Source organism: Ambystoma mexicanum, chromosome 1p, assembly GCF_040938575.1.
Source record: "Ambystoma mexicanum isolate Mex_15411 chromosome 1p, UKY_AmexF1_1, whole genome shotgun sequence".
Lineage (NCBI taxonomy): Eukaryota > Metazoa > Chordata > Amphibia > Caudata > Ambystomatidae > Ambystoma > Ambystoma mexicanum.
Genome location: NC_090921.1, coordinates 892,078,778 through 892,150,866, shown reverse-complemented (window position 1 = coordinate 892,150,866; position 72,089 = coordinate 892,078,778).

Genomic DNA, 72,089 nt, shown 5'->3' with positions numbered 1-72,089 from the left:
TAGCTCCATGGCCTCCTCTACAGCTCAAGCTTGTAAATTAATAAGAGCAGCTAAACCCTTCCTCTCAACCCAAAGTTGTATCACCCTAGCCAGAGCCCTAATTTTATCATAACTGGATCATTGTAACACCCTGTATGTAGAAGTCAACAAACTTGTTACAAACAAAATCCAGATTTTGCAAAACAATGCTTTCAGAGCAGCACTGAGTAGCTCCAAAAATGAACACATCTCTAACATCAGGAGAGTTCCATTTTAGTGAGAGCTTCGGTTCAAATTTGACAGTTTTTTGCGCTTTTAGTTGGTTACCCAGTGTCAGATATGTACACATATTTCTACAAATATGCGCAGGACACCTGGGCATAATCCTGTGAAGTTTCATAGTTCTAACATCATCACAATTGCTACAACATCAACATTTTGGTAGTCCTGTCTCTGAACATCACACAGAGTTCAGAGTAGTTTCAAACTGTGAGCAGAAGTTTCATGTTAACAACCCATAATTTACAGATTTTTACAAACTTTGCACAGTTCTCTGTGAGTCTTTTTCAAAAAGATAATTTCTTGAAATTTAAGATACACAAATCTGTCTGGTTCCGCCTCCAATGTTTGGCTGGGTCCAGAGCACTCCTGGCCTCTTCCTGCTGGCAGTTGGCTTCTCTTGACACCCGAATTTGCAGGAAGCCTATTGTCTCGCTCCCAGAGAAGCAGAGCAAACTCCCCTCCTTCTTTAATTAACATCTAAATGATAGTTCCTGGGCAGAGAGCAAAAGGAAGGCACCTTTGTTTGGGGCAAACTGTGGAATGTGCCTTTGAAGTACTGTGGCTGACATCAGTTCATTTTAAAACACTTGGTTTAAAATTGTCTTTTCTAAATAAACTTTACATTTTCAACAAATGTACACAAAGATCTCTTTTTCCAGCCTTTTTAACACGTATAGATTGAATAGTAGCAACCTATATTGTTTTTGATGGCAAGTATCTTCTTTTCCACAATTTGATTTTAAGACACAAGTTTTAACTAACAGTATAAGTAAATGACAGCTTTGACACAGGCGAGCGGCGGGACTGCGCCCATATTCTGACATACTTTCCCAGGCAAGCACCTTTTTGAATGTGGATATTTTTGTGATGAAATCTGCTTGTCCTGACATTGTGATTATGGGGATTCCTTAGATAATGTGAGGGTGAACCCCCAACAACAATGTTGGTCTTTTCTGGTGTTTGGTGACCATTATTTTGCAATTTCAACAGCCAATGAAAAATGGATTTTAGAGCACTTCTGGGTTTTCCTGGCAATGAAGCGCTGCCTTTTCAGGTGGTTCCATTTCACTCTTTGAACAGCCCAATGACAGGTTTTGGCAGTGTGGTGTCCTGTTCTAACACTGACACAGGCAAAGTAGATGTGGCAGCCTATTTTTCCAGTTTCCCTGCACACTTCTCAGAGATTTTTCAGCGTGCATAGGGCTTTTCGGCGGCCATTCTGTTTTTGATGAAAGCAGCACACAGTGATGTTGCAGGGCAGAGCCTAGTGAGTCAGCACATCCCACAGACAGTGGCACCACAGTTGCCCCTGTTGCAATTATGCAGGTATAGTGGACATTGGACCAGGCTGCAGGCCACGTGCAATGGATATTAAATGTGGTTTGGTGGATCGGGTCATGGTTGAGCCTCATTCCATAGATTTAGAAAATGTGCAAAAGGGGGAGCGATAATAGGAGGCAGAGTGCACATAGACAGCTGCTGTTGGGATGTGAAAGGCTTTTAAGTTGTTGAACATTTGAACATTTTCCTTTTCCCACGGTAATTGGAAAACACTGCATAACTATGGGAATGATCATTGGAAATGTGTACCAGAAGAATAGAAAACAGCATGGAGGAGTTTCCTGGTGGAAACTAATGCAGAATTTAAAGGAGAGGGATACATGGCCATGGTTGTTGTGATATAGTTAGTTTCTACGTGTGGGGAGTCAGCCTTAGTCATATATTTGTTTTAAATTATTGGAGCAATATGACTCAACATGGCCAGTGGGTCCTGGAGAAGAAAAAGAAACGTCAGCAAAACATCTTCCATTAAAACAGAGTGAAGATGATCTGATTTATTATAACAAAACCAATGAAAATCGCTGGCCATAGCAAGTGATGACCATCATAATTCGGAATCCCTGCCAGTTGCTCAATCCATGTGCATAGTGTTAAGAGTATCATCACTTCTTAGTTCTGGAAAAGGTAAAAAGCAGAGTACTTTAAAAAATACCTGACAGACCAATAAAAATCCCACGCTACCTTCACCAGCATTCTCACCTTTGTGAAAAGAAGATAAAATGGCATTGACAAGTCTGCACACATTTTTGTGGGTGTTAAATTGAGATAAACATTTCCACGGAAGAAGAGGCTCTCTTACTTTAGCAGAGGTTTTGCTTAACTCCTTGGTTTGAAGTCCGTTTTACGTCTTCTTGTTCATTATTTAAATGATTTATATCATCATACCTTCTACATGTCATTAATTGCAAAAGACACAACAAACATTTTGTGATTAATCTATTAAGTAAAACAACATCTCTGTGTGGGAACTATGAACCCACTATCCACTGAATCATACAGGCATTTTCTTAACTGATTTTTCAAAAACACTTACATGTCTTGAAAGGTTCCCCTGTTACTTTGCTGAACAATTAAAATGAATACAGTTCTTTTTAAATAAAAAACAGTCTTAATTAGCAATTACCAATGTTTGTCTTTCAATAAATTGCTGAAAATAAATCTTCTTTTCAGTTTTACAAACATGTTCTTAATGACTTCTCTTATTCTATTGTACACTCCAAATGTCCTTCAAGTCTGTTTCTTTATGACCATTCAAATGGATCTCATCTCTCTTGAAAAATAGGATTTAGGAATAGGAATATAGAACTTAAAGATGTTTTTTAGCTCCTTCAAATTGCGTATATTTCCAAATTCTGCTGACTTGGTTTTTCCAATTCTGCATTTTCAGATATCTGTTCATTGCAACATAGGACCTATGCAGACACCATATCATTATTTCAGTACATACAATAACATTCTCAAAACAATCAGTACTAGAACCTATACCTTCTTGTAGGGATTACTGATGAATTTCATTTAATGCTTTTGTCCTCTGCTTTGTTGCCATTTAAATGTAATCTTATGAACAAAATATACATACACATGCAAGTAAATATGCAGTGGCCTAAATATAAAACTACATTTCTATATCGTTTTAAGACCATTGTATCTGTAACCAATTTTCATTAAGTGCCCTTCAACATCAGAAAAGCATTTCTAGCAATGTGGGTGACATGAAAAAGCTGTGCACTACAAAGATACATTATATTTTGTGAAAACAAAGGAACACATATTTAACAGAAAAGTGTCATTCTGCAGTGGACTTTGCTGTGTGGAAAAGTGAACAAGACACACTTTACTAATTCAATATAATACGTTTTCTTCTTTCTGTGGTATTTGTTTTATTACACTACATAATTAGTATTGAACTTGTGAAAACACATTTTTTTTAATTACTATTTAGAAACAAACATAAAAAGGATTCCCAAGAATAGTGGTAGTGACTAAATATTTACAAACACACCAGTAGTTTAAAGTAGTAAATATACTTACCTTATAAAATGCAGAAACACCTTGAAAACAAACTTTGTAAAAATAATAAAGAGGGGGAGGATATATGTGGGATTACAAATGCTACCAATGTACACCCTCCTTTGATTGATTTTCTTGTAAATGTTCTTTAATGTATATTGCAATATCTTCTTTCATATTTCTAATGTAGGACATTAACTTTAGAATTTCAAAAATCTTTACTGGAATTAGATGTTGCATTACTTTATTTCCTGGCCTCTGTAACATCTTTGTCTATGTCCAGCAAGGAAGAAAACACTCTGTGTTATGGTATTCAAATAGTGTTTTGAGAAAGCAAAACCCACTTTTATACATAATTGAAGATTTGATAATTATTCTTCACAGATTCTTACCACTCTCTACCTAAATGAGTCTTTGAATCTGAAAGTGACATTTTAAATATAAACTAAGCATGATAATATCTATTGTCTGTATCTTTCACGGGTAGGCAATAATTTTAATGAAATCAGAGCTCAATATCAAACTAATACCTGTATGCAAAAACAAGCAAACCCTGTTAACATTCTTTACAAATTGTAAATATCATGTTATTTGACTAAAAAGACTCAAAGTACACAGTAAAAATGTAATTCAATGGGGTGGGTCCAAAACACATTGATAAGAGCCCTGTAAAAATATATTACATGATCAACCATTGTGTGTTTACGTTTTGGGTGAGCTATGAATTAAAAGAATAAGTGGTGCATGAGACAATAATACAATTATCCAATAAACTTCACTTTCTCATGTAATAACACATGATTACAACTGGTGGATCAAGTTAAAAATATAAACCTATGCTGCAGTATTGTCTGTGCTTTTGCAATATACCACATGATGGTAAACTGCCATTTTTTATATTAGTACCTTTGTTGACAACACTGAATGCTAAATTAATTACTTTCCATTCTATAATGAGCATCATGAAACTTACGGCTCAACATTTCAAAGGCATATACATTCTTCCTTGCTGCCATACAAATGTTGGGTGAGGTTCATTGCAAAGGCTCCCACTCTTTCATTATTATAATAGGTCGAGAACCAGTAAACGATTCCCAGTACCATGCACAACACTAATTTGTGTGGCTGGAGTAATTGCTAACTCACATTTAGATACATGCTCTTCCATTGCAGGTTTCTCCATGGCCACTGCATCCTCCAGTTTAATGGTTTCCTCTGGAGATTCACTTTCCTCTAGCCATTCCTTATAATTTTCCATCGAGAGACTAGGAATGTTGTTAAAAGTAATGTATGTTCATTCATTTTATGGGAGGAGTGACAGGAAAACATCATGGCATCATTACAAGTATAGCAGAACAGAAACAAGGGTAGCAACCAGGGTGGCAACGTACCAGCACCCTTTCCAGACTTCCATACTCTGAGTCTGCTGGTAGGGGCACAGGTCCCCCGCCAGGCCTGACCTGCCAAGAAATCAGGCCACTACCGGCATGTCTCTCACTGAAGCACCAGCACTGTTGCTTCAGTGTCCCCATTCCCATGGAGTCCCATGGGATTTCATGGGAATGGGGATTTACTGTAACGCCTCCACTTGTGATATCCCGGTGGTACCGGGATATCACGACGCAGAATCACTGTTACAAGGTTACGGACAACTTTGTAATGAGGGCCTATGAATTTTTAACTCCTCACATAATATCACATTAGTTACATATATAATTACTCCTTGTAAAAATATTGCAACTTTTCCCAATATTACTTAAAATATAGTTTGTATAATTATTGTCTTCTTTTAAACTATTGTATTGATTGTTTCATTTACACATGTCCTATTAATATAATAAACTTACTGCAAACTTTATCATATTTATATTTGTTGGGACATTTCCTAAACCACCTTAATGTTTTCAATACAGAAGTATGTCATAAGCATCTATTTCCCTTTCTTTCTATGGAGTATGCATGGAAAAATAAAAAGGGTAAGGGATTCTTGTGAAGAGGGAAACCTAAAAGATTATCAGGAAGTAATGCTTATTTATTCATGTGCTGTAGGCTTTCTTTGTGTTTGCTTTCATACTCCTCTTCCACCAATCACTTAGATACATTCACTTTTGTTGTAAAACATGCATCTACAAACAAGGACAGAAGAAGATCATAACCACCAATAACTCTAACTGAGGATCTATTATCTTAAAAGTGCATAAGCAATCACTCACCATATGGGTCACTTTGAGTAGAACCAAGCTCCTAAAATCCCAACTTCATAATTATCAATTAACCCATTTGGTGGACTTTCTAAAAATTAAATTGTCAACGAAACATTAAAACTCATTTCATGACCACACCATTATTAAAAGACTTCAATAACACGTGTTTTGTGAATAATATAGGCTCCTGTCAAAGAGCTCTCACCAGCCAGTGATGGGGTTAGTGAATTGGGGGCCCTTTGGTAGTTAGTATCAACTCGTAGCAAAAAAAGGAATCTATTGAAGGTGATTTATTATAACAAAACCAATGAAAATCATTGGCTGTAGCAAGTGATGACCATCATAATTCGTAATCCCTGCCTGTTGCTCAGTCCATGAGCATGTGCGTAGTGTCAAGAGTATGAAGGCTTTGTCGGGGGGAAATTCTGCCGGGGTCGGCCGGGCCGTCCGCAGACCTCCGGGCAGGGAGGCCCCAACTCCTCCCGTATATCCCAAAAGAGATAGAGTATGAGACACACACAAGAAGCAAGGTGACTCTGCTGTTTATTAAACACAAACGGCAGGGATGGGTCAAGGATCATACGCGTCTGACCTGACACACACACAATCGTTGGGCTCGCAGGCCCTTTTTCTGTAGTATGACGCGCTACTTGCGTCACTCTAGAAAATTAACAAAAAACCTATCGCCACTCTTAATTGGTTGCTCGAGTGGTAGGGTTAGTATAGCATACGTATAGAGAATAATATGAGTGGACGAGGGTTAGTCAGGTGATATATCTGGGTTGTCCCTACAATTAGATACATGAGAATTGTTACATGAAGACTCCTAATGATTGGTTAATGTTACTGTCGTCAGTGATAAGAGCCCCATGTTCTGATTGGTGCGCCCGTGAGCTTCCCAGCCTGGGAACATCGCTGTTCCCAGCTCTCGGTGTACCTGCAATTTGCAACAATGTTTCACTATGGGTACATGCAGACAATGTGAAGACTTATTCATGAGCTGGATGGCCGAATACTCCCACCGTCGCAGATGTCCATTGATCCTTTCAAGTGTATCTGCCGGTGTCTCGTAACGAGGGATCCAGACGCCTCTTTCCTCCTGGGCTTGGCATCTCGTCAGGTTCGGCTTGGTCACGTGAGGTGGGACCGTGTTTGAGGCAGAATTCTGCACAATTAATATTGTTTTTCCACTGTGTGCCTGATTTAATTGCAGGTGCAACTTTGATGTTGGTGCACGGCGTGCGAGATTGCAACATCGTGCCCTTGATGGTCTGCTTTTGGAATGTGGGTTTGCAACATTACGACCTTGGCTGTCTGCTCTCGCCAGGCTCACTCTGCAGGATCAGCAACCTGACTCTTGTTCTGTTAACGTCCACGGGAGCTCTTGCTTGCGGCCTACTTAGGCCTGGTGTATAGGTGGAACCGTTTGGTGCACAGGCGCTTTAGGTTATAGTCTCATACTGTCTTATGACCAGTATCGTGTCTTCGTTATAATTCTCATTATGGCACCTAGGTTTAGAGGAAGCGTAAGCAAGCTCTTTAGATGAGTTCATGATGCGTCTTGCGTTTCTGCATTTTGAGAGCCTATGTGGAAAATAATAAAGATGCACGTCCGTGAGTATGTCTGTCGCCTACGTCATAGCACTGAGTATATTCTTCATGTAGATTGGTGCGGGAGTGTCCAGTGTGTATGTTGGCACAGGTGTGCTATCCGTTGGCTAGGTCGTCATGGCATCTCTAACGACGTATAGTTTTAGTCCAGTTGATCCATGCCGCAGGCATCGGCATGGGCAGGGCGGGCTGCTGGGCTGGCAGATGGACACATCCTTATGTTCCTGTACCAGGGTATCTGGTCGTCTGGTAGATGGGCAAACTCTTCTCGTGGCGGGTGCTTGGGCCGTGAACCTTTAGGCCAGGCGCGAGAGGGGGAAGATGGGAGCCTGTTTTTCCATTTTCCCACTTCAGTCCCCCCTCTGGTCGACTTGTCGACCACAAACATATCCTTTTCGTTATCTCCTCTTACTCTCCACACTTTAGTTATTCCTCCTAAATGTCCATAATGGTTAACATGATCTTCAAATGACCAATACATATATTCACAGGTTCCTCCAGGAGTACAGTATACCCATTTCCCTATGTAACTCCTGGGGTTTCTCGGGTTCTCGACCTTCACCGATGGTGGGTCCAGGTGGTTGGTGATGATCTGGTTGCGCAATTTCTCTCTCTCTTGTATTATTATGCCTGTGTGTTGGCAGTCGTCTGCTGGCATCAGTGGGTGCATACCGACCATTTCGAGCAACTCATCAGTGGTGCGTGCCTTCCGGGCTTTCCAAAATCTTATTATGATCAGTGTTGCTCCAGCCAAAATAATACAACCAACTATAATTTTCAGTCCGTCTGACAGCCAAGATGGCATCCATGACCATAATAGCGAAAACCAGCTCTCATCCTTTTTCACACCTTTACTTTCATCCACCATTTTGGAGTGTAACTGGGCCAATTGTGAAACTGCTTCTGTCAGTGTACCGTTGTCAGCATCGTTGGCAGGAATGAATGTGCAGCATGATTGTCCTATCTTTGCGCAAACTCCTCCTTCCATGGCAGTGAGGAGGTCCAATACATATCTGTTCTGCAGTGCTACCATCCTCGTTGCTCGCAGCTCCTCTTTTATTGCGTTGAATCCGTTTACTGTAGAATTGATGGTCATCATTAGTTCCCATCTAGTTATCTGGAGCCATTTTGCGTTTGCGTAAGCCTGTAGTCCCGGATGGATTATTGAGGAGAAGAACATTGCTGCTCTGCTGAATATTCTGTGTTCTGGCGGGATTGAAGTCAGTGCCGTTTCCGACCTTCCCCATAGGTAATTTCCTGTCAGAGGTTCTCCTTGTCTTTTCCGTCTATTTAGGACAGTATCATTGCCGCTGGTCCTGTTCCCTGGCTCCTCCTGAGGTGGTGCATATCTCTTATTTCTCTTGTCCCCTTCATCCATCTTGGGAAAGTTCGCCACATTCACATGCTTCTGGGGTACCACTAGTGATGGTACATTGACATGCACCATAGTACATACACCATTCCACAGAGGGGGCAGTGTGTGATATGCCTTTTCTCCACATGCCCAGTAATGGTCCATTATCACTGCTGTTCCTGCTCCCCCCTCAGGTAACTCCATCACGCTTCCACAATTGGTGTTGTATCCTACGTCCACCTCTCCTTTATGTTGATAGCATACTTTAGGCGCAGTCAGCGGCAGTATTGTTATCGGGTCTTCATCCGTTTCTATCCATGTGAGCATAGGCACGTATTTGATCCAAGTCGTCCAACATCTGTGATTGTGTGCATCGATAGTTGAAATAGTTTCTTTTGTTACCATGTTGCTGCCAACCACTCCTATCTCCCATTTGTTGTCCAGGTATACTTTCCCCGTTATCGTCACCAGTGGCCTCTCCCAGCATCCTAGTTTACCAGGAACTTCAGTGGTGTACCAATCACATGATAAATACTGCAGTGTTACTTTCTTTGTTTCTCCTTTTGCAGGACCACTTGTTATGTATCTGAATGCTTCAGCATGTAAACTGCTCTTGTGGTAACTCAAATAAGTCTTGAGGAAGTTGTTTTCGTATGGGTATGAGTCTCGTGTTTTCCACGTCATATGCACCACTGTCCCTTGAAATCTTCCTTTCGTTTGGAACAGTGCCAAGTATATTATGCATCGTGCTGTTTTTTCGTCTATTTCTGTGGCAACAAATGTTCGAGAAGCGCTCATGGCGTATGGTATTAATGAGCAAACGTAGCAGCTGTCTTCTGTTGTCTGCTTACCAATGCAGGTCATGTGTTGATACCATATGTTGTTTGAGACGTGTGCTGAATCTTGTATATAATTGTCAATACCTTTATTATCTGAGTATGTGGTGCGTTGGACTCTATTTTGCTTGTGCGCAATTTTACTAATATCACCTGACGTAACACCTATTGCAGCTGGGGATGGGGGTGTCTTAGGTTTGGGTACAGCAACAATATTGATAGCACAGCTGTACTGCCATACAGAGGCAGCTACAAACCCGGTGATTACCAAAATCCCTATTACTTTTATTACATATGCTAATTTCACCGGCATTTTGCTCTTACCTTGCTGCAGTCCGGCAGCGTATTCTTGCGACGTTATAGTTGCCCGCCTGAAAATTCTCAATATGCTGGTTATTAAATGTTAGTTGTTGTTTTTCTTCAAGCTCTCCCTATCAAATAGTCATTCAGTGCCCAGGCGAAGAGCTGTTCCCACGCTACTCTAAGCGATCTATCTCTTAGGGCAGGTAAGTATGGGTGGAGGTGGGGCATCGAATATTCTATGGCCAAAAGGAACGCTGTGTAGTAGACACGTATCCTTTTCCTTTTCAGGTACGTTGGCCTTTTTATTTCATATACAAATTGGTGTGACAATTCTTCTGGGTAATTATCGTCTGAGGGTACCATCTACTCCTGGGCAGTGAATTTGTTAGTTATCTACTTTCTTAGCAATACAATAATACGCGGTTCCTGCATGTGCGAGAGAAAAGAAAAGAGAGCATTCACGTGTTTACATGTGTAGTTGTGCAAGACAATGTCCTTCAGTTCAGTTACTACTGTAATGGGGACAGGGGTCAGTGGATGGAGGGCAGGGGGTTTTTGGGTTCAACTGGTGGGCGTGGCTTTTACTCTTGAGCGTGTGATCATGGGGTGGGCTGTATAGGGATCACCCCTTTTTTCTTCAGTTATTGTCTCTGGGGAGTCTGGGGAGTGACAAGGTATGGGAATACTTGGGCCGCTGGCTGTGGTAGAACTTTCTTCTTCCGTTGTCAATGTTGTTGCTGTTCTCTCAATGGACCTGTCGATGGCGCTGGGGCGGGTCTGTTGTCTGTAGATCTTTACGTCGTGTAGGTGGTTCCAGGCACGCTTGTCCTGTAACTTTACTGCTCTTGTTGATACCTCCTCTACCAGATGGGGACCAGTAAAGCGTGGGTTATTCCATTTCCTATTGAAGTTGCGAAGTAGTACGTAGTCACCTTTAGCAACCTTACACAGTCCTTCCTTTTCCAGTTCTTTATCCGCGTCTTCTTGTTGGCTTCTATTAGACCCGCCCTGGGTGCGCTCGAGCTGTTGAGACACAAACACTACACTAGTAATCAAAGAAGACACATATTGGTACATTTCATCACCCAGAACACTTGCAGTGCTTTCGTGGTCGGTAAATGCTCTTGACGTTGGCGTTAGGGGAAGGCGCATTTGACGTCCGGTAACCACCTCATGGGGAGTGAGGTGGTGGTTGGACCCTGGCCTATTCCTTAGCTCAAATAAGGCTAATGGAAGACAATATAACCAACTCCTTTTTGTTGTTTGCTGTATCTTTGCAATTGCCTCCTTTAATAGGCCATTCAGGCGTTCACATATACCGTTGGCCTGTGGGTGGTATGCACATGCAAATTTATGTTGAATGTTCAGCAGTGATGTAATGTGCTGAAACATTTCGTTTGCGAAATGTGGGCCGTTGTCTGACCTTAACACCTCGCACACTCCCCACCTGGGGAAGACCTCCCTCACTAGGAACTTGGCTGCTCTAAATGCATCTGGGTGTGAACAGGGCCCTGCCTCAATCCACCTAGAGAATGGGCATACTACTACAATCATATACCTATTTCCTTGACATATATTGATCATATCAACATAGTCAATATGGAGATGCCGGAAAGGTCCTTCTGGCCGGGGTATAGTACCTCTAATCACCTTTAGAGTTTGGCCGGCCGTAAACTGTTGACATGTGAGACAGTTACTGATAAAATTCGACACATGCGAATTTAACTCGGGGCAGAACCAGTCTTCCCTAATTCGTGCTGCAATTACTTCCTTGCCTGTGTGGGCTGGATAATGTAGTTGGTTCAGGGCGGTGTTCAAAAGTGCCAATGGTATTACAACCTTTCCAGTGCCACCCTGGCGCCATAGTGCGTCGGTTGGTGACATTGTACACCCTCTTTTTACCCATATTTCTTTTTCGGCCATTGGTGCAGCCGCTTGTAACTCCATAATCTGTGTGGCTGGGAGATGGGTGTACCCTTCTCTTATCAACATCTCCTTAGCCATTCCCCTCCCTCTCCCTCTCTGTGACTCTGGGGGGTTCCATATCTCACCAAAGTATGCAGCATACTTCGCATGTGCGTCCGCTGCTGCGTTTCCCTTCGAGACGTGGTCCTCACCATTGGTGTGTGCGGTGCATTTCACTAAAGCTAATTCTTGGGGGTCATTAATTACTTCAATTAGTTCAACCAATAAGAGGGCATGTTGCACTGGAGTGCCATCAGCTCTCCTAAACCCTCTTCTTCTCCATTTCGACAACCCTGAGTGGACAGTTGATGTAACATATGCGCTGTCGGAATATATGGTCACTCGTTTGTCAAAGTTTCCTTCAACGCCAAGATCAGTGCGACCAGTTCAGCTGCTTGAGCGGAGTAATGCTGTGGTAATTGTACACATTTCACTGCCACACACACCGGTACCTCCATCATTTTCACCACTGCTGCCCCAGTCCTCCTCACACCATCCCTCTGATCGATAGTTGATGACCCATCAATAAATAACAGCTCACCCCCCTCTAGTGCGTTTTCCTCAACTTTTCTAGTACATGAGTACATTTCAGTTATTTGAGTACAGTCATGGGCATAGTCTCCCTCCTCAATTACTCAATTGATAGTTCGGCTCTGGATAGAATGATCTCATAACCTGATGCTCTTTGCGTGGTTAGGGTGGATTTAGGTTTATTTAATATCGCAAAAAGTGCATGTTCCACAAATAGTGTAGTCGGGCACCCCATGGTGATTGCTGATGCTTTTTCCACCGCAAAAGCGGCTGCGGCGAGACCTTGTTCGCAGGGGAAGTGGCCTAACATTACAGGATCTAAGTGGCCACTGTAAAATGCTACGGGTTTGTAGCCCATGCTTGTTTTTTGAGCCAACACTGCTTTCATTACTGCTGAGTCGCAATGTGAAAATGTAAAAAATTGCTGCTCATAGTCTGGGGATGCCAGTACCGGAGCAGTTGATATTGCATCTTTTAATTCATCAAAAGCTTCTTTCATTTCCCTCGTCCACCCCAGTTTTTTCTCCCCTTTATTAGCTTCCCGTAACGCCTCAAGCAGGGGTCCTATGTATGAACTGTAATCAAATACCCAAGCTCTACAGTAGTTGCAGAGCCCCAGGAACTGCTGCAGTTCCCTTACAGTTTGTGGCATTGGAGTGGTCGAAATAGCTTGTGCTCTTTGTGGTGCGATCTTTCTTCCATGTTGGGATATAAGCTGACCAATGTAAAGTACCTGTTCTTGACAATACTGTATCTTTTCCATGTCTACCTTGTAACCTTTGTCAGCCAATATTGTCAACATTTTTAAGGAGTCCTCTCTGCATGTTTTTTCATTTTTACTGCAAATTATTATGTCATCCACATACTGCAACACCGTGCTTTCTACTTCAATGTTACCCAAATCCATCTGTATCACTCTGTTGAAAATTGAAGGTGATTCACAATACCCTTGTGGTAATCTGGTGTGCTTCCACTTAGCGTTTCTGTAAGTGAAGCTCGTCAGATCTTGTGAGTCTGGGTGTAATGGTATTGAGAAAAAAGCATTTTTAAGGTCGATCACTGTAAATCGTGATGCTTCTGCTGGAATGCCACACAATATTGTGGCCGGGTTTGCAGCTACGGGATATTCCGCTTCTACTATGTTGTTAAAGGGCCTGAGATCCTGTATAAAGCGCCAAGACCCCCCTTTAGCCTTGCGCACTGGGTACACAGCCGTATTACATGGTGATTCTGAGGGGACCAATATACCATTATTTATAAGGGCCGTAATGGTTTCATATATGCCCTCATCTGCCTCTTTTGATAGTGGGTACTGTTTTACTCTGGGGAGTATTGCACCTTTTTTCAATTTTATTTTTACTCCCCCTATACTTTTTATGCACCCCACGTCATAGGGGCCAGTAGTCCACAATGATTTGGGTACCTTTGACATGTCGTCCTTAAAGAAAGGGACCGGGGTGCATGCGGGTGCCTCAAGTGCCATTGCAATTTTCTGTGCTACTTGTTTGTAGGCCACTCTTAGCCATATTTCCACACTCATCATAAACACCATTTCACCTTCCTCCTTTTCATCTGAAAACAGCTCCTCATCTGACACCTGGGTGAGCCTACATCCTTCTGCTAATGCTATCACTGCCCTCCATGCTCTTCCTTCTCTGTCTTGGGCATGTACAGCAATATAATCAGCTGTTGCAATAATGCTCTCAATATCCATTGAAACCACCTTCCCTTCTGGTTCATTAACAGGTGTTTCTGGTCTGAACAGATAGGCTGCTGGCCTTCTCCATATTTTCCCTTCTATCCCTGGCATCCATGCAATTGCCATGTCCGTTCCATACTGGAAGAGTTCACCATCTACTGGCTCCGCCCTAATCGCTGTCTGTCCACAGTATGCCTGCATAATTTGTCGTGCTTTGAGCATGTTAATCCCTGGAGTAGAGCAAATTATGCCGTCCTCAGTAAAGGAGATCGTCATATTCAACCTGTTCATTATATCTCTCCCCAGTATATTTACTGGTGAAGCACTATAATATAAAAGTGGAACTGACAGATCGTAATCTCCAATAGATAAGGGAATGTTATCAGTAAAGGGAACCAACCCTCTAGCCCCAGAGAATCCTTGGGTGTTCATGGTCTCACCTGACATCTTAAATTTACCTTCCCTTATGCAAGACCGGGTCGCCCCGGTGTCAACAAGGAATGATAATTTTTTGTCACCTATCGTTACCTCTATGCGTGGTTCCTCCGCACTATTAGGTGTTACTGACAGGATGGGACACACCAAGGCCGTCTGTGGGCTGTCCTATTGGGGGTACAACGACTGGCCATTCCCGGTATAAGGGTTGTGTCCCAAAACCGTCACCCTACCCAGTTGTGTTTGTGGTATTTGTGGTTGTTGTGTCATCGCTACCTGTTGTTGTGGCAGTGTTTGGGGCTGTTGTTGTGTTAATTGTTGTTGTTGTTCATTTCCTTGTGGCAACATTTGCTGTTGTGGTATGCCCTGCTGTACCTGTGTGGGCCGTGGTTGTCCCTGATCACTCCATGATGGTGTTCCTGGTCTAACTCTACACGTGCGTGACATGTGCCCCAATAGTCCACAGCTCCAACACACCGGTGGTTCCCTATTCTGCCATGGAAAGCTCCCTGTGTTGTCCTGGTATACTGGTTGCCCTGTGGGGTAGGAATTTCTAAATCCTCCCACCTGCGGTTGGGTACCATACCCGTACCCTCTCCCTCTCATAATTCCTCCTGTCCCCCTGTTATAATTGTAATATCCAGCTCCTTGCATTGGGTATCCTCCTCCCATGTTGGGCGTGTATGGTTGGAGTGGCGGCACCTGTTGTGTTGTAGTCTGTGAAGGTGGTATTTGGGAGGAATCTTGTGCAGCCACTACTTGTGTGGGGCTTTGGGTCATTGTTGTAGGTGTAGTTATTAGTGCCCCTTCCATTGTGTATTTAGTAAGCTTTTTCTGTACTAATTTAGCCTCTTCCGTTTTCCTGTCCTCTTCCTTTTGTTTCATTTTTCCTTGCCATGTCCTACAATGATGCACTATAGTCAGTTGTATTTCGGGCCATGGTTTTGCTTCCATTCCCACTACTTTCTTTAGTTGTTTCTGAACTCCTTCTGGGAGCCCTTGTACCAGTATATGGTAGAATATTGCCGGTATTTTATCCCATTGTTCTCTAGTTTCCATGCGCCACTTCTCTTGGATTTCCTGGATATAATCAACAGGATCTTCGTTCTCATGCATCTTGCGGGATGTAATTGCTCCTATATCTGATGTGTCTGGGTACTGTACCCTCAATGCCTGCCATAGTGCATGTCTGCAGTTTGCGAACGGTGCCCCATCGTGCGATGTATTTGTTATTGTTACCCCATGAAATCCCGCTCTTTTCCATATGTCATCCGCTCTATCCCCTAATATTGATATTAAAAGGCCCTTTACATCTCCTACTGCTAGCTTCTGTCCTGCGGTGTGGTTTTCCATTTCATATATCCATTTACCCGCACCTCCACTTAATGATGGGAGCCTACATTTTATATTTTCTTTATCGGTATGCTTCCAAGGAACATACTGTGGTCTAACCCCACCTCTCTCCAAAAGTGGCATTAAATTATGTCTTGTTTCACCCTTTGTGTTCCATAATATTGAATCCTCACACCCTTCCTCCTCTTCCCTTTCTTCCACATTTTCACTTTCGTTTGTATTTCCCCTGCTGATACCTCCTTCTTCTCCATCTTTGTCTGTATTTAATGTGGGCATGTGTATACCTCCTTCCTGCCTGCGACTAGGGAGGTCTCTAAGCCGCCATGTATAGGGTGTCCGTTCGTCGGTGAAGGGCGCTAGTTTTATTTTGCATAACGAACGTGAGGTGGTTGAGCATGTAGGGTGCGATAGGGGAGGGCGTGATGGGGATGATGGGGATGGGGATGTTGCGTCCTCATATGCCTGTCTTTTCTCTATTCCTTTCTTTCCCTCCTCACTTCTCTCCATCTCATCCTTTCTCCTACTGATCCATGGTGAGTCTATGTTGGTCCGGGTGATGTATAGTTTATCTAAGCTTTCCCTTTCACTCTTTCTCCCTTCACTTTCCACTCTCTCTTCCTCACTACAAAAGCTATTTATAAACGGCACCCCCCACTCGGTCTTTTTCCCCTTGATCGTTACTGTTTGTAAATCTATTAGGTCCAGTTCTCCTCTTTCTCCTTTATCAACCGCTCCCCTTTGTGCTGATGTTGTTGCTACTTCTGTGTCGTTATATACATCCCCCCATATTCCACTCTCCCTTCCCCTATCCCCTCTTTCTCCTTCATACCTTTCCTCCACCTCCTTACTATTTTCCTCCCTTTTCCTTTTCAATTCCTCCATCACTTCACTTCTCATCTGTTCTAATATTCTTTCATCCTCTTTCTTCCTTTCCCATTTCGCCCTTTCTTTTTCTACTATACTCTCCATCACCCTCCCTTCTTCGTATTTCTTAGTTGATTCTGATAGTAACCTCCTCCTTCATATTGCCATTTCTTTTTCTTTTTCTTCTTCTTCCCTTTTCTTTCCCGCAGTATTACCCTTGATACCCTTTCTGCTGCTGCTTTTACCCTGTCAGCTTCTCTCCTTTGCTCCTCAGTTCGTTCCCTTATTTTTTCCAATTCGTTCTTACCTTCTTTCCTTTTCCTCGCTCTCTCTCCTCCCTCTCAAGCTGCTTGATCAATTCATTCTGTTCATCCCTTAATTTTGCTAATCGTTCCTCCAAAATCTCTTCTTTTTGTCTTAACAGCTCTTCCCCCCTCAATTCACTCTCCCTGGCATTATCCTCGTCTGTTTTCTTTACTACCTCCCTCTCTTCTCCTGTTAATGAACCTCGTAATTTTAATAATATCTGTGCAGCTACCCATTCATCATTTCCTATTTCCACAGTCTGGTCTTCTCCAGTCCTCCCCTCCCCTGCTGGCATTTTCCCATGAGCCACATATGGTGGAGGGCTGTATGCCGGGTTCGAGTATCCCTCAGCCGCCCTTAACTGTCCTCTTTCTATTTCTCCCAATTCTTTTAAAGGGTACAACCCTCCTCCCTCTGTTTTTACTCCCGTTACTAGGGGTATATCATTGCTCTGTTCCTTTTTTATTTCATCTGCTTTATTATTCTTTTCTCCTCCCTCACCTCTGTTTCCCGTGGTCTTTGGGTCCTCATACCCCTGTTTCCCATCCTCTCCTTCCTCCTTAATCTCTGTTTCTTCTGGTATTTCCCCCATAGTGAATATTCCATTTGGTCCTGGTCGGGACCCCTGGAACATCCTCCATAAGTTAAACACCTCCACGTGGTTTGCCAACTTCTTCCCTTTATATGTATTGTGCAGATGATTTAATAGTGAATGTTGGGCATATGGATCGAAGCTACCGTTAGGCGGCCACGGTGTTAGCATTTTGTTATCCGTCCCCTGGGTCCATTCTATGCTATACTTAATCAGTTTCTCCCTATGGGGTGGCAGTGTTGTGCATATGTATTGTAGTGGCGTGGTGAGGGTGTTCCCCCACCCTCCCGATCCTGTTCCGTATGACATAGTAGCGCTCCACTCGCTACCCTCCCTTAATCTGGTATCAGTTTATCCCACTAGTAGTTTACAATATACAGCCTTATATCGTTACCTGGCCCCGTAAGTTTGGGGACTTACGATAGTCCGCTTAAGGAAAATTATAAAAATATAGTATGTTACATTTGTAGATTTTCCTCTGCCTTTCTTCCTTTATACAACACCCTTACGGCCCCCTTGCGGCCGAGGCGTACGCAGCCCCCTGCGGCTGCGTACCCCTTATTACGTTCTTATACAGTCGTCCTGTTTTCACGTGCTCCTCCCCCTTCTACACTTGCCGTGGCCGGCGTTCTCCGTGCAGAGCCACGTTCCCCTTTTCACCTTTCCTCGATCAACTCGTTTACCGTTTATCTCCGTTTCCACTCCCTTACCGCAGTTCTCTTCCTCAACACTCTCAAAACGAGGATGCCTCGTGTTTGCAATATCCTATGAAAACCCTATTGGTGACGTCACCGATCGCGTAGAGCTAATGGTAAGTTCTTCATATACTCTTTAAATCCAAAATACACCTGCAATCTACCCCCGTTAACCACACAGCTGTCTTCCTGTCACTCCTGGAACAAGGTAATCAAATCAACAACATAATCGGACTGCGCACACTGCGTCGCCTCGCGTGTGATACGCCCCTCGACAGGAGGGCTTAACCAGCCAATTATCTTCCGTATTGGGCAACTAACTAGCTACCGCCTACAGGGAAACGTCATCTACCTATCGAGTGTCTTGCACGAACAATAGGGATCCTCATCTACTCATTGATCAATAAATGCCAAATCGTAGGAAACCACACACACACACACCCTTTACACGTAGTCGCGGCCTAGGCCAATCAGTGTCTACGAGCGGCCGCACGTGATGTTTTCGCGTTCCGCCCCCTTCTCTCGCGTTACGTGGCCAACTGCTCTCGCGCTTGTTCAACTACCATTCATTCTATTTCTAACACTAAACTGTCAAACCTTCGCCGTTCACCTGTGCAACACCTCCCGCCTCCCGTATTTAATTCCTCCCCCCTCCCTCACAATTTCACATTGTTTGTTGTGCGTGGCATGCTCACCAAGTTCTCCTGATGCGGGGCCGCTCGACTGCGTGCACCCCTCCAAGCGGCTCGCCACCTCCCCTCGTCTGGACCACGTCTGGACACTCGCCAACCGCGGGGGGGATACTTCACAACCGGCTCCCGAGGGCCAATATTTGGATTGCGCTGTCCGGTCTTCTCGCAGTTCCGCGATGGTCCTGTAGTCCTCAGAAGGGGGCGACGGCAGAGGGGGCCGTGCCGCCGGGCCTCCTCGCAACTGGAGTGCCTGGAAAAAGTAAAAAATAAAAATGCCGATCTTAAACAGATCTCAGCAGTGCCTCCAACTTGTCGGGGGGAAATTCTGCCGGGGTCGGCCGGGCCGTCCGCAGACCTCCGGGCAGGGAGGCCCCAACTCCTCCCGTATATCCCAAAAGAGATAGAGTATGAGACACACACAAGAAGCAAGGTGACTGCTGTTTATTAAACACAAACGGCAGGGATGGGTCAAGGATCATACGCGTCTGACCTGACACACACACAATCGTGGGGCTCGCAGGCACTTTTTACTGTAGTATGACGCGCTACTTGCGTCACTCTAGAAAATTAACAAAAAACCTATCGCCACTCTTAATTGGTTGCTCGAGTGGTAGGGTTAGTATAGCATACGTATAGAGAATAATATGAGTGGACGAGGGTTAGTCAGGTGATATATCTGGGTTGTCCCTACAATTAGATACATGAGAATTGTTACATGAAGACTCCTAATGATTGGTTAATGTTACTGTCGTCAGTGATAAGAGCCCCATGTTCTGATTGGTGCGCCCGTGAGCTTCCCAGCCTGGGACCATCGCTGTTCCCAGCTCTCGGTGTACCTGCAATTTGCAACAATGTTTCACTATGGGTACATGCAGAAAATGTGAAGACTTATTCATGAGCTGGATGGCCGAATACTCCCACCGTCGCAGATGTCCATTGATCCTTTCAAGTGTATCTGCCTGTGTCTCGTAACGAGGGATCCAGACGCCTCTTTCCTCCTGGGCTTGGCATCTCGTCAGGTTTGGCTTGGTCACGTGAGGTGGGACCGTGTTTGAGGCATAATTCTGCACAATTAATATTGTTTTTCCATTGTGTGCCTGATTTAATTGCAGGTGCAACTTTGATGTTGGTGCACGGCGTGCGAGATTGCAACATCGTGCCCTTGATGGTCTGCTTTTGGAATGTGGGTTTGCAACATTACGACCTTGGCTGTCTGCTCTCGCCAGGCTCATTCTGCAGGATCAGCAACCTGACTCTTGTTCTGTTAACGTCCACGGGAGCTCTTGCTTGCGGCCTACTTAGGCCTGGTGTATAGGTGGAACCGTTTGGTGCACAGGCGCTTTAGGTTATAATCTCATACTGTCTTATGACCAGTATCGTGTCTTCGTTATAATTCTCATTATGGCACCTAGGTTTAGAGGAAGCGTAAGCAAGCTCTTTAGATGAGTTCATGATGCGTCTTGCGTTTCTGCATTTTGAGAGCCTATGTGGAAAATAATAAAGATGCACGTCCGTGAGTATGTCTGTCGCCTACGTCATAGCACTGAGTATATTCTTCATGTAGATTGGTGCGGGAGTGTCCAGTGTGTATGTTGGCACAGGTGTGCTATCCGTTGGCTAGGTCGTCATGGCATCTCTAACGACGTATAGTTTTAGTCCAGTTGATCCATGCCGCAGGCATCGGCATGGGCAGGGCGGGCTGCTGGGCAGGCAGATGGACACATCCTTATGTTCCTGTACCAGGGTATCTGGTCGTCTGGTAGATGGGCAAACTCTTCTCGTGGCGGGTGCTTGGGCCGTGAACCTTTAGGCCAGGCGCGAGAGGGGGAAGATGGGAGCCTGTTTTTCCATTTTCCCACTTCAGCTTCAAGGAAGTCTAATGGGGGGTTGATTTTGGGCTTACAAGAAATGGGTTCCCATACAGAGGCACACAGGGGGTTGGAGGCGACAAAAAGAAAGTGAGGCATTTAGTGCGGTTTAGAGCATTTCCTCCCTTAAGGAGGAAGTCGCAGCTATCTTTGATGGATATATGGGACACGTCCAGGGCCATTTAAAGGATCTCAAGGGGATTATTGAAACTGTTAATAAAAAAATCAGGGCTCTGAACATGGAGACCAAAACAGGGGATCATAACTCACTTGTTTGCCCCCACCCCAAATCCATTGCAGGGATGGCTTGGGGACGGCTGCTATTCTACATGATATGGGACGTTCTGGGAACTGTAATTGTGAAAAAATGTTTCCCTGTAGCAGGGCAGGAGACAAGGTTCTGGAAGAGTGATTATGAAGTAAGTGTTACCAGGGGAGCATAGACCCACCTGCCGCTCTCGTCTGCATGAGTTGTACAACCAACATCAAGGGCCCATGCATCTGCACCCGCTGCTAGGATCTACTTCTAGGTGCAAAGGGGGGGACTGAGACCCCCATTATCTGGGTCGAGAGTACAGCCCGTAGGCAGACCTGGGCGCTCAGGATCCTGCTGATTTAGCTAATGAATGTGCCCTGTCTGTTAAGCATTGCCTACGAGGATGCAGAGGACCTAAAACATAGGTGTGTACACTGTTATAGGGAGGTGAGGGTGTGCCTGTTGGTTATCGGGAATACTTTGTCAACTGTGTCCGAGGCCCGCTGCCGAATTCCGTGTAGGATTATATCAAGGTCTACTTGAGTTGGTGGGCCTTTGTGGAGGGTTTTCTAAGTAACGACCTGGGGGTAATACTTCTTAATGATGTAAGGATCCTGGTACGCTCCCAACAATTATTTAACCTCAATATTAGTCATGGCCACGCTCAAATGATTTTACCAAACCTAGTAACATCTAATGTAACAACAGCTCTGCCGAGGGGGTCTGGCCCTAGTGAAGGGGTTGGCAGGGGGCCACCCTGCCCAGATTTGGACCAGGTAGATTGACTGAATGGATCTATAGAGGGGGAGACCACTGGCATCTTAACAATGTTAAAATGGAATATAGTGGGATTAAAGCGTGTTTTTGTGGATCCGGGATGGTGTGATTTTGTCAGAACCCATCATGTTATCTTTCTCCAAGAATCAGGGGTTGTGGAACCGAGGTATGTGACTTTTATTGTTCTTGCCACCAAAGGGCCTTGATGAAGGCTGTGGGGGGTTTATTGATGTTGATTGATATAAACTTGGGTTGGGAGGTGGAATCAATAGATGCAGGTACTCCACACCTACAACTGCAGGTGGTGTCCACTGAACTGGTAAAGAATGGTGTGCTGTTTAGCCTTTACAACCAACATAATGGGGGTTCAGACTTAGAAACCCCATTTGAAGCTGCAAGAACTGTGTGCCCCAATATTGAGGAGCCAGTATTTTTTGATGCAGGAGACATGAACCTGCAGTTGGAACCACTGTCGATGATGGAGGATTTTTGGGATGACCAGGACTCCTCCTGTTCTATGCCTCCCTTGTTGTCTGGCCCCATCAAGAGAGTCCATAAGGCAGTAGTGGAGTCAGCATGCATTATCGCCAACCTGCATTTTAGAGCTTGTAATGGCAGATTGGCAGGAGACCTGCCAGAAAAATCAACTTTTTGGGTTCCAAAGGGACTGTGCCACATTGATTACTTGATATGATGATATGATATGATATGGCATTTGTAACGCGCCTATACACAAGTGTTTCAAGGCGCGACGAGGCAGGGAGGGGGGAACAAAGGGAGACAGACAATGATCCTACTAGGCCAGGTGTCATTCAGATCGCGCAAGTGCAAGGTTAAGGGGACGGGAAAAGTTCAAGGGGGAAAGGGAGAGGGGAAAGTGCAGTACACGGTTAGTAACGAACAAGATAAATAATAAGGGCCAGCTGGTGACAAGTGCAAGATAAGTGCAGACAAGTGCTGGGAAGAGGGGCTGTAGGGATACAGAGACAGTCCCACAGTGCAGGGGTTGCTAGGAAGGCAGTGCTGGGGAGAGTGGCTGGGCCAAGGACCGAGATTGGTGAGTGGCCGAGTTGCTGATTTAGTACAATTTCAGTGATTTAGCAGGGGAGAGGGGGAGAGAAAGCAGAAGCAAAGAGGAGGGTTTTGAGGCGCTTCCGGTTTTAGGGATGCAGGAAGGCTGTTCCAGAGGGAGGCCTCTGCAGCGGAGAGAGATCTCCCACCAACTTGTTGCTTAGAGAAGCGGCTGACCCTGAGGGAGTTGGAGGTGGATGAGCGAAGTGCTCGAGAAGGAAGATATTTAGGAAGGCAGAGTTGAAGGTATTTTGGCCCCAGAAGGCCTTGTGGACAATGCAGAGGGTTTTGAACTTAATCCTCGCAGCCACAGGGAACCAGTGTAGCGATTTCAGTCCTGGAGAGATGCGGTCCCGGGGCTTGAGGCCAAGGACAAGTCTCGCAGTCCTGTTCTGGATGAGTTGCAGAGGGCGGAGAGTAGAGGCAGGCAGATTTAGGTAGAGGCTGTTACAGTAGTCCAGCTTCGGGAGAACCAGGGATCTGGAGACAATGAGCTTCTGGGGGAAGGAGAGGAAAGGAATGATACCTCTGAGGAGGTGCAGCTGGTAGTGTGACTTCTTAGAAACGTCAGAAATGTGAGGCAAGAAGGAGAGTGTGGAGTCGAAGATGACCCCGAGGTTTTTAGCCTTGGAGGTAGGAGCAGGGAGAGGTTCCAAGAGATGCCGGCCAGAGAGCTGCAGGGAAGGAGGGAGTGGGTGTGCCGATGAGTAGAATCTCGGTCTTACTGGCATTACGGCAGAGGTCGTTGGCGGCACACCATTCCTGGATAGCAGAAAGACAGTCAGAGATGAGGGAAGGAGAAGAGGAGGCCGAGGGTAGTGAAGTGGGAAAATGGAAAAACAGGCTCCCATCTTCACCCTCTCGCGCCTGGCCTAAAGGTTCACGGCCCAAGCACCCGCCACGAGAAGAGTTTGCCCATCTACCAGACGACCAGATACCCTGGTACAGGAACATAAGGATGTGTCCATCTGCCTGCCCAGCAGCCCGCCCTGCCCATGCCGATGCCTGCGGCATGGATCAACTGGACTAAAACTATACGTCGTTAGAGATGCCATGACCACCTAGCCAACATACACACTGGACACTCCCGCACCAATCTACATGAAGAATATACTCAGTGCTATGACGTAGGCGACAGACATACTCACGGACGTGCATCTTTATTATTTTCCACATAGGCTCTCAAAATGCAGAAACGCAAGACGCATCATGAACTCATCTAAAGAGCTTGCTTACGCTTCCTCTAAACCTAGGTGCCATAATGAGAATTATAACGAAGACACGATACAGGTCATAAGACAGTATGAGACTATAACCTAAAGCGACTGTACACCAAACGGTTCCACCTATACACCAGGCCTAAGTAGGCCGCAAGCAAGAGCTCCCGTGGACGTTAACAGAAGGAGAGTCAGGTTGCTGATCCTGCAGAATGAGCCTGGCGAAAGCAGACAGCCAAGGTCGTAATGTTGCAAACCCACATTCCAAAAGCAGACCATCAAGGGCACAATGTTGCAATCTCGCAGGCCGTGCACCAACATCAAAGTTGCACCTGCAATTAAATCAGGCACACAGTGGAAAAACAATATTAATTGTGCAGAATTCTGCCTCAAACACGGTCCCACCTCACGTGACCAAGCCGAACCTGACGAGATGCCAAGCCCAGGAGGAAAGAGGCGTCTGGATCCCTCGTTACGAGACACAGGCAGATACACTTGAAAGGATCAATGGACATCTGCGACGGTGGGAGTATTCGGCCATCCAGCTCATGAATAAGTCTTCACATTGTCTGCATGTACCCATAGTGAAACATTGTTGCAAATTGCAGGTACACGGAGAGCTGGGAACAGCGATGGTCCCAGGCTGGGAAGCTCACGGGCGCACCAATAAGAACATGGGGCTCTTATCACTGACGACAGTAACATTAACCAATCATTAGGAGTCTTCATGTAACAATTCTCATGTATCTAATTGTAGGGACAACCCAGATATATCACCTGACTAACCCTTGTCCACTCATATTATTCTCTATACGTATGCTATACTAACCCTAACACTCGAGCAACCAATTAAGAGTGGCGATAGGTTTTTTGTTAATATTCTAGAGTGACCCAAGTAGCGCGTCATACTACAGTAAAAAGGGCCTGCGAGCCCCACGATTGTGTGTGTGTCAGGTCAGACGCGTATGATCCTTGACCCATCCCTTCCGTTTGTGTTTAATAAACAGCAGAGTCACCTTGCTTCTTGTGTGTGTCTCATACTCTATCTCTTTTGGGATATACGGGAGGAGTTGGGGCCTCCCTGCCCAGAGGTCTGCGGACGGCCAGGCCGATCCCGGCAGAATTTCCCCCCGACAAGTTGGAGGCACTGCTGAGATCTGTTTAAGATCGGCATTTTTATTTTTTACTTTTTCCAGGCACTCCAGTTGCGAGGAGGCCCAGCGGCGCGGCCCCCTCTGCCGTCGCCCCCTTCTGAGGACTACAAGACCGTCGCGGAACTGCGAGAAGACCGGACAGCGCAATCCGGATATTGGCCCTCGGGAGCCGGTTGAGAAGTATCCCGCCCACGGTTGGCGAGTGTCCAGACGTGGTCCAGACGAGGGGAGGTAGCGAGCCGCTTGGAGGGGTGCACGCAGTCGAGCGGCCCCGCATCAAGAGAACTTGGTGAGCATGCCACGCACAACAAACAATGTGAAATTGTGAGGGAGGGGGGAGGAATTAAATACGGGAGGCGGGAGGTGTTGCACAGGTGAACGGCGAAGGTTTGACAGTTTAGTGTTAGAAATAGAATGAATGATAGTTGAACAAGCGCGAGAGCAGTTGGCCACGTAACGCGAGAGAAGGGGGCGGAGCGCGAAAACATCACGTGCGGCCGCTCGTAGACACTGATTGGCCTAGGCCGCGACTACGTGTAAGGGTGTGTGTGTGTGTGGTTTCCTACGATTTGGCATTTATTGATCAATGAGTAGATGAGGATCCCTATTGTTCGAGCAAGACACTCGATAGGTAGATGACATTTCCCTGTAGGCGGTAGCTAGTTAGTTGCCCAATACGGAAGATAATTGGCTGGTTAAGCCCTCCTGTCGAGGGGCGTATCACACGCGAGGCGACGCAGCGTGCGCAGTCCGATTATATTGTTGATTTGATTACCTTGTTCCAGGAGTGACAGGAAGACAGCTGTGGGGTTAACGGGGGTAGATTGCAGGTGTATTTTGGATTTAAAGAGTATATGAAGAACTTACCAGTAGCTCTACGTGATCGGTGACGTCACCAATAGGGTTTTCATAGGATATCGCAAACACGAGGCATCCTCGTTTTGAGAGTGTTGAGGAAGAGAACTGTGGTAAGGGAGTGGAAACGGAGATAAACGGTAAACGAGTTGATCGAGGAAAGGTGAAACGGGGAACGTGGCTGCGCACGGAGAACGCCGGCCACGGCAAGTGTAGAAGGGGGAGGAGCACGTGAAAACAGGACGACTGTATAAGAACGTAATAAGGGGTACGCAGCCGCAGGGGGCTGCGTACGCCTCGGCCGCAAGGGGGCCGTAAGGGTGTTGTATATAGGAAGAAAGGCAGAGGAAAATCTACAAATGTAACATACTATATTTTTATAATTTTCCTCAAGCGGACTATCGTAAGTCCCCAAACTTACGAGGCCAGGTAACGATATAAAGCTGTATATTGTAAACTACTAGTGGGATAAACTGATACCAGATTAAGGGAGGGTAGCGAGTGGAGCGCTACTATGTCATACGGAACAGGATCGGGAGGGTGGGGGAACACCCTCACCACGCCACTACAATACATATGCACAACACTGCCACCCCATAGGGAGAAACTGATTAAGTATAGCATAGAATGGACCCAGGGGACGGATAACAAAATGCTAACACCGTGGCCGCCTAACGGTAGCTTCGATCCATATGCCCAACATTCACTATTAAATCATCTGCACAATACATATAAAGGGAAGAAGTTGGCAAACCACGTGGAGGTGTTTAACTTATGGAGGATGTTCCAGGGGTCCCGACCAGGACCAAATGGAATATTCACTATGGGGGAAATACCAGAAGAAACAGAGATTAAGGAGGAAGGAGAGGATGGGAAACAGGGGTATGAGGACCCAAAGACCACGGGAAACAGAGGTGAGGGAGGAGAAAAGAATAGTAAAGCAGATGAAATAAAAAAGGAACCGAGCAATGATATACCCCTAGTAACGGGAGTAAAAACAGAGGGAGGGGGGTTGTACCCTTTAAGAGAATTGGGAGAAATAGAAAGAGGACAGTTAAGGGCGGCTGAGGGATACTCGAACCCGGCATACAGCCCTCCACCATATGTGGCTCATAGGAAAATGCCAGCAGGGGAGGGGAGGACTGGAGAAGACCAGACTGTGGAAATAGGAAATGATGAATGGGTAGCTGCACAGATATTATTAAAATTACGAGGTTCATTAACAGGAGAAGAGATGGAGGTAGTAAAGAAAACAGACGAGGATAATGCCAGGGAGAGTGAATTGAGGGGGGAAGAGCTGTTAAGACAAAAAGAAGAGATTTTGGAGGAACGATTAGCAAAATTAAGGGATGAACAGAATGAATTGATCAAGCAGCTTGAGAGGGAGGAGAGAGAGAGAGAGCGAGGAAAAGGAAAGAAGGTAAGAACGAATTGGAAAAAATAAGGGAACGAACTGAGGAGCAAAGGAGAGAAGCTGACAGGGTAAAAGCAGCAGCAGAAAGGGTATCAAGGGTAATACTGCGGGAAAAGAAAAGGGAAGAAGAAGAAAAAGAAAAAGAAATGGCAATATGGAGGAGGAGGTTACTATCAGAATCAACTAAGAAATACGAAGAAGGGAGGGTGATGGAGAGTATAGTAGAAAAAGAAAGGGCGAAATGGGAAAGGAAGAAAGAGGATGAAAGAATATTAGAACAGATGAGAAGTGAAGTGATGGAGGAATTGAAAAGGAAAAGGGAGGAAAATAGTAAGGAGATGGAGGAAAGGTATGAAGGAGAAAGAGGGGATAGGGGAAAGGAGAGTGGAATATGGGGGGATGTATATAATGACACAGAAGTAGCAACAACATCAGCACAAAGGGGAGCGGTTGATAAAGGAGAAAGAGGAGAACTGGACCTAATAGATTTACAAACAGTAACGATCAAGGGGAAAAAGACCGAGTGGGGTGTGCCGTTTATAAATAGCTTTTGTAGTGAGGAAGAGAGAGTGGAAAGTGAAGGGAGAAACAGTGAAAGGGAAAGCTTAGATAAACTATACATCACCTGGACCAACATAGACTCACCATGGATCAGTAGGAGAAAGGATGAGATTGAGAGAAGTGAGGAGGGAAAGAAAGGAATAGAGAAAAGACAGGCATATGAGGACGCAACATCCCCATCATCCCCATCACGCCCTCCCCTATCGCACCCTACATGCTCAACCACCTCACGTTCGTTACGCAAAATAAAACTAGCGCCCTTCACCGACGAACGGACACCCTATACATGGCGGCTTAGAGACCTCCCTAGTCGCAGGCAGGAAAGAGGTATACACATGCCCACATTAAATACAGAGAAAGATGGAAGAAGGGGAAAAGATGGAGAAGAAGGAGGTATCAGCAGGGGAAATACAAACGAAAGTGAAAATGTGGAAGAAAGGGAAGAGGAGGAAGGGTGTGAGGATTTAATATTATGGAACACAAAGGGTGAAACAAGACATAATTTAATGCCACTTTTGGAGAGAGGTGGGGTTAGACCACAGTATGTTCCTTGGAAGCATACCGATAAAGAAAATATAAAATGTAGGCTCCCATCATTAAGTGAAGGTGCGGGTAAATGGATATATGAAATGGAAAAACACACCGCAGGACAGAAGCTAGCAGTAGGAGATGTAAAGGGCCTTTTAATATCAATATTAGGGGATAGAGCGGATGACATATGGAAAAGAGCGGGATTTCATGGGGTAACAATAACAAATACATCGCACGATGGGGCACCGTTCGCAAACTGCAGACATGCACTATGGCAGGCATTGAGGGTACAGTACCCAGACACATCAGATATAGGAGCAATTACATCCCGCAAGATGCATGAGAACGAAGATCCTGTTGATTATATCCAGGAAATCCAAGAGAAGTGGCGCATGGAAACTAGAGAACAATGGGATAAAACGCCAGCAATATTTTACCATATACTGGTACAAGGGCTCCCAGAAGGAGCTCAGAAACAACTAAAGAAAGTAGTGGGAATGAAAGCAAAACCATGGCCCGAAATACAACTGACTATAGTGCATCATTGTAGGACATGGCATGGAAAAATGAAACAAAAGGAAGAGGACAGGAAAACGGAAGAGGCTAAATTAGTACAGAAAAAGCTTACTAAATACACAATGGAAGGGGCACTAATAACTACACCTACAACAATGACCCAAAGCCCCACACAAGTAGTGGCTGCACAAGATTCCTCCCAAATACCACCTTCACAGACTACAACACAACAGGTGCCGCCACTCCAACCATACACGCCCAACATGGGAGGAGGATACCCAATGCAAGGAGCTGGATATTACAATTATAACAGGGGGAGAGGAGGAATTATGAGAGTGAGAGGGTACGGGTATGGTACCCAACCGCAGGTGGGAGGATTTAGAAATTCCTACCCCACAGGGCAACCAGTATACCAGGACAACACAGGGAGCTTTCCATGGCAGAATAGGGAACCACCGGTGTGTTGGAGCTGTGGACTATTGGGGCACATGTCACGCACGTGTAGAGTTAGACCAGGAACACCATCATGGAGTGATCAGGGACAACCACGGCCCGCACAGGTACAGCAGGGCATACCACAACAGCAAATGTTGCCACAAGGAAATGAACAACTACAACAATTAATACAACAACAGCCCCAAACACTGCCACAACAACAGGTAGCGATGACACAACAACCACAAATACCACAAACACAACTGGGTAGGGTGACGGTTTTGGGACACAACCCTTATACCGGGAATGGCCAGTCGTTGTACCCCCAATAGGACAGCCCACAGACGGCCTTGGTGTGTCCCATCCTGTCAGTAACACCTAATAGTGCGGAGGAACCACGCATAGAGGTAACGATAGGTGACAAAAAATTATCATTCCTTGTTGACACCGGGGCGACCCGGTCTTGCATAAGGGAAGGTAAATTTAAGATGTCAGGTGAGACCATGAACACCCAAGGATTCTCTGGGGCTAGAGGGTTGGTTCCCTTTACTGATAACATTCCCTTATCTATTGGAGATTACGATCTGTCAGTTCCACTTTTATATTATAGTGCTTCACCAGTAAATATACTGGGGAGAGATATAATGAACAGGTTGAATATGACGATCTCCTTTACTGAGGACGGCATAATTTGCTCTACTCCAGGGATTAACATGCTCACAGCACGACAAATTATGCAGGCATACTGTGGACAGACAGCGATTAGGGCGGAGCCAGTAGATGGTGAACTCTTCCAGTATGGAACGGACATGGCAATTGCATGGATGCCAGGGATAGAAGGGAAAATATGGACAAGGCCAGCAGCCTATCTGTTCAGACCAGAAACACCTGTTAATGAACCAGAAGGGAAGGTGGTTTCAATGGATATTGAGAGCATTATTGCAACAGCTGATTATATTGCTGTACATGCCCAAGACAGAGAAGGAAGAGCATGGAGGGCAGTGATAGCATTAGCAGAAGGATGTAGGCTCACCCAGGTGTCAGATGAGGAGCTGTTTTCAGATGAAAAGGAGGAAGGTGAAATGGTGTTTATGATGAGTGTGGAAATATGGCTAAGAGTGGCCTACAAACAAGTAGCACAGAAAATTGCAATGGCACTTGAGGCACCCGCATGCACCCCGGTCCCTTTCTTTAAGGACGACATGTCAAAGGTACCCAAATCATTGTGGACTACTGGCCCCTATGACGTGGGGTGCATAAAAAGTATAGGGGGAGTAAAAATAAAATTGAAAAAAGGTGCAATACTCCCCAGAGTAAAACAGTACTCACTATCAAAAGAGGCAGATGAGGGCATATATGAAACCATTACGGCCCTTATAAATAATGGTATATTGGTCCCCTCAGAATCACCATGTAATACGGCTGTGTACCCAGTGCGCAAGGCTAAAGGGGGGTCTTGGCGCTTTATACAGGATCTCAGGCCCTTGAACAACATAGTAGAAGCGGAATATCCCGTAGCTGCAAACCCGGCCACAATATTGTGTGGCATTCCATCAGAAGCATCACGATTTACAGTGATCGACCTTAAAAATGCTTTTTTCTCAATACCATTACACCCAGACTCACAAGATCTGACGAGCTTCACTTACAGAAACGCTAAGTGGAAGCACACCAGATTACCACAAGGGTATTGTGAATCACCTTCAATTTTCAACAGAGTGATACAGATGGATTTGGGTAACATTGAAGTAGAAAGCACGGTGTTGCAGTATGTGGATGACATAATAATTTGCAGTAAAAATGAAAAAACATGCAGAGAGAACTCCTTAAAAATGTTGACAATATTGGCTGACAAAGGTTACAAGGTAGACATGGAAAAGATACAGTATTGTCAAGAACAGGTACTTTACATTGGTCAGCTTATATCCCAACATGGAAGAAAGATCGCACCACAAAGAGCACAAGCTATTTCGACCACTCCAATGCCACAAACTGTAAGGGAACGGCAGCAGTTCCTGGGGCTCTGCAACTACTGTAGAGCTTGGGTATTTGATTACAGTTCATACATAGGACCCCTGCTTGAGGCGTTACGGGAAGCTAATAAAGGGGAGAAAAAACTGGGGTGGACGAGGGAAATGAAAGAAGCTTTTGATGAATTAAAAGATGCAATATCAACTGCTCCGGTACTGGCATCCCCAGACTATGAGCGGCAATTTTTTATATTTTCACATTGCGACTCAGCAGTAATGAAAGTAGTGTTGGCTCAAAAAACAAGCATGGGCTACAAACCCGTAGCATTTTACAGTGGCCACTTAGATCCTGTAATGTTAGGCCACTTCCCCTGCGAACAAGGTCTCGCCGCAGCCGCTTTTGCGGTGGAAAAAGCATCAGCAATCACCATGGGGTGCCCGACTACACTATTTGTGGAACATGCACTTTTTGCGATATTAAATAAACCTAAATCCACCCTAACCACGCAAAGAGCATCAGGTTATGAGATCATTCTATCCAGTTCCGAACTATCAATTGTTAGATGTAGCACGGTCAACCCTGCAAGGTTCCTAGCAGAAGTAATTGAGGAGGGAGACTATGCCCATGACTGTACTCAAATAACTGAAATGTACTCATGTACTAGAAAAGTTGAGGAAAACGCACTAGAGGGGGGTGAGCTGTTATTTATTGATGGGTCATCAACTATCGATCAGAGGGATGGTGTGAGGAGGACTGGGGCAGCAGTGGTGAAAATGATGGAGGTACCGGTGTATGTGGCAGTGAAATGTGTACAATTACCACAGCATTACTCCGCTCAAGCAGCTGAACTGGTCGCACTGATCTTGGCGTTGAAGGAAAGCTTTGACAAACAAGTGACCATATATTCCGACAGCGCATATGTTACATCAACTGTCCACTCAGGGTTGTCGAAATGGAGAAGAAGAGCGTTTAGGAGAGCTGATGGCACTCCAGTGCAACATGCCCTCTTATTGGTTGAACTAATTGAAGTAATTAATGACCCCCAAGAATTAGCTTTAGTGAAATGCACCGCACACACCAATGGTGAGGACCACGTCTCGAAGGGAAACGCAGCAGCGGATGCACATGCGAAGTATGCTGCATACTTTGGTGAGATATGGAACCCCCCAGAGTCACAGAGAGGGAGAGGGAGGGGAATGGCTAAGGAGATGTTGATAAGAGAAGGGTACACCCATCTCCCAGCCACACAGATTATGGAGTTACAAGCGGCTGCACCAATGGCCGAAAAAGAAATATGGGTAAAAAGAGGGTGTACAATGTCACCAACCGACGCACTATGGCGCCAGGGTGGCACTGGAAAGGTTGTAATACCATTGGCACTTTTGAACACCGCCCTGAACCAACTACATTATCCAGCCCACACAGGCAAGGAAGTAATTGCAGCACGAATTAGGGAAGACTGGTTCTGCCCCGAGTTAAATTCGCATGTGTCGAATTTTATCAGTAACTGTCTCACATGTCAACAGTTTACGGCCGGCCACACTCTAAAGGTGATAAGAGGTACTATACCCCGGCCAGAAGGACCTTTCCGGCATCTCCATATTGACTATGTTGATATGATCAATATATGTCAAGGAAATAGGTATATGATTGTAGTAGTATGCCCATTCTCTAGGTGGATTGAGGCAGGGCCCTGTTCACACCCAGATGCATTTAGAGCAGCCAAGTTCCTAGTTCTACCACAGCCAGCGGCCCAAGTATTCCCATACCTTGTCACTCCCCAGACTCCCCAGAGACAATAACTGAAGAAAAAAGGGGTGATCCCTATACAGCCCACCCCATGATCACACGCTCAAGAGTAAAAGCCACGCCCACCAGTTGAACCCAAAAACCCCCTGCCCACCATCCACTGACCCCTGTCCCCATTACAGTAGTAACTGAACTGAAGGACATTGTCTTGCACAACTACACATGTAAACACGTGAATGCTCTCTTTTCTTTTCTCTCGCACATGCAGGAACCGCGTATTATTGTATTGCTAAGAAAGTAGATAACTAACAAATTCACTGCCCAGGAGTAGATGGTACCCTCAGACGATAATTACCCAGAAGAATTGTCACACCAATTTGTATATGAAATAAAAAGGCCAACGTACCTGAAAAGGAAAAGGGTACGTGTCTACTACACAGCGTTCCTTTTGGCCATAGAATATTCGATGCCCCACCTCCACCCATACTTGCCTGCCCTAAGAGATAGATCGCTTAGAGTAGCGTGGGAACAGCTCTTCGCCTGGGCACTGAATGACTATTTGATAGGGAGAGCTTAAAAAACAACAACTAACATTTAATAACCAGCATATTGAGAATTTTCAGGCGGGCAACTATAACGTCGCAAGAATACGCTGCCGGACTGCAGCAAGGTAAGAGCAAAATGCCGGTGAAATTAGCATATGTAATAAAAGTAATAGGGATTTTGGTAATCACCGGGTTCGTAGCTGCCTCTGTATGGCAGTACAGCTGTGCTATCAATATTGTTGCTGTACCCAAACCTAACACACCCCCATCCCCAGCTGCAACAGGTGTTACGTCAGGTGATATTAGTAAAATTGCGCACAAGCAAAATAGAGTCCAACGCAGCACATACTCAGATAATAAAGGTATTGACAATTATATACAAGATTCAGCACACGTCTCAAACAACATATGGTATCAACACATGACCCGCATTGGTAAGCAGACAACAGAAGACAGCTGCTACGTTTGCTCATTAATACCATACGCCATGAGCGCTTCTCGAACATTTGTTGCCACAGAAATAGACGAAAAAACAGCACGATGCATAATATACTTGGCACTGTTCCAAACGAAAGGAAGATTTCAAGGGACAGTGGTGCATATGACGTGGAAAACACGAGACTCATACCCAACAACATCAAAGTTACACCTGCAATTAAATCAGGCACACAGTGGAAAAACAATATTAATTGTGCAGAATTCTGCCTCAAACACAGTCCCACCTCACGTGACCAAGCCGAACCTGACGAGATGCCAAGCCCAGGAGGAAAGAGGCGTCTGGATCCGTCGTTACGAGACACAGGCAGATACACTTGAGGGGTGGTGGCTGCATAAGGGCCAGAGGATGGGCAGGGAATAGAGGGGGCAAGGTGAGGGGAGGAGAGTGAGGACAGGATGTCCTGAGTTTTTGAAATGAAGTGAGAGGCCAGTGCCGTACAGAGGGCCTGGGAGGGGACAGGAGAGGTAGAGACTGCAGCAGGGTTGGCCAGCTCCTTGCAGATTTTAAAAAGTTCAGCCGAATTGTTAGATGCCGCAGTGATGCGGGCTTGGATAAGGGTTCTCTTTTTGGTGAGAACGGAGAGCCGGTAATGCCTTTGGAGAAGGCGACAGGCCAGTTTGTCAGAGGATAAACATGAAGCACGCCATTTCCTCTCTGCCACCCTGCACTTGCGTTTGAGGGTGACGAGATCCGAGTCAAACCAGGAGTTACATTTGGCTTTGGGCTTCAGGCGGATTCTCATGACAGGGGCAAGGATATCAAGAGTATCAGATATAGCGGAGTAAAGAGTGGAGAGGGCTGTGTCAGGGTGGGAGTCAGCCTAAGGGGGAAGAGGGGGCGAGAAGGTGGCAGCGAAAGCCTCAACTGACACACGCTTCATGGGTCGGATGACCGAGAAGGAGGATGGCAGTGATGAGGGTGGCTTTGCCTGTGGGGTAGGGAGGGTGCGGTGGGAGGAGAGGAGAACGTGATCACTTCAGGAGAGAGGAGTGTAGAGAGGGACAGAGAGGGGAAGGTCAGAAGAGATCAGGGCATTAAGAGTGTGCCCAGCAGAATGGGTCGGCCCAGACGGGAGAATAGAGAGTGAGAGAGAGTCGCAGAGGTCACGAAAGAGTCCAGAAGGGGGACAGGAGGCATCCAGGTGGATGTTGAATTCTCCAAGGAAGAGGAGTTGAGTGGTTGAGGACAGGAGTGAGGAGGAGAGGTCCGCCCACTCGGAGAGGAAGGAGGAAATTTGACCAGGTGGCCGATAGATAGTAGCCACGGTAAGGGAATGGCTAGGAGAAAGAGAGAGAGTCGGCAGACAAGACATTCAAAAGAGGAGTAGGTCTGCGTGGGAATAGCAGTGGCAGGAATCCACTCAGGGAAGATAAGGGCCACACCCCCCCCAGCACGGTTGGGCCTGGGCACGGAGAGGAGCTTGTAGCTGTCAGGTAGGAGTGTGTCAAAGCTGGTGACAGAGCTGGCCGTGAACCATCTCTCAGTGAGACCGAATACGTCAAGGTCCAGTTCCTCAAGAAGGTGGCAGATATCAGAGGAAAGTTTGACGGCAGAGCAAGAGTTAAGAGTGGCAATGTGGAGAAGGTTGCCATCTTTGATGGACTTCCGGGGAGGGGTACAGATCAGAGGTAGGCCCTGCGGAGAAGGAGCAAGGTAGGGGGCAGGGAGGGAGGGTAGAGGCAAGGTAGCCGAGGACAGAGGAGGGGGGGACAGCAGGAGAGGAAAGGAAGTTGATGAGGTGCGGGAAGCGTCTATCAAAGAGGTGAAGATTGGCCTGAGGGCCTTGGACCAAGACGGTCCCATTAGCGTAGATATTAATGATGGCCTTAGAGGAGTGGAAGGAGGCCAAGAGGACAGCCCAACTGGTGCTACCATTAATGGGAGAAGAGGAGATAGGAGAGAGCAGAGAGACCATATAAAGGGTCCATAGGTCAGATGAAGGCACGAAAAAGAGGATGTCAGTGAGAGTTTCCTTAGAGGAGGCACTGGTGTAGGTGTCAGCGATAGGGAGGCCTGGGTTGGAGACCAGGATGTCCTTTTTAAACTTTTTCCTACCAGATTTAGTGAGAAGAGCAGGATAGTCAATGGAGAAGCAGTTATAAAAGATAGGTGAGATAGAGAGCACCATGGGATAGGATGGAGAGGGGGGGTAGGACAAGCACGAGCGGACAGGAAGAGAGCAGCAAGCCCTAGTTTACCACAAATTCAGAACACAGTGAATACAGTAATGCATATCAGGTACCCAGTGGAGAGGCCACCTAAGTTTGGAAATCCTGCGAGGGGAGAAAAACCCTAGTTTACCACGAATTCTGAACACAGTGAACACAGTAATGGCCAGCATCTGGATCAAGACCAGAGAAATGGTTGTAATTGATAGGACCGAAAGTGACCATAGGCCATTATCCCTCGGTTGTGCCCTTGATAGTGGTGGGCCTCGAGGTGGGTCACCTTGGAGGCCTAGTGAAAACATCATTGTTGAGAGGCATGCTAGGAAATCCCTGAAATGGGTGGACTGGTCTGGGAGGGATGTAAAACAGGAGGCTTAGGCGGCCATAGAGGGCAACATGGGTGGCATCTGTGACCACAGCCTTCCTGATGGGGCTGTGGTTGTAGAATTTGAGATGATGGGTAAGACTGTAATGCCATTTCTTTACTGCTCGACAGGAAAATGAAATCGAGGCTGGAGAAAAATAACCCCTGGTATGATGAAGAGTGCTCCCAGGCAAACAGGGAGATTGTTTTACATGTTAGGTCTCTAAGCTTGTTTAATAAGGGTGTGTTGCAGGCTTAAAGGTTAAAGTGTAAGCAGCTATTATCAGCAAAGATACAAGAATATGCAATGAGGTTTTGGGAAGACTCATCTGAGACAATGGAATTAAGGGATATGGTTAGATTTTGTAAATTGGTTGCCCCGTGTGAACTAAGCGGTGACCAGGCGTTCAATTTTAGATACCAAGTGTTACATGGCAGACCCATTTTTCTCACCTGTTTTCAGATGTGGGGGGTGGAGCTGGATGGGGGATGATGCCCTTTCTGTTACCCCCATTGAATGGGTTTTGTCCTTGTCTGATAAAGAGGTGGGGGAGGCCTTATACTCTCAGAAATTAGGTAAAGCTTCAGGGTCGGACTTGATAACGGTGGACTTCTACCAGGACAAACCATTCACTTGGACCCTGGTGTTGTCCAGAGTTTTTAATACAGCCATTTGCACAAAAGTATTCCTTAGCACTTGGAGAAAATCCACAATTGTACCGATATATAAAAAGGGAGGCAAGGAGCGGCTGGATAATTATCTACCTATATCTTTATTGGATTGTGCAGGGAAAACCTTTGGTAAAGTATTACAAACTAAACCGCAGGTTTGGGTGGGCGGCTCAGGCATTATTAGTAATGCTCAGAAGGGGCTCAGAGTGGGTAGGGGAACTGTTGACCACTGTATCTTATTGTTCTTACTCTATGAAAAGTACATCAATTTACTTAAAATCAAGTTTTGTGTTATTTTTTGGGATTTGAAAACAGCGTTCGACCCAGTCCCCAGAAAAATATTGTGGCAGGTTCTAGAGAAGAGAAATGAACCACAACACCTATTAGAGGCGATTAAATTGCTTCATGTTAACACTTTAGCGTCAGTTCGGTATGGGACAAGTGGGGAACAAACCAAATCCTTTGAGGTAAATTGGTGGGTTCAGCAAGGATGAATCCAGGCTATGCTCCTCTTCTTGCTCTACATCCAGGAAGTAGTGGATGCCCTGGAACTAGTTGCGCTGGATGCCTTTAGAATTGCATCCAAGAGATGGGCCTGCCTATTTTTGGCTGATGACGCAGCAATCCTTGAAACAACCCCGAAGGGTCTGTCCGTGGTGCTTGATATTTTCCTGGGGAAATGCAAGGCTGTTGGGCTAGAAGTAAATGTCAGCAAAACAATGGCTTTTAAGCCTCCCACATGATGAGGTTTACGATAGAGGGTCGCAAATGGAAGCAAGTTAGGTGCTTCGATTACTTGGGGATTAGGTTCAATGAAGCAGGAGGTTGGGCTGATCAATTAATCAAAGTGAAGATTAACCTCTCCAAATATAGCGGGAATCTTGTCATTTCCTCATAGCCACGGTAGCAGGGCAGTCTCTCCACCTATGGAGTTGTTAGACAAGCAAGCCCTCCAGCACCATCAGGGCCGTCACGAGGGGTGTGCAGGGGGGGCAAACTGCCCCGGGCCTCGTGCTTGCTGGGGGCCTCGCGGCCCCCTCTCCTAAGTGGAAGGCAGCACAGTCTCCCGTGTCCTTTATTCACACGGGGGACTGTGCTGCCCCTGCAATGATTTTGCTGTTTCTTGTGAAGCCGTTTGGCTCTGCAACAAACAGCAAAATAATGGGAGACAGCAGGGCTCAGAAGTGAGATCTGCTGCCTCCCGTCATTCAGCTGAAAACGTGGACATGCTGAATGACAAGAGAGGACTCCTCTCCTGTCAGTCAGTGTGTTCATGTTGCTCAGCGTGACCACACTGACTGACAGGAGAGAAGTTCTCTTTTGTATGTCAGTGTGTTCATGTTGTCAGTGTGACCACACTGAATGATAGGAGAGGACTCCTCACCTGTCAGTCAGTGTGTTCATGTCAGCGTGATCATGCTGACTGATAGGAGAGGAGTTCTCTCTTGTCAGTAAGTGTGTTCACGTTGCTCAGCATGACCACGCTGACTGACAGGAGAGGAGTTCTCTCTTGTCAGTCAGTGTGTTCATGTTGTCAGTATGACCACGCTGACTGATGGGAGAGGAGTTCTCTCTTGTCAGTCAGTGTGTTCACGTTGCTCAGCATGACCATGCTGACTGACAAGAGAGGACTCCTCTCCTGTCAGTCAGTGTGTTCATGTTGTCAGTGTGACCACGCTGATTGATGGGAGAGGAGTTCTCTCTTGTCAATCAGTGTGTTCACGTTGCTCAGCGTGACCACACTGACAGATGGGAGAGGAGTTCTCTCTTGTCAGTCAGTGTGTTCACGTTGCTCAACATGACCACGCTGACCAACAGGAGAGGAGCTCTCTCTTGTCAGTCAGTGTGTTCAAGTTGTCAGTGTGACCACACTGACTGATGGGAGAGGACTCCTCTCCTGTCAGCCAGTGTGTTCATGTCAGCGTGATCATGCTGACTGATTGGAGAGGAGTTCTCTCTTGTCAGTCAGTGTGTTCACATTGCTCAGCGTGACCACGCTGACTGATGGGAGAGGAGTTCTCTCTTGTCAGGCAGCATGTCTATGTGTCGGCTGTGTGGGTGCTTTTTAAGGGTGCATGGAGGTAAGGTAAGTGTTTTTTATTTTAAATTAAAAGTGTATATGTGTATTTAAATTAAATTAGTATGTATATGAGTATGTATGTATGAATGCATGCGTGCATGTTGAGGTTTGTGTCAATGCTGTGTTTGGTTTTATGTATACATGCATGTATGGAGTTGTGTAACTGGTGGTTGAATGCATGGGTGAAAGTATTTTTTGTGAGTGTGTGTTCAGCACCACCCCTAAATGTAGCCGCCCTGGGGGCCACTTCATTAAGGGGTGGGTTCATGGCATCAGAGGAGCACCTAGGTTAAAATGTCAGGGGGGAAAGGGGACTAATACTTCAAATGTTGGGAGAGGTGCTAACGTCAGTAGCTGTGAGGAAGGGGCAAACTTCCTTGTGTGGGGGCACCTAAAATCTTTCCACTTTTCGAATGAGACTATTCTGGTGAAGCTTCAATGTTACAAGCAGCTACCTCTTGCCTTCATTTCTGAAACATCACACTTAAGGACTGCTGTGAGAATTAGATGTCTCATGTCACCACTTCCCTTCTAATCGCTCCCCTAGCATTGCAAGTGCTAACCCCCCATTACGATTTCAATCTCCTAAAAATGTATGGATATGAATGCAGGTGCTAACAGTGAAATTACTTCTCATGGCCATGCCAATCCCTATGGCAATTCTCACCCAGTCCCTGCCCTCCCCACCCAAAACAACTCCTCACTGGAACTCTTTGGGCTAGCTTTAAATATGGCTAGCCATCAAACTTTGCCCTCAATGTGCCTGCAAGTGTTTCCTCAAAGGAGTCTTCTAAGAGTTCATGACTTCATTGGAGTTGTAAACACGTAACTGGTGTAATAAAAATGTCTTAATCAGGTCTGCCTTTGGCCACTCAATTTAAAAACACCCTGCATGTCTTTCTCTGAAGTTCTTTTAAAAATAAGCATTGGCAAAGCCAACAGTTTTGGCTTGTGTATAAGTATTAGGCATTTAGGAGGCACTGCTATTAGCTGCTCAGGTACTCAAACCATTTTCCACTGGCACTATCAGTGGCCAGCTAATACCAATACAGAAGTGCCTTTCCCATGCCTACACAAATGCCCAAACTGTTAGCATTGCCAGTGCTCTTTTTGCTTTACCCTTGATGCACAGGACTATGCATCAAGGTTAAAGCAAACATACTACTTGGCTAAATTGGCCCACTTTGAATGTAGGCCAATCTAGCCAATAATAACACTTATGGTACACAGTCAGCCTGGATATACTTTCTGTGGCATGGCATTTTTACTGGTTGGGAATCCGCACATGGTAATAATGGCAAATATTGATGCAGCTTGCATCAACATAATTGGAACAACCAGCATGAATATATGTTTATACTAGCATATCTCGCGTGGAAAGGCGGCATGAAATGTATTGGAAAATGTTCCTATGCACAATTTGTGATTTGCAACTATTGGGAATTTCCATGTGCTTCCATACAAAACCAATTGCAAACTTTGTCGATTTCTACCCAATTTTGCAAAGAAAGTGCTGTAAAATGCATACTTTTAACCCAATGTTTCAAACATTTTCTTGGGAGTGAGAACCCTCCCCCCCCAAGCAACCCTTGTTTGGTTTGGGCTCCCTCATTGCGCTCTGTTGATCCTGCCTAATTGGAACAAACATTTAAGCCTCTTAAATTCAGAAATGTACCAGCCTCCACTGTACATCATTTGTCACTGTATATGATGTGTGTTTTAATGCGCAAACAGGGGCAGGGAGCTCCTTAATGATATGATATGGCATTTATAACGTGCCTGTACGCAAGTGTTTCTAGGTGCGACAAGGCAAGGAGGGAGAAACAAAAGAGTAGGACAAAACACAGATCTTACTAGGCCTTGTGTCATTCAGATCACGCAAGAGTAGGGAATGGGGGAGGGCAGAAGTGCCAAGGGTGGGGTAGGATGCAGAAGTGCAGGAACAAAGGAGAAACAAGAGTGCAGCCAACTGGTGGCAAGTGTGAGTATTCAGAAGTGCAGCCAACAGGTGGAGAATAAGAGCAAGAGCAGGGACTGTAGGGTTACAGATACAGACCACAAGTGCAGGGAAGCCAAGAGGCAGTGTGGGATTGCAACAGGACAGGCAGGGACCTGGGCCCGAATTCAGAGCTTGACCAGGTGATCAGGCAGGTGATCAGCAAGGGAGAGGAAGAGAGAAGGCAGAAGCAAATAAACAGGTCTTGAGGTGCTTCTGGAACCCGATATGGTTCTCCTCAAGTTTCAGCGAGGCAGGGAGGCTGTTTCCAGAGGGAGGCCCCAGCCGAAGAAAGAGATCTGCCCTCAACTCTTTGCTTGGAAAAGTGATTGACCATCAGAGAATTGGAGGTGGCGCAGTAGAGAGCTCATGCCATCTTATATATCTTTATTCATATGATAAAAAATTAGTCTGGCATGAACCTTTCTTCAGTAGAGAAAGTAGTAATAAACCATATTTGGGATCCTGCACACAAACTCAAGGGTAGATTTCTCAAGTCTCCTGTGTGCGGATATGCCGCTGCTGGCTGAGTGCAAAAAATTGTAAGGGGGCCTCACCAAATGTTTTGACCCGGGCCTCACTACATCTTCTGACAGCCCTGAGCACCATTACATGTTGCTGAGATATTGAGTTATATTCCCACAAAAGGTTTATCTGCTATCAAGAATATATTTTTAAAGAATGTATTGTTGTTACCAAAATGCCCCAACCTTTTTGCTACATTTATACCTAAAAACATGGCCTTTAGCCGGCCAGATGCCCTAAAAGCAGCCCTGTATTGGCTACGACTGTGGTCATCCCCTGGTTTGTCCCCTTAGAAGGACGCACTTAGAGATTTTCTTAAGCTGGATGGTGCTGCTAATTGTGGGTCGGTGCGTCATGTCAACACTACATTAATAGGGCTGAACGTAGGTTCCATTTGGCTTGTCCCCTCTGAATGTTGTTCCACCTCTAAATCTGTTCTGAAGGCTAAGGCCAAAGTTACTGCCAGGTCCAAAAGGGATTCCTCAGCCTATGCCCAAAGGAATGGCCTTGAATTATTGCCTATTGATATGCTGGGGTATTGTAAACACAACCTGGTTGAAATCCACCCTCTCTATGAGCGTTCACTGTGTGTATGCTTTAGATTAGGATTTTTACCTAGAGCACATTACACCCGTTATTGGTCTGTTTTTAATGTTGATGTATGTCCCCTTTGTAGCAAAGCTGCCAAATCTTTATTGTACTTTACGTTACTATGCCCTGCTTTACTTTCCTTGAGACAAAGGTACCTCAGGCCCATCCTATTGGTGCTGCGCATAAGAAATACATGCAATGCTATGTTGCTTTTTTCTTGTTCCTTGGATTGGAAGTTTATCTTTTCTATAGCTAGCTATGTCCATCATGCTTGGCTTCTAAGAAGTAGATTGCTGGTTAGAGTGTGAGTAACTGGCAGGGTTTCTTGAGAGGCTGTGAGCGTTCTCTCCGTTCAGAGGCTCCTTTAAGTGGAGGCATCCGTTTTAGGAGATTTTTGTATTTTAACTTTTTAGTGCAAATCTGCCCTGTGTCTAGTTATATCATTGTGCATTTTTGTGTATTACTCTTTTTTGTACTGATCTGGCCTTGTTTTGTATGTTTGCTAATGGTCAAACCGAATAATGTTTTCAAAAAATGAAATTACTTCCTTTCACTGGAAACAAATCAGATCTTCTGATTTTCCAGCAACAGCTTCCAGAACACGTCCAATGAGTACATTACATTGTTTGTGCAATATTCTACTGGTGTCTACATTGTTATTAGATAATCCCATGTACAATACCTATGATATTGCTTTCTAAGTCTAGCTATTAAAACAGTGCTAGTACCAGTGATTGGTGTTTGCAGCAGTAGGAACTTAAAATATGCAATCTCTTGTATGGGGTTACACGTGATTCATTGAACACACAATAATCTCCTAATAACATTCAAAATCCTTCTGACTGTGTTTGTTGATATGTTTCTTTCTGCCAGAGAATTGTGTATGATAAATACTGTAGTAGATCACACAATTGACATTTAATGGATGCTTATTCACACATGTATAAAGTCCCCCCACCCAACCTCAAAGTAAAACAGGAAAGGGGGCGGAATGACCTGCACATTCTACAACCTGTCAATATGAAAGATCTTTTTATTTTATTCTACTCACAATAAATATGGTCAGTACCATAGACTAATCACTAAAATGCACTGAAATACGTCTAAAATGAACTCACTCTAAACATGTTTAAATACAAATTCCTGCACTACATCTGACCAGCATATTTGTTAGCAAATACATTTCTAGCATTATGATATGAGGTTTTATTTATAGCGCGCACATACACAAGTGTTTCAAAGCACCACGAGGCAGTGGGAGGGGAAACAAGGGGGGACATGACGACGATCTTACTGGGCCCAGTGACATTGAGATTGTGCAAGTGCAGGGGAGAGCAAAGGGGAAAAGTGCAGAAGGAATGGGCGGAGGAGCAAGTGCAGGACATAGGATCTAAACATCAAGACTCAAGAAGTACGGCCAGCCGGTGGCAATGCAAGGTTAAGTGCAGAACATCGAGGGATAGATAGGTAGGCAGACAGTAGTGTTACAGATACAGCCCCAAGTACAGGTGTGCTACTGGGAGGGCAGGGACCTGGGTCTGTGGCTCAGAGGGTGACCAGGTAACCAGTGCAGTATCAGACAGGATATCAGCATGGAAGAGGAAGACAGAAAGCAGAAGCAAAGAGGAAAGTCTTGAGCTGCTTACGGTACTGTAGGTGGTACTGCTCAGGTTTCAGAGAGGCAGGGAGGCTGTTCCAGAGGGAGGCACCCGCTGAGGAGAAAGATGTGCCCACAGCTCGTTGCTTGGAAAAACGCTGGACCCTCAAGGAGTTGGAGGTTAAGGAGCGAAGATACTTCAGAAGAGAAAGCTGGATATATTTCCATCCCAGGCCTCTGAAGGCCTTGTGGACAATGCAATGGGTTTTGAATCTGATCCTTGCAGCCCCTGGGAGCCAATAGATGGATTTCAGTGCTGGAGAGATACAATCCCTGGCTTGAGGTCAACCACAAGACTTGCAGTCCTGTTCTATTTGTATTTTATATTTGTATTTTATTGAATTTATATAGCGTTTTAATCCAAAACGCTTTACAAGAGGAACAAACAAGATACGGCAAGCATTACATAACAATTGAATTAAACCAAAAAAACGTACAAAAACAATTTACATTATGGAAGGGGATAAAGAGAAGGGAGGGGCCAAGATGTGAGAGGAGGTAGGAGGTATGAACAATGGTGAGAGCAGAAGTAAGAGAGGAAGCAGAGGGAGTAAGGGAGAAGGAAGGAAGAGATGCGGATTAGAAAAGTGCAGGAAGTGGGGTAAGAGGGAGTAGAGTGAAAGAGAGAGAGGTGGAAGAAAAGAAGGAGAGGTGGTAGGAGGTGTGGGTAGGAGTACTAGTAGAAGTAAGAAAGAACGCAAAGGGTTTTAAGGAGGTGAATGGAAGAGATACCATTTTAGAGAGGTACGAAAGTCAGAGAAGGAGGAAGTAGAGCGGATGAAGAGGGGAAGGCGGTTCCAGTGGTAAGGGGCAAGCAGCTGGAAAGAGCGGAAGCGAGAAGGTGCACAGGGTGGTGGTGGAGAAGAAAGTAGGTAGAGATCGGCAGAGGAGAGAGAATGAGAAGGAGTGTAGAAAGTAAGGAGGGAGGAAAGGTAGGGGGGACAAAACCATGGAGGGATTTGAAGACTAGACAGAGGAAATTGAATTTAAGCTGGGAGTGAAATGGGAGCCAACCTATAGAGGTGAGGGAAGAGGCGATGGAGTCATGGGGTAGAGAGAAGGCAGAGGGAGCGGATGGCAGAGTGGTAGATAGATTTGAGTGGGGAGAGATGAGAGGAGGGAAGTCCAAAGAAAAGAGTAGAGCAGTAGAAAAGTCTAGAGAAGATGAGGGAGTATATTAAGAGTTTAGTCACGTGAAAGGTTAAGAAAGATCAAATTTTACGGATGTTGTAAAGGTGAAAATGGAAAGATCTGTCAGTAAGAGAAATATGGTGAGATAGGGAGAGGTGGGGGTCAATGTGAAGACCAAGGTTACGTGCGTGGGGAGAGAAGGAGATTTTGGAGGGGGGACGGGAATGAAAGGGGGAGGAGAGGGTGGAGGGAGAGTGCAAGAAGGGAAGAAAAGGACTTCAGTTTTGTCTGCATTGAGAGTAAGGAAGTGAGAGGACATCCAAGATTTAATAGCAGAGAGGCAAGAAGAAAACTTTTGGTGGATGTCAGGAGAGGAAGAAATGATGTGAGACACCGAAGGGGGAAATGATGGGGGCTAAGAAGGAAGTCTAGAGCAAGCAGAGAAAGGTCCATGGACAGACCCTTGGGGGACGCCGTGGTTGAGAGGAAAGGTGGGAGAGGTGGAGCCACCCCAGGAGACGGCAAAGGTTTGGTTAGAGAGATAAGAGGGGAACCAGTGAAGGACGGAGTCTTTGAGACCAAATGAGGAGAGAGAATTAAGGAGAAGAGTATGGTCAACAGTATCAAAAGCATCAGAGAGGTCAAGAAGAATAGGAATAGAGGAATGTTTAGTGTAGCATGAGGAAAGGAAAGAGTTGAGAACAGAGGTAAGGGCAGTTTTGGTGGAGTGTAGAGGGTGGAAACTAGATTGGGTAGAGGGGCGGAGAGAGTGGTTGGAGATGAAGGAGGAAAGTTGAGAATAGACAATGCGTTCGAGAAGTTTAGAGAGAAAGGGTAGGAGAGAGATGTGATGATAGTTGGAAGCAAGTTGGGGGTTATCAGAAGGTTCTTTGAGTATAGGGATGATAGTCACATGCTTGAAAGGAGCAGGAAAGGTGGAAGACATTAGACAGGTATTGAGGAAAGAGGTGAGATAGGTTATGAGGAGGGGTAGATTTTAGGAATTAGGGGGGTAGGAATGGGGTCGATGGGAGAAGCAGTACAATGAGTTTTGGATAGTAAAAGGGTAATTACAGATTGAGTGACTGGAAGAAATGAGGACATGGAGGAGGATGGAGGCGGAGGAGGAGGTGGAGGAGGAGAGTAAGAAGGAGAGGAGAGGATAGTTTGGCGGAGATTGAGGACTTTGTTAGAGAAGAAGGAGACAAGATCAGAAGCAGAGAGGAGAGGTGATGGAAGGATCAGGCGTAGCTGGAGAGAGAAGACGGGATAAGGTTTGAAAGATGTGCTGAGGGTGAGAAGATTGAGATTGGAGAAGGTCAGAGAAGTAGGTGCGTTTAGCAGAGTTGAGGCAAGAGTTATAGAGAGTATGATAGGAGAAGAATGCAGTTTGGTTGGAGGGGGTGGGGTGTTTGAGCCATAGTCGTTCAAGGCGCCTAGGAAGGCGGCACATGGAGGAGAGGTGAGGAGATAGCCAAGATTGTGCAGGTCGGCAAGAAGGGCGGAACGGGTAGAGAGTGTTAAGAAGATCAAGAGTAGAAGTAAGGGAGGAGGAGAGGGTAGAAGAGGCTTGGGAGGCTGAAAGTGAAGAGAATTGGGAGAGGGGTGAGGGAATAGGAGCAGGATGCGAGGAATAAAGAAGGGTTGAAGTTGCGTAAATCACGCCGGAAGAAGAGGGTGGAGGATAGAGGGGGGAGTAGAGGGGGAGGGGGTTGAAAATAAGAGCAAAGTATGGTCAGATAGATAGTTGGGTAGAATAGATATAGGAGAAGCAGTGAAAGAGGAGTTAAAAAGGAAGTCGATAGTGGAGCCAGATTGATGAATGGGAGGGGATGGGAGGGGGCGAGAGAAGGTAAGAGTCAAGGATGGATAAGAGAGGAGAGGTGTCAGAGATAGAAGAGAGATGGATATTGAAGTCGCCAAGCACAAGTAAAGGAGTAGGGCTCAGGGTAATGAGGCTAAGGAGATGGTCAAGATCCTCATTAAAGGAGCCGACAGTGCCAGCGGGGCGATAGATAAGGAAAGCACTGGAAGTTGGAGCAGAAAGCAGCAATGTGGTGGGCAAGAGGTGCCAGGTATTGGTTGAACAAACAAGGCGAAAGGTTAGACCCCTGGGGAAAACTACAAGTGGTGAGAGAGAGAAGAGGAAGGACCCAAGTTGGACCTGGGAGGGTCGGTCAGAGAGGAAAGATGTTAACCAGGCCAGAGCCTGATCATTGATACTCAGATGATCACGGAGACAATTGAGCAGGATGGCATGGTTAACCATTTCAAAGGCAGAGGAGAGATCAAGTAGGAGGAGGTCAGAGGGGTTTTTAGCATCAAGTTCAGGAGAGCAGTTTCCATGCTTCTGGCTGCTCTGAAACCAGACAGATGGTCACGGAGACAGCAAACAGATTCAGTGTGAAAATTAAGCTGGGAGATAGCCAGCTTTTCCAGGAGCTTGCCCAAGAATGGCGTGATAGAGATTGAGCGATAATTAGCCGGAAGGGAGGGGTCGGCTGAGGGCTTCAAGGGGGAGATGAAAGTGCCAGAGGCAAAGGAGTGGTTGCAGAAGTTAGACAAGGCTGTGGCAAGGGTGTCAATGTGGTCCTTGATGGTTTTGGGAGAGAAGGGGAGAACCTGTTTAGATGAGGTTTTCATAGATTGTACTTGCCCGGAATCCTCATCAGGGGAGAAGAGAGGAAAGGCGAAGAAGGGAGGAGGAGTGGCCACAGGGGGGGCAGAGGCAAATGAGAGTGAGGGGGGAGAAGCTGCAGAGGCTGAGAGGGTGGACAGGTTGCCCTGAGTTTTAGAGATGAAGTGTGAAGCTAGTGCCATACAAAGGACCTGGGAAGGGACAGGAGAGGTAAAGACTGCCACAGGATTGCAAATTTTAAAGAGTTTGGCTGAGTTGTTAGATGCAGCAGAAACATGGGCTTGGATGTGAGTTCTCTTCTTATTGAGGAAAGAGAGTCGGTATTGCCTTTGGAGCAGGCAGCAGGCCAGTTTGTCAGAGGATGTACAGAAAACCAACCCTTTCCTCTCAGCCCACATACACTTGCGTTCAAGGGTGATGAGATCTGAATCATGCCAAGAGTTACACTTGGCTTTAGGCTTCATGTGGATCCTCATGACAGGGGCAAGTACATAGCGAGTATCAGAGATAGGAGAGTGGAGCATGTAAAGTGCTGTGTCAGAATGTGAGTCAGCCAGAGGTGCAGAAGGGGGAGAGAAAGAGGCAGCAAAAGCCTCAACTGACACACACTTCATGGGTAGAATGACTGAGAAGTTGGGTGGCAGTTTGAGGGTAGGCTTGGCCTGAGGCGTAGAGGGAGAGAGAGATGAGAGGAGAGGAGAAAGGGGTCACTCCAGGAGAGAGACATGGTGAGAGCATTAGAGAGGGGGAGGTCTGAAGAGATCAGAACATAAAGAGTGTGATCTGCAGAGTGAGTCAGGCCAGAAGGGGAGAGAGAGGGAGGGAGGGAGGGAGGGAGAGAGAGGGAGAGAGAGGGGGAGAGGGAGAGGGAGAGGAAGGGAGAGAGAGAGAGGGAGGGAGAGGGAGGGAGAGGGAGGGAGCGAGGGAGGGAGAGAGAGAGGGAGGGAGAGAGGGAGAGAGGAAGAGAGGGAGAGAGGGAGAAGAGGCAGAAGAGGCAGGACAGGAAGCAAACAGTGGATGTTGAAGTCGCCAAGAAGGAGTTGAGTTGTTGAGGCCAGGAGAGAGGAAGAGAGGTCCACCCAATCAGAAAGGAAGGAGGTGATGAGACCAGGTGGCCAGTTGATAGTAGCCACTGTGAGAGAGTGGCCAGGAGAGCAAAGCCTACAGACCAGGCATTCAAAGCAGAAGTAGGCCTAAATAGGAATGATAGAGCCAGGGATCCACCCTGGGAAGATCAAGGATATGCCACCACCGGAACAGTTGGGTCTGGGTGCAGAGAGGATCTTGTAGTCATCAGGAAGGAGAGTGTTAAAGCTTGTGACAGAGCTGGCCATGAACCATGTCTTGGTGATACCAAGGACATCGAGGTTGAGTTCTTCCAGGAGATGGCAGATGTCAGAGGAGTGATTTGACAGCTGAGCGAGTGTTAAGAATGGTGATGTGGAGAAGGTTGCTCTACTTTAAAGATTTCCAGGGATGGGTACAAATCAGAGGTACTCCCTGCAGAGGTGAAGAAGGAGCCTGAGGGACGGCAGAGGATGTAGGAGGAGAGGGCGAGGTAGCTGGGGAGGAGGAAGAGGGTGCCAAAGTAGTGGCAGAGGGAGGAGGCAAGGGGGACGAAGAAGGTAGAGATGGGACAGCAGGAGATTAGACTAAAATAATACAGTGCAAGAAGTGTTGATCAAAGAGGAGGAGGTTGACCTGAGGGCCTCGGACCAAGACAGTGCCATTGAGGTAAACATTGATGATGATCTTAGAGGAGACGAAGGAAGCCAGGAGGGGCTCCCTCCAGGTGCCACCATTAATTCGAGAGAAAGATTAAGGCGAGTTCATAGGTCTGGCGAGGGAACAACAAAGAGGATGTCAGTGAGGGTCTGTCTGGAGGAAGTGCTGATGTAGGTATCAGCTATAGGGAGGTCTGGGTTGGAGACCAGGATGTCCTTTTTGAACTTCTTCCTTCCAGACTAAGTGAGAAGGGTAGGGTAATCAATAGAGAAACAGTTGGAGAAGATAGGAGAAACCGAAAGATCCATGGAATATATGGAAGAGTGCGAAGAGGAGAGAGGGTGGGTGAGGAATGAAGGAAGAACGGAAGGGGGTGGGGGCACTAGGGGGGAACACAGAGGGTGGTGCAAGTGGATGAGACAGAGCAGTACAGGAAAATCAGGAACTATGACGCACACTGCAGCGACTGTGCATAGCTAAATTCAAAATCAGCAGGGCAGATGAAGATACAATATAGTTACTAGGCAAAGCTAAATTCAAAATCAGCAGGGCGGGTGAAAACACAATGTTATTAGGGAAAGCTAAATTCAAAATCAGCGGGGCAGATGAAAACACAATGTAGCCACTAGGGAAAGCTAAATACAAAATCAGCAGGGCAGATGAAAACCCAATGTAGCCACTAGGGAAAGCTAAATTCTAAAAAAAGCAGGGCAGTTGAAAATGCAATGTAGCCACTAGACAAAGCTAAACACAATGTAGCCACTATTCAAAGCTAAATTCAAAATCAGCAGGGCAGTTGAAAATACAATTTAATAAGACTAATCATGATAACAATAAGACTATGTAGCTGTACACACTTAAATGTAAACGCATTCCTTTCCTATATTCAGTACAAATTTTTGTCAGTGTGAAGTGAGCAATCTTCCAATAACTCTGTAGACCGTATGAATGTATTGGTTTCCAATCCAGCATTCAGGTGCTTTTTCCCAGAGACCTTGTGTAGGAATTCCCTGAAAAGCTGGCAAGCTGGAAAGGGAGTGCACATTTTCGAGCCTGTCAGTGAGTGATTTTCATTTTATTTGTCATCTACCAACACTATTTTGGGCGAGTTCCATAACCTATACACATTTCACTCAAATAAATTGGAATACACAAATGTTTAAAGTAAACTCTGGCTGATTGATATGGAAATAAACACATCACGATTAGCATTACAATATTTAGATAGCAGTTGGATAGACCATACTTGAAGCCAGTACAGAATATGTCTAATCTGTAGTTCATACTTGACATTTTTTTATCAAGTTCAATTCTAATAAGCATTTTGAAAATGTATCTTCTGCTATTGATAGTTTGGTACTATTCCAGTATCCCCATAGTTCAGCACCAAACGTTGACGCTGCTCTCGATTTTACTCGATACATATCTAATGAGGGGCTCACTGCACCGTTATGATGCATTTTTTGTAAATCTGAGCCTCTAAAATTGATGTGTTATCTATCATTGATTCAAATTCAGAAATTGCGAAGCCAGTCGGCTGGATGAGAGGCGTGTTTTCTTAAAGCAGGTGTTGCAAAGAATTATGCATTCTGAGCTCTTCTCAGAACCAATAAGTAAAACTCATTAGTACTATATATAGACATGCTTAAATCATGCATTATTCATGACTCATTCCCCAATAAATGATTATTGGAGAATCTGTATTTCTGAGCAGCTTGAGATAATAACACACTTGACACATGCAACTGTCATTCATCTCAATTAAACATAACTTTATTAGGTTACAGAATGAAGAAAGAATACAAAAATAGCAAATGAGCTTTTAATTGATTCAATTGTAGTTTTCTTTGAATTTCTTGCAACTTCATCATTGCATAAAATGACTGCAATGAAAAGCAATCTTTAGAGTTATTACTACTCTAAGGTTCCGCCATGAACTTAGTTTGACAAACGACTGTGTGCCCTCATATCTTTGTGAACTTGTGATTACTGTTTGTGAACCTAACTAGATAGCATAGTCCATCACGTGCTTTTTTTTCTCTACTTCATGTTGCAAAAATCAAATATTCATGTTGTTTTCATGGACTTAAATGTACTATTAGATACACATGCCACATGTACTAATTCCCATATGTATTTTTAGCAAATGTTTGCATCTTCCACCTAAGCACATATGCCTGTGATTGCTATTATCTTGTTACATTCTTAGGTTTGAATTAACCTAATCAGACATACTCCAAATATCGCCAACATCGGTCAATTCAGCTGAGTAGAGCTTGAGCAAACTTCATTCAGTGTTTGGGCAAAAATATTAGCGCAAGATTGAACTAAAATGGTATAAATAGGGTATGTATGTTCGAATTGTCTATATGTTTGTTTTACAGATTCAAATACAGTACATTGCTTGAGGAGGTGAGGAAGTCCATTTAAATAGCCTTTATAATAAAATAATAATAATAATAAATAAATAATTATTTGAGGGAGAAGATTACAAAGTATTTAATTGAAGAATAGGTATACAATTACGAGACTTTAGTGGATGAAGTGGTATGCAACCCGGTATATGAAAAGGTAAGGCTTCAAGCCAAGGGTGGCATTCCTTTACCTCACTAATACAGAAAGTATACTATACCCACAGAGCCATGTCATGTGCTTCCCGAGTAGGATTAGATGTTTATAATAATTGCAAGTTACCATTGTTCAAGTAAATAACTAGTTCTTGGGGTATATTACAAGTCTTTCAGTTCATACTCTATTAAGTGAGGTAAATATGAGAAGATGTGCACACTGCTACTCAATATTAAGAGTCATGAAACTGAATGCACGTATTTATTTGTAAGCAATAACCCCCAGGGGACTATTCCATCATTGGGCCTCATTACGACCCTTGAGGTAACCATGGCCTCCAAAACCTTACCGATTCCGCCATGGTGAATGGAGCAATTACCGCCCCATTCCAAGGTTGGCGGGGACGGTAATTTCCCATTCAATGGGAATGGGGAAGGTGGTAATAACGGTACCGCAAATTGTGGTACCGTTATTACCTCTAAAGTCCCTTTGCGGGTCCAGTCCTTAACGGCTGGTTTTACCAGCCGTTAAGGGAGGACCCACAAAGGGAACTCGTAATAGGGCGGTAAGGGATTACCAGTAACGGTGCCCTTACCGGTACCGTAATCCCTTACCGCCAGGGTCGTAATGAGGCCCATTGTTTGGTATGTGTTCTTTAACGTTTACCACTTTTATCACGTAAGAGTGTTATGGGAACTTCATTGCACGGCACAGAACATATGGGTGGTATCACAACAGCATTTAATGCAAACTCATTCCTGCCATCCATTTTTGGAGAAACAAGAAACTACATTTTTAGCAACGTGATGATCTTGCAAATGGACCATTTACAATGCTGTTACCATTAAGGCAGTAGACAAGGATATAGACAACGCTGGCAGGTCACCTGTGATGGAGTGGACATAGTGAGCGTTGGGTGCACTTTGGGGAGATTTCCCCTGCACATTGTAAAACATGAGGTGGGGAGGGAGCCAAGGGGTGAGACATAGATGGGAGATACGGGGGTCTCCTACATATACTGCAAAGTGGGAAGAGTGAAAGGATTGTTCGAATGAGGAGGGTCTGCAGCACTGTGTGATAAACTGGAGAGACGGTGTGGTGGAAAGTAACACGTGGCACAAGGAAGGCGGATTGGAAACAACATACTCAAAAAATTGGCAAAGAACAGTGGCAAAAGAGGACATGTATGAAAAAATGATTCATTAAAGGTGGAATTATGAAAAAGCCACTGCTGGAGAAGGTTGTAGAACCAAGAAGGTTCTACCGGAGAACAGACGCGTGGGTGTTTGAACAGGACAAGTGAGTAGCCGTTGAGGCGAAGGGGAGTGAGGGATGCTGGTTTAGGATGTTTTGCCTGTCCATTTTAGCATATTTACCTTGGAGAACAAGTATCTCTGTGCTACTGCTGAACCATTTGGTTCCATGCAGGGAAGAGACATCACTTCATAATACACTACAGGCTCAATTTATAGAATAAGCACATACACACTGCAAAGTACTCTGTGCATACAATAATGACGCCCGCAACTGCACGTGAAAGTCCCTTTGTGCATACCATGTATTTATGGAATTCAAAGTGCAAAGAAACTCGACCTGCAAAGAAAACTGAGCTGCGTGAGGAATGCCCACAACATGCCCCCAAGTAAACAAAAACTATTGCTAAAGACCAAGCTTTGCACAAGCCTTCACATCCACCTCTGACCCACCATCCAGCACCCATGCAAAACTGCGCGCAGTCCTCCGCTAGTCAAGGCTGCAGCACTGTGAAACTGGTAAGGTCCGCCGTAATTAACGGCTGTACCCCTGGGAAACTGTGCAAGGTCCCCCGTAAGTAATGGCTACACCCATGCAAAACTGCACACGGTCCCCCGCAAGTCAAGGCTGCATCCCTGAAAAACTACACATGGTCCCATGTAAGCACAGCTGCACCCCTGCAAAATGATGCAAGATACCCGTAAGTCATGGCTGCACCCCTGACAAACTACGCACAGTACACTCTAAGTAACAGCTGCACCCCAGTGAAACTGCAAACTGTCCGCCCTACTCCCAAGGCACCCCAAGGGCCGGCATATACCCATGCTGCACAGCAGCACCCTCAAATCCTGACAACACCCACCAGCTCCCATCACCTCTGACACTACCCCAGGCAGCCCCCTCAAGTTTTGACACCAACCACCCGTCCCCTCACCTCCAACACTACCCCTGGCAGCCCTCTCAAGTATTGACCCACCCACCAGCCCCTCTTACCTGTGCCACTACCCTCAGGCAGCCCCCTCAAGAACTGACACCACGCACCAGCCTCCCTCAACACTGCCAATACCCCAGACAGCCCTCACACCACCCACCAGCCCCCCCTCACCATTGACACTACGCACAGGTAGCCTTCTCAAGTCCTGACACCACCCATCAGAACCCCTCACATCTGCCAATACCCCCAGGCTGCCCTCCCAACCCCCCCAAACTCCCTATCACCTATGACACTACTCCCAGGCAGACCCTCAAATCCTGACACCACCCACCAGACCCCCTCACCTCTGCTAATACCCCAGGCAGCCTTCACACCACCCCCCCGCCCCAACCCCCTCACCTATGACACTACCCCCAGGCAGACCCCCAAATCCTGACACCACACACTAGCCTCCCTCACCTGTGCCAATACCCCAGGCAGCCCTCACACCACCTGTCAGCTCCCCTTACCACTGAAAATACCCCAAGGGAGCCCCCTCAAATCCTGAAACCACCCATCATAACCCTCACCTCTGACACTACCCCCAGGGTACACTACCCCCTGACAGTCTGCCACCCCACCAGTCCGATGTGGATCCACAACTTACCTCAGCCTCTGTGATCTGCCTTCACCATGTAGCAGACTTGCCAGATGTCCACAACCAACACGATCAACTAGTAGCACAGTTGTTGAATCCGGGAACATAGCATTTTCTGTCTCTACATGGCTGACTTGAATCTGCAGCACCTCAATGTGACAGCAAACTGTTGCACCATCTATACTGTGGCCAACCCCTGTAAATGTGATATGTGAATGCAAAGTGGCATGTGCATATTGCACATGTGTCATTGAAAAGGCCTTAAAACATTGTAAGTTAATGCCTTTGGAGGGCAGAAGTACCCAGAATCAGATTGAGCACATACACAGAGAATTACTGGGTTTGTTACAGCCTGTGCAAATGTATCCAAGGTGGTGGGGGTGGCAAAGTCCCTGTCAGGGATATAAACATGACACACCTGTGCATGGGTGATGGGAAGCCAATCAGAGAGTGTGTGACTCAGTGAGACAGGAAATGTGTTCCGTCACACAGAAACACCAATCATGGGACACATCTGCATTCCTGTGGCAGAGGCGGTGCATGACATGAGAGCAAGCACTGCTTCACAGCAGATGTGGGTGGAGAGTTAATAATCAACAGGGGTCAAGTCAGCGGGAAAAAAGAATATATTCACTCAAAGGACATCGTCCCACCGTAAAAAGGGCGGGGGCAGTCCTCTTGGCCACAGATCGGATCACCATACATGAGTCAAAACAAGATCTAAAATATCATATTTATTTAATTTAATTTGTTTCGATGTATTATTAAAAGGAGTATTAAATCATCTACAAAATTTATACAATTTATAAAAAATATATCATACAACTGTGCAATAAAGTGCATACTGTGGTAAAGTGCTAATTACAATTGTTAACCTCTACAAGATATCATCGGGGAATAAATCAATCACAATGAATCCTAGATGTAGATATGAGGATGACGGAAAAGATGTCCCAGGAAAGTGAAGGGGATCACTTGAATGGGGAACCCCCAGTCACCCAGACTCTGCTAAATGTGCAAACAACAAATGTATATCAATATCACAATCTAGACAATGTAGATAGTCAAAAGAAAATCAATTGCAAAAACACAGGTAAACATAAAAAACACACACATAGAAAAACAACTTAGGTATGCTGTGCGTCAACTACTACAGTGTCATGCAAGAAATAACAGTCAATAAGGTGAGCATGGCACCGTTGGAAAATTGTAGTTTCGATGGAAGAAACACATCTTGCGGAGAATGCAGATGGTATCCATCTTCATCAGGATATAGCATTCCCGTAAACTAAATATTTTCTGGGTCATTCATCTGTATCTTTCCGAACGTACTCAAATTGAGATGAAAGAACTTTCACATATGCATTAGGACACGAAAAGAAGAAATTATCCCTGCAGAAAAATGTCAAGGAGAAAAAGAAAGCAAGAAAAAGAAATGCATCATGAATAACAAGTTAAATATAGGTGATCTGAAGAAGTGACAATAAGGGCTGTACCCATATATATAGGTTCAGACATGTCATGTGATATCATGATAAAATGGGGAGAAAAGGTAATTACCATAGTCTCTACCCTAATAAGGGGGTGGTCCCGAATGCCTGTCGGTAAGTCCAGGGAATAACAACTCAGCCACGCCAGAGGGAGATCTCAAATGAATCGGATCTAGAAAACATGGTATCAATACACAACTTCGGTTATGGATAGCCATACAACTACATGGTCAAAACTTGCTCCAGAATAAGAATGAAGTCCACATTTCTGTAAGGGGTCATCCTATCAATACATCAAAACAAATTAAATTAAATAAATATGATATTTTAGGTCTTGTTTTGACTCATGTATGGTGATCTGATCTGTGGCCAAGAGGACTTCCCCTGCCCTTTTTATGGTGGGACGATGTCCTTTGAGTGAATATATTCTTTTTTCCTGCTGACTTGACCCCTGTTGATTATTGATATTGCTTCCCTTCAGTCAGCGAAGTAGGGGATACCCATCCATTGCTCTGTGGTGGGTGGAGAGTTAAGCATGACATGGGAGTGACACATCAATAAAACGTAAAATGCACAAGTGATCTGTCCAGGCCACCCATCTACAGTGAGCCCACTTCCCACCCCAGCCCCCACAATGCCAAATACACACTACAGTGAATAGAGTGTGGGCACATACACAATCCCAAGCATGCATCAAGGGGACACCTGAACAACAGTGGACCCGGAAGGAAAACAATGCAAAAGAAACACCACCACCAGTATCAAATATGCCGAGGCAATACATGTTGAATGTGTGGAAGCACGCATGAACAGGTGTCAATCAATCTCCAATGAGAGTCAACAAAAACCATCATAAGACATTCATACATCACCACAACCACACCTGCATGTGTAGCATCACACACACAACAGAAGTTCCATGCCAAGCACACAAACACACTGATGCAAAACACACAGTGGCCATGCATATGGAATGGAATATGAAAATCATCCAGTGCACCCTCAAGCTGGCCATACCACCACATATCAGGCACATGTGCACCTGTCCACCAGCAAACATCACAGCATCAATATGACTGACAATGAACAGATGCAGTAGGAGAACATTAACAATTCAAATGCAAAGACAGACAAATAGACTGCCCGAAGCGTGGAATGAAGTCATGGAAATCCTGTATTGAAATATAACTATATACATATAAAACCAGGATGGAATGTCTTCAAAGTCCGGGGAAGAAAAAAAAGAAACAAAAATCACAAATGAAACCTAATCCTAAATAAATGAAGTGATGGAAAACCAGTATAGAAATTAAATGACATAAATGAACAATTTGAAGGAATGTCTTTCAAGTCTGGGGAATAAAAGAAAAAGTCACAAATGAAACCTAATCCTAAATAACAATTTACAAAGGCAGCAGGCTAATCCTCTCCAATTTCTGACAACCTTTGGACTAGGCGGGCCTCCGTTGTTGCCTGGAGGGCTTGCAGGGTGGCCACCATGTGTTGTTCTGCCTCCTCTGCCAACCTGCAAGTTGCCTCCAGGAAGACGGCCCGTCTCTGTGCCCACCACAGCACAACCTCAGCCCTATCCACCATCACTTGCACCTCTCATGCCCGCTGCCTCTCTGCTACCAGTGGCCAATGGTACCGCTGGAACACAGATGATAAGCCTGCCTGACCCTCTAGGTTCATCCTGCCTCATAGGAGCCACCTGCCTCCTCAGGGTGGAATGCCCTGTCACAGCCTGCCTCATCTGCTGCTACTGTGCCAAGTGTAAGCTGTGTAGGTATGCCCTGCGACCTGATGACTGTTGCCAGGGGCATACGGCACCTGTACTGCTCCAAGATGCCTGCTGACCCTCCACTGCCTGTGGTTGTGTCAGTGCATGGGTAGGCATGGTGGCCACCTCACCTGTTGTTTAAGGGAATCCCACCTCAGGCAGGGGTTTTAGCTCCACCAGACAGGGCATAGGTGGTGGGACTGGTGAACAAAGGGCTGTGCTGGAATGTGGCCCTGAAGGCACCCTTGAGGATGACTGGTGCAGAGACAAGGAAAAGGAGAAGGTGGTCACAACAGGGAAAGACCCACAGATCCCATCCGAGTACAGGGCTCTTGCTAGCAAGGCCATGAGGCGGCACAGCTCATTGTGATGATGCACGCGTATACTACAAGTATCCTTTACATCATCATGACAGAGAGCTTTCCTCATGAGACTAGCAAGCAGGGGCAGCACATGATATCAGACGGACACATCGGCTGGCATGGGGATGCTGGTTTTGGTCGAGGCATCCCAGAAGGTGGGCACTGCTGCAATCAATGGCCCAGGGACAGGATTTTGTGCAGGCACCTCCATGGTGGCCTGCACAGTCTCCTGCCCCTCTGACATGATTGCAGCTGCACACCCTCCTTGATGCCCCCTCCTGACCCCATGGGCTGGGCTGAAATAGCCACCTTCTCCACCTCCATCAACCTGTATGACTCCAGGGTATCTTCCTCTGTGGATTGTCCCTCTGTGCATCAAAGTGTGCTGGGCAGTCCTCTGTGATATACCCCCAGCAGCCACACCCAATTGTCCAGGCACTCCCTCAGCCACATCACTCCCCAAAGAGGAGCTGTCACAGGGGAGTGGCTTCGGTCTGCACCTTTGTCTGGTGGCTCGTTCCCTGCATCTACGCTCCGCAGCACACAACTCTCCACGGCCAATAATGAGAAAATCACATCATATTCACCTTTAAACAAAGCACAAAGAACGTGGTCCACAGACACATACTAAGATGCATAACATGGCACAATGGCAATGCCAAGGTGACTCAATGGCAACCTGCTGCATTGCCACGTTAGTCACGACACAGCAGGGAGTCAACTGATAGGTTGGCCAACCACAGAATACATGGAAGCACAGATGAACCGGGGTTCTACTCGGAACACATTAGTGGTAAGAAACCCAGTGGAATTTTGGATCTCAGTAGACACTCATGATTGCACTATGCACAACATGGCCATGCCAAAACCTGCTTTGGCATTTTCCCACACAATGACATCAACCAACATGCCTCCCTGAAAGCCTGACCTGTAAGCTCCCACATGATAATCACCAACATCCATACACACATGTCACCTCCAGCCGTTGAGGGTGGATGGCTACACTTTATAATGGTTCATACAAGAATATGTCCATCATGCATGCACCTCAGATTGGCACCAAATCATAATATGGCACCCTTACTGTTCAAGCACGTCCAACCATAAATTGAGATTACATGTGCACGGTTGGTGCAACTGCCCAACTACAAACACTGCACATACCAGCACGTGTCCAATCAACAGATGCCTGACATCACACATTGTGAGCATTGCCTGGGGGCTGCATGCCACTCTGGATCATTGAAACACACATGCCTCATACATAATGGAGTAAATGCAATAATGCAGGCCCATGCACAACACACATGCACTGTAGAGCAGTGCATAGCATGGCTACTCACCAGCTCTAGGTAGAACCTCACCAGGACTCACATATTGTTGTTGGAAAGTCTGCACCTGCCCACACAGTGGCCCTCTGTGATTGCACCAGCTTCCAGGGCTAGCAATGCCTTGATATGGGTCCTGGGCTTGAGGTCCTCCAATTGCTTGTGGATGCTCTTGGGGGAACGGACTGCCATCCCCTCCGTGTTGATGGGAGCAATGATGTCCACCCAGATCTGCATGCATCCTTCAGTCCTCCGCTGCCTTGCTGGGTTGAAGAGGACATCATAGTACTCCAGGACCAGATCCACCAGGATGCCATCTTCTGTGGAGGTGAAGTTGGCAGCCCTCTGGCTAGCTGTCGTGGGGATGCTGCTTGGGTAAGATGAAGAGGGGCCAGGCATGGCAACTCCCGAGGTGTGGGTGGCAAACTGGTCATGGACATGTACTGTGGAGCAGTGGGTGGTGGAATGGAGAGGTCCGAGTCTAAAACAGCAGATGAGGTGGTCACAGGGCCAGACACATAGGTAATGGTGGGTCCACAGGCACCCCCAAGCAGTACAGGTGGGCAGCAGGCATTCACTATGGGCAGACAGCATCAGATGGCAAGGTGGGAGGCAGCACAGGGCAGGTGGATGCAGTAGAATTGTCATATAGGCAGCAGAAGGGGTGTCTCCCATGTCTAGCATTTGAGGCTTTCAAAGACAGAGTAAAGGCCCTTAGCACATGTTACATGACACACACAGCACGTAGCAGACCTACATGGCTCATGGCAATGACGATCATAATTAATGGGTGCGACATGCATCAATAGTTGTTTGTGTGAAGGTACGAAGACAGACGAGTATCTCATACATTTATTTGGGGATGCTACACAACCATTTCCTTCCCTTCAGGTAACTTTTACCGCATTTCTCTTTTTGAAGTTTGCCTCTGTGCATATGCACACGCATTTTTGTCGATTTTAAGGCCTACAGTGTGTCATTAAAACACAATGGGCCTCATTACGAGTTTGGAGGCAGCCATGCCCTTAATAAGGGCATGGCTGCCTCCGAAAATCGGGTCCGGGTCCGTGGTCCCTCAATGGGGAATTACCGGGCCATTCTGACTTTGGAGGGCCTGGTATTCCCCCAGTCAGGGAACCCAGACGATCCCCATTCCCATTTGAGCCCCTACAGTTATATAGGGGCCTGTATATATATATATATATATATATATATATATATATATATATTACATGGCCACGGTAGTGGGCATGTAGTTATGGTTAAGTTGCTGTTTCCACAGGAAGAGCACTTTTTGGGCGGCTTATAACTTCGCTCTCCCTGGACGGATCCTCACCAAACTTTGCAAAAAGAGTATTTGGGTCACTCTGAATTTTTTTGCAAAGTTTGGTGAGGATTCGTCCAGGGGGGGAAATGTTATAGGGGGGGTCCCAAAACTTTTTTTTTTCCCATAGACTGAATGGGAAAAAACTTTGCGCACGGCTACAGCCCGAACCGCTGGACGGATTTACACCAAATTTGCGGCAGGAGCGGCGGCCTGGTCCCAAAAGCGTGCTTTTGTAAATTTGGTGTAAATCTGTCCAGTAGTTTTTTTAAAAATGACCAAAATGTAAGGCAAAAAAATGAGTGATATCTGCGTTCGCTTCGCGGACGGACTTCCCTGTTCGCTCCGCGGACAGCACCCCGATTGGCCCATGGGCTTGCGTCATGTCCGCGGACATGCGACGTGTTCGCTGATTGGACGGCGAGGGGCGTGGAGGGCGTCAGATTTTCTGTGGCGCCCGCCATCTTGTATTCGCACGTCGACCGTGTACAGTGCAGTGAAACGTGGATAAAAAATTGTATTTAGTGCCGTGTGTTGGTGTGTAAGAGTGTTTGGGGAGGGTTAGGGTGTATGAGATAGGTTCAATGCTTTGTTTTTTTATGTGCTAGACCTTTTTGTTGCGTTCGATTTGTCCGCGGAGAACACGGCTGTTCTGACATTTTGTAAATAAACTAAATGGTGGGGTGTTTAACGGAGTATGTGTCATTTTTTTTCGCAAGGAAGGTAAAAATGAGCTATGAACACTCGCGGTGTACTTAATTGTTCGCAAATACACAGACTGGGGGTGTCCTCAGGACGCTGTCCGTATTGTAATCTGTCTAGTTGAATGTGTTCTAAGAACACTCGCAGTGTCCCGAAATGGTTGCAATTACACAAAATGGGGGTGTTCTGAGAACGTTGTTTGTATTGTTCGTTGTCAGGGTGAAAGTGTTTTAAGAGCACTCCTTTTGTTCGCTAATAGTACAATTTCCTAGGGGCGTCAACCGACTTTTTGTCCACTAAAGAAACGATAAATCCGGCTGGTGTGCGTCGACATTATGTGATAATCCTATGACTGGCGCTATTGACCTGGCTGACTTGCTTTTGCGACACTAAATCATATCTCCCGCCCCTAAGCCTGATATTATCAAAGCATTCATATTCCCCGCCTTTCTCCGTGACGTTACAGGGTGCGTAATGAAACGCGCCCAGTCGTCTCCAGTACTACGCGACTTTACACAGTACCCGGAAGACAACACACATTATGTCACAACACAGCGCGCCACAATTCAGAATATGAAACTGTGATTTAAAAGCAAAGAGCAAGATTGTAAATGTTGTAAAGTACATTTATTTGACATCAAATGTTTAGAGAATATTCAGCAATTTGCATTTGTCTTTGTTGTCGATCCGCAAAAGTTCATGTTGAGACACGCGATGTTCCTTTGCGGTACAGAGAGTGTTAGATCAGGTTACAACTCAGTGTGCCACAATTCGGAATATGAAACTGTGGTTTAAAAGTAAACAGCAGGATTGTACATTTGGTAAAGTACATTTATTTCACATGAAATGTTTAGTGAATATTCAGCGATTTGCTATTGTCTCTGCTGTTGATCAGCAAAAGTTTATTTGGAGCCACGCGTTGTTCCTTTGCGGTAGATAGGCTGTTGGTTTATGATAAAAGCAGTAAATGGTCTCTCTGATAATAGGAAGGTTGCTCCAACAACGAGCCATTAGACCACCGTATTGGTTGGTATGTTGTTTGTAGCCGCTAGTACTGCGTAAGGGCATATTGGTCCTTGGCGATTGTCCCATAAAATGGTGAGGGTCATGAAGTTGCATATTTGGACTTGCACCTGGCAGTTGAAGACCCCATCCGCTGGAGTCTGTAAATCGTGACATAGACAAAACGGGGCCACGTACCTGTTTTAAAAAACATAAATTAGTCTCACCAGCCGATCTTCATTAAAAATCATCATTTTATTTATTAGGGCGTGAAACTATTTGCTATCGAAGATAGTGCAACAGAGTATGTTAATAATAAAATAATAATATTTTCCCATTCATATAGCGCTAAGAACTGTGAGGTATGTAAGCGGTGCTTATTATTAACCACAGTGTGTGGTGCTCATTTATCGACCACGGAAGGATGAAAGGCTGAGTTTCGCCTTGCCGGGATTCGAACTTGCGTTAGCAAGCTGTGCACGGATGTCAAAGCGAGCGCTGTACTCGCTGTGCCACTTGACAGGCTACAGTGAAGTGGCACAGCGAGTAGAGCGCTTGACCGCCTATAGACCGGTTAAATTATTTATATTAACCCACTCTGTGTCGTCTGCCTTTTTCAGAGCCCTCTAAACGACAGGGGATCAATTCGGCGGTGATAGTGCGCGGTAGAAAACATTATGCCACTTTCAACGAACAAGTTCAACTTCAGCGGTCTTTAATGCTACGCTATTGTAATTATATTTGGTATACAGTAATCTAAAGGGTTACTTACAGTACAATTGCAATTTCCATTGTCTACGAGTGGTGCAGTCCCAAAATACGACTCCGCATGTGCCAACGATCTTTCGCATAGTGATATAATATGTAAAAGTGGTTTCGTTTCAGAAATTTCATCTTTATCTTCTCTTACGTTTTAGCAACACTCCTTCAAGAGAAGTCTTTCATCACAATCTTTGTCTGTCAAGGTCAAAACACAATACAACCTTATAGTCTGCTTCGTGAGCCTCTCCGGGGCCCGAGAAAAAAATGGAAGCAGCTGACCTTCACTGTGAACGAGCATAAATTCTTAGTTTGCAACATTCTGTGTAAAGCCAACTCTAGACGTTCGTTTTTGCACGCCATGTTTGTATATTGTTTGCGTGATATTAAAAAAAGTTTGTTTAAATGACGTTATGGTTCTAAGTACAGCCGAAAGACCCCTGAAAATAGCAAGTTATGGTAAGCTATGAAAAATAACTCGCGCCAACACCATGCACTGCTAAGACTAACAACCAGGACATCAAAGATGACATCGCAAATGTCATTGATGAAATCACTGATGACATCACATGTGTATGTACTTTTCATGGAATTTGTGTACTAGGGATTTTTATTATAATGTTCCGAAAAAAGTGTTGAGGATATTGCAATAAATATCATACCGTTATTAGTGCTTTGAACGATGCATTTATATCAATAAATAGCATTGTATTATGGGATTCTATGTAGTATACTGAGCTACTAATGGAGAAAGATAGCATTGTGTGCAGAGTACAAGATAAAAGTATAATATTTGTAATGTTAATATGTAGAATAATGAAATGATAATTGTCCTGAAATGTTCGAAAATTCACAAAATGGGGGTGTTCTGAGGACGTTATTCGTATTGTGTGATTGCTTAGCTGTATGCAATGAGGGAATGGTACAGAGAGTAAAGTGGACGCCGTCCGCGGACATCGCGGCTGTTCGTGGACAGCGCGGGGTAAATCCGGGTTTTTCCAGGAAATCCAACATGGAAAGAAGACTGTACGGATCAGCCAATCAGATGTCGAGGTTGTGGATTTGTGTTGAAAGAGACTGTGTGTGGTGAAGATGGCAGAAGTGGAGAAAGTCAGGGTGTTGGTGCTCGGAGATATGTTTGTGCATGGTTTACAGCAGTACGCTGAATGCAGGCATGTTGCAAAGAACTTTGATGTGAAAGGAGTGGAGGTGGTGTGGAGCACTGTTTCTGATTGCAATGTACAGGGAATTGTACAAGTTTGTGCGGATATGGCCACGATGAACAGTCCGCATGTGGTAGTTTTGCACTATGGTGCTTTCCATTTGGGCAACGTCAGTGCCCCTACTTTGTTGGCTGATTTGGAACGCTTGGTTCAAGCCGTAGTGAAGATCCTTCCAAATGCAAAAGTAATTTTTTCTGGATTACTACCTAGGGCAATATGGGACAATAGTTCAGTTGTTTGTCCTCAGCAAAACATTGCTAGGTGTGTCATCAACCGAGGCATGTGTGCCTTCATGCTTAGAGCTGGTATGTTCTTCTGTAACAATGAGAATATTGATGCCAGTAATGCTGTTAATTTTAAAGAAGATGGCATTTGTTTATCTTTTACCCGAAATGCCTTTTTATTTTGGAATGTAAGGGTTGCTTTGGAGAAGGTTATGTGAAGATTTTAGGAGTAAAGTAAGAAAAAAAAACAAGAAAAAAAATATAAAATAACAGGTGTCTGTCAAGCATCTGTAAAAAAAAAAAAAACAGCTCTTTTCAGAGCCAACTTCAAAGGGGAAATGGGGTACACTATTTAAATTTACATTCACCACGCTCAGATTTTCGATGTGTCCGCGGACATGGCTGTAGTCCGCGGACATGAAAATCACTACGAGGGGGTTAGTATGTTCTATGTTACATGTCAGGGATATTATGGTTAAGTTGTGCTACTAAAAACCTATGAAATTCAGTGAAAAAACTTTGTTAAAGGGACTTTATGGTTCCAAGTAAAACCGAAAAACCCTTGAAATTCGCCAGTTATGGTAACATAAGCAACCATAACTCGCGCCACCGTGCACTGCTAACACTAACACCCAGGACATCAAAGATGATATCACAAATGTCATTGATGACATAACTGATGACATCACATGGCTGGCTCTCCCTTTTTATCCTTTACTGACATATCGAAGCCACATAGTTTTCTACAGTAACAGTCAGGAAGTAAAAATTGAAAAGGTACTATATTTGTAGACTTGGGGTCCTGTCAAATCATATGAAACATGTACATAGCGGAAGATACAGGCTTGAAAGAGAGCAATCCTTTCTGTACATGAAGATAATCATTATGGTTATCAGCACTTTGTCATAGTTTTATTTTTATTACTCTACCTTCCCTCTATATGCTCATATTTGTATACATTATACTCACTCTCCATAGAGTGAATGGGAAACATTTTTTGCTCGCGTCTATAGCCCAAACCGCTGAACGGATTTCCACCAAATTTGGACCAGGAGCAGCGGCTTGCTCCCGAAAGCGTGCTTTTGCAAATTTGGTGAAAATTCGTTCAGTAGTTTTTTTTTTAAATGACCAAAAAGTAGGTCAAACAAAATTAGTGATATCTGTGTTCGGTTTGCGGATACACTTCCCTGTTCGCTCCGCGGAAAGTGTCCTGATTGGCCAATCGTCTTGCGTGATGTTCGTGGACACGCAAAGTGTTCGCTGATTGGACGGCGTGGAGCGTGAAGCGCATCAGATTTTTCGGTAGCGCCCGCCATATTGGATTCGCGGACGTCCCCGGACAGCGCGGTGAAACTTTGTTCAAAATGTGTATTTTGTAGAGTGTGTTGGTGTGTAGGAGTGTTTGGGGAGGGTGGGAGTGTGTGAGATAGGATGAAAGTTGTGTTTTTTATGTGTTAGACGTTCTTTTTGTGTTCGATTTGTTTGCGGACATCACGGGTGTTCTGAAATTTTCTAAATAAACTGACTAGGGGGTGTTCTAAGGAGTCAATATGTGTACGTTTTGTTCGCAAGCAAAGTGAAACTGTTCTAAGAACACTCGCGGTGTCCGGGGAGTGTTCGTAGGTGGTGTCCTGAGGACGCTGTCCGTATTGTTCTCTGTCAAGTTGAATGTGTTCTAAGAACACGCGCAGTGTCCTGAAATGTTCGCAAATAAACAAAATGGGGGTGTTCTGAAGACGCTTCTAAGAACACTCCGGGTGTCCGGGGAGTGTTCGTAGGGGGTGTCCTGAGGACGCTGTCCGTATTTTTCTTTGTCAAGTTGAATGTGTCCTAAGAACACTCGCGGTGTCCTGAAATGTTCGCAAATAAACAAGATGGGGGTGTTCTGAAGACGTTTTTGAGAACACTCCCGGTGTCCTGGAATGTTCGTAGGGGGTGTCCTGAGGACGCTGTCCGTGTTGTTCTCTGTCAAGTTCAATGTGTCCTAAGAACACTCGCGGTGTCCTGAAATGTTCGCAAATAAACAAGATGGGGGTGTTCTGAAGACGTTTTTGAGAACACTCCCGGTGTCCTGGAATGTTCGTAGGGGGTGTCCTTAGGACGCTGTCCGTATTGTTCGTTGTTAAGTTGAAAGTGTTCTAAGAACTATCGCGGTGTTCTGAAATGTTCGTAGGGGGTGTCCTGAAAACAATGTCCGTATTGTTCGCTGGCAAGTTCAAAGTGTTCTAAGAACACTCACATTGTTCGCCGACATTAAAAGTTTCCCATAGATCATAGTTGAAATGTTTGACTCTATGGATGTGATATGCTGCGGTGGTTGTTGCCAGGGCATAGAGTCTTGGGTGCATGGCCATTTGGCCATGCACCCAAGACTCTATGCCCTGGCAACAACGACCGCAGCATATCACATTCATATTTGTTTATAACTTTGGGTGAAAAACAAATGTATAAGGAACAAAGGTATTAGATACTATGGATGTGATGTGCTGCTATGGTTGTCCTTATTATTGTATACTTACTGTTTGATCTAGTAATGGGAGTACATGTTTTTCTTCTTCATTTCTGTGATAAAAGAAAATAGCATGTTAGTATTAGTATTTTGTAATGACTTATTACATTGTATAAGCAATATACTTTTATTTTTTCTCGACCCTCATATTTAGTAGAGTACAAATCAGAGTACTGTGCAATTTGCTCAGTTTCTGTATTTGTTGCTAAAATCATTGGGTCTGTGGGAGAAAAAAAAATCCATGTTGGATTTAAAAAAAAACCTTTTTCTGTTATGCTACAGTTTATTTGTTTGTTTGTTTTCAGTGTTCACTTGTTGTTTCTGGCTAATGCTTTATACTTTGCTTTGTTGTATTTTTTTTGGAACAGTAACAGATTCTTCATTTGTTTTGATATTATAAAATTTTGGAGCAGTTAGATACCAATTGGCATATTCTAACTGTCTATTTTTTTAATATATTTTAGTGGTTTTCATTTACCTATTTGGATATTGTTAAATTTTGGGACAGTTAGATAACAATTGGCATATTCTAACTGTGTATTTGTTGGCCTAATTTAGTGGTATTCATTTATCTGATTAGTTGTTGTAGAATCTTTGAGCTGTTAGATATCTTTTGGAGTATTCTAACAGTTTATATTATTTTAACACACATTTATAATTTTGGGACAGTTAGATACCAATTGGCGTATTCTAACTGTGTATTTTTTGGTCTAATTTAGTGGTATTCATTTAAATGATTAGTTGTTGTAGAATCTTTGAGCAGTTAGATAGCTTTTGGAGTATTCTAACAGTTTATATTTTTGTAACACAAATTTACTTAAAGGTTTAAATACAGTTTATTTATCAAATTTTGGTTTTAAGAACATCAAATAAGCGTTTGTAAGATTTGCTGGTAATCTCTGCTTTAGAGTAATGGTACTATCATTACATTCAAACCATCCACATTTCTTTTTTATGTATGCAGTGTAGTGCCCTGAATTGGTTGTGGCTCCTGCGTGGTAGATTATACCTATTGTTGTGAAGGTTTTCTTACCAAGTGATATTTGACCATGTGTGAATCCAGTCAGCTTGCAGTTGTTTTTGGTACCATCTGCATTGTAACGTAGAAGCATTAGTATTACGGATTTACTATGTGTTTGTATTACTAACGTGGAGCGATTATCTGAATTGCAGGTAGAGCATAATCTACCATGGTTTGCATTTTGTACAAGTTGCTGAAATGGAATGGATTCACAATTTGGTATTGATATATATATGAAGCGTTCATTGGGGATTTCTTCTTGTGTCACATTGTTGCAGAGAGTGCATGTATGTTTCCACATGTATGAAATCTGAAAGATTTCATTTATAGGTATGTTTTTGTTTTACAGTAGTAAGTACATTAGAAATTCTTGTGGATCTTCCTGTGAGTTTATAGTGAATTTCACCATTCCAGCACAGTAGTCCAATTGTCGTCTTATTCCAAAAACACTATATGTGTTGTCAGGATTGTTTGCTGCATTTCTGTGAAGTACTAACATTTGCAAACACAATGGGTCTGTACTGTGTGAGTAAATGTTGTCAACAATTGGTGGTAATTGAAATAGAATATTCATTGCTACATTTGCATAGCAACTTACACCAACTATATTTGAGAATTTAAATGGTCCAGGTAGTTCTGTATCTAACTGCTTTTTTTGGAGTTTGTCTTCCTTCTTTAAAGAAGTACCTGGTTTACTTTCTCTAATTGATTCTTTTTTGTTTGTGGTACTTGATGAAGTATTAGTTTCTTTTACTCTCTTTGGAGGATTTGCAGTGACGTCCTGTTGCATTTCAGTTTGATTTAGTTTTCTTTTACAACGTTTTAGTTTTTGTGGAACAGAATATGTGTTTAGATGGGGAGTGTATAGTGAGCGAAGTCTATTATATTCTAAAATGCAAGGAATATCAGCGTTTACTTTACTTGCATCAAAGTTGATTAGAAATAGACCGTCAAGTGTACGTAAGCGTGATAGTGCTACGTAGCTCATGCCTTCTTTAAAGACTGTGTTACCAATATCTATCATTGCTTTGTCTAGGGTAAGACCTTGTGATTTATGAATTGTGACAGCGTATGCAAGAGTTAGAGAAAATTGTTCTCTGCGTACATACATATCTTTGAAGAGAAGGAATCTAGCTGTTGAGCGTCCTATCCAATTTACTTCTGAAAGTTTGTCAAAGAGTATATTGACAAACTGAATTTTGTTGTCACGTGGGTATGTTTGAAAGCCAACAACTGTACCCAGTGCTCCATTAACTAGTCCTGGGTCCACGTCAAGGTTACGTTTAAGCATTACTCTGCAATTTAAGGATCATTTTAACATCTTTTCTAAGCCTGCTGTGTTTGAGATTGATTTTTCTAAATTATTTAGTCGTGTTGTGGCTTGGTCACACATGGGTAGTGTCATACCATGTACATCTAGTTTGTCTGTGGCGCTAATTTCCATTATTGGTTGCATTTCTTTACTTAGCATGATTTCATTGAATTTGAAACAGCTTGCAAGAGTTGGCATTAAGGCCATACAATTGACATTTTTGTGGGCTAATTGTTCCATAACATCTGTAGCACATGCATTATCGCCATAAAGTGCATTAATGTGCCGGGTTTTCAATGTTGCTTCTGCTTCTTTAGAAAGTATACCAACTCTCAAACTTTTTAAAATGTTGGCATAAGTTAGATCTGCAAATTGGCGCATGTTTTCTGTTAATTCTCTGTATTGGAAATGTTGCCAAAGGTTGACATTTCCAATGCTGCCAACAGTTTTACGGCAGAGTTTGTGCCCTAATGTTTTAAAAATAGGTTCACCTTTTACTGGTGTTAATTGAAGCAGATCTCCAAAAACAATAATGTGTTTTCCTGTAAAGAGCTCTTCATAGTCTGTTTTGAGTACTTCTTGTAATCTGAGGTGAATCAAAGCTAACATCAGTTTGGAGACCATGCTCACTTCATCTATTAGTAGCATTTTCATTTGTTTCAATACTCTGCGTATTTCCATTGCAGCTTCTGCAGAAAGTTTGTAATAGTCTAATTTGTTCTGGTGTTCTACTGGTAATAGTAGTAATCGGTGTAATGTAACACCACCTATGTTGTAGGCAGCTAAACCTGTGGGGGCAGTGACAACAGCTGACAGTTTGTTGTTTGTCAATTGTTGAAGGAACTTACTAATGATTTTGATTAGGAATGTTTTGCCAGAACCAGCTTCACCACTGACGTACAGTAGTAAAGGTTTATAATTATGGCAGGAACATTCTTTATTTTCATGTTTTACACCATGTGCAATTTGTTTTGTTACTTCTTGAAAAATGCTACTTTGCTCATTGTTTAGTTTTCATTGTATTATAGTTAAGTCTTCCTTATCTTCATACTGACACATGGTGTTTTCTACTTCTATCATAGCTAATTCTGCCTCATTTGTTATTAGTGGTTCTCCCAGTGGTTCTTGGCTTCCTGTTACAGAAGGTTGACTACTGTCAGGAGTATCCTTATCTAGTTGAGCTTGGAGTTCTTCTTCATGTTGCTGTTCATTGTGCAACATTGTTTTGTACTGTGTAAAGTTTACATCAGTTATAGTGCTTTCATTTGCTTTGAAAGCATCCTCATATGAGTCATAGTTATCTAGTAATTGTTCTTCTTTTCTCCATGGTTTGAAGAGTTGTAGCAGGGACATGTAATATACTTCTTTATGTTGAGGAGTCTTCAATGACAATTTGATATGATTAATTAAATTTGGTTTAGTGAGTTTAACTAAGCTGTCTTCACAGTCTTTCACTCTATATTTACCTTTTTTTTCATCGGGTTTCATATTATTTTTGTATGTGTAGTTTTGGGCTATTTGGTATAGACACATGTTTTCCAAAGTATTACTTCTGTTTGGGTAGTATGTGTCCAATAAATTGTTTTTTAAAATGTCTTGGCTGTTGGGATCATGTTTGGCTATTCTTTCTATATCTTCATA